General features: G+C 43.0%; 2 protein-coding genes and 1 long non-coding RNA gene across 4 annotated transcripts in view; 2 read left to right on the forward strand and 1 right to left on the reverse strand.

Annotated features, from left to right (window-relative positions):
* Positions 1–830, forward strand: part of LOC142785229 (uncharacterized) — a 1,880-nt gene extending 1,050 nt beyond the window's left edge. The window contains exons 2-3 of one of the 2 annotated variants that reach the window (XM_075883670.1): positions 27–71; positions 620–830. In XM_075883670.1, coding sequence (XP_075739785.1) covers positions 27–71; positions 620–786 — 212 coding nt within the window. In that variant the 3' untranslated portion in view covers positions 787–830. Of the gene's footprint in view, positions 72–619 lie in introns of both variants that reach the window. The other variant, XM_075883669.1, reaches the window with a different exon arrangement.
* A 25,348-nt stretch (positions 831–26,178) lies between these two features.
* LOC142785230 (uncharacterized) lies at positions 26,179–28,760 on the reverse strand. The gene is made up of 2 exons (XR_012888879.1): positions 28,548–28,760; positions 26,179–28,475 (listed from the first exon to the last, which is right to left on the reverse strand). It is a non-coding gene; the product is annotated as an uncharacterized LOC142785230 (long non-coding RNA).
* A 676-nt stretch (positions 28,761–29,436) lies between these two features.
* LOC142785228 (protein O-mannosyl-transferase TMTC1-like) lies at positions 29,437–42,480 on the forward strand. The gene is made up of 9 exons (XM_075883668.1): positions 29,437–29,516; positions 30,014–30,157; positions 33,118–33,329; positions 35,022–35,157; positions 36,937–37,081; positions 37,919–38,056; positions 39,305–39,427; positions 40,198–40,275; positions 40,469–42,480. Exons 1-9 carry the CDS (start codon positions 29,437–29,439, stop codon positions 40,601–40,603), a joined length of 1,191 nt encoding a protein of 396 aa, XP_075739783.1. The 3' UTR covers positions 40,604–42,480.
* The last annotated feature ends 29,609 nt before the right edge of the window (positions 42,481–72,089 follow it).

The following is a 72,089-nucleotide window of genomic DNA, read 5'->3' on the forward strand; positions in this document are numbered from 1 at the left end:
GAGCACTCCTTTGGTGTTCTGTGCAGGACGCAGCATATCCATCCGGCAAGACACTGGTATCAACAATAATGGTGAGTGTTGGTGGCACCTGTAGGAGCCCGTTGTGTTTGTTGCGTATGATTATTTCCCCTGGTGAAGTGCATTTCTGAAAGGTTTTCTTCATTTAGAATAATAGATGTCAGCAACAAGCACTAATAATCCACAAGTTCTTTGTGTCTTCTAGACTGCCCATTTGCTCCTATATGCGGTATGGTGAGCTGGCTATGTTAGACAGCTTTAAAGTTATGAACATTGGCTGTTGTGTTGTAATGCAGTCTAACTTGTGTTTCTTAGTGAACTTATTTGTGGTGTACTTCTCGCACAGAGTGTAGGGTCGAAATAGAAGAAACTCTATTGGCTTTTTATGCCTGTCAGAAGTTTAATGGCTTTATCTATAACATTGTAGTTTTGCTTTTGTACCATATTAAATATATTTTCAGTCTTCACTGTTTGCGTGTGTGTGTGTTGAGGCTTGTCATTGGCTTCTGAAAATACAATATCTGTAAATATAACCACATGCTTGACAACTATACATTCTTGCATGTAGCATGGTTGTAACAATGATCTGTATTTTTCTAAGTTCCAGCAGTAACAAGGGGTTCGGTGCTCCACTGTCATGTACAGTGTATCAAGAACAGAGCACAGAAGACCAACAAGTATAAAGGGACTGCCAGTGACTGTTCTCCTGCTCAAAGTTTACAACAGCAGAAAGAGCACATTGTGGTGTCAGGAGCAGCTACTGCTTAACTTCTTAGCAGTGCATTATTCAGCCGTTCATTTGCTTCCATTTGAAATTATTTAAATATTGCATGGAAGATACCAAACTATGACACTAGTTTAATAGCTGCTATAGTGTTAGTGGGCAAATATTTTTGAGCTGAACTTTTCAACATGTGTGTTAAGTGTCTGCGTGCCTCTACATTTACATGCCAGAAATCACAGCGTCCATGGTCGCCAATGGTAACTAACTGTGTTTGCATTCTTTGTAGTACAAGAAGTAAAGCCATGAATGCAGTAATCATGTACTTAGTCGATGTAATCCTTCAGTGTACACTCATTTGTATAGCACCAATGATGCCATGAGTGTAAAAGCTTTGGGAAGTGAATCTATGTGGATTATTTTATTTAAAAGAAAGAGGATCATCACTACTCCTAGTATATCTTAACAGTAGATTTTAGTGCTTGGGTATTATCCCACTGCCTGTCCGTCCTTCAACAGTCTACTTGTCTACTGTGTAAGTGTAACTTTTTAAATGTATACGTTGCTCTGATAGGTTTGTTCATAATGTAATTCAAGTGACTTATCATCTATGCAGCTCTACTCAGACTACAAATAAAAGTATTCATTTTTATATGTAGCTATAGCATGCATTCACTTGTGTTTTTCTAGGTGCCTGTGCAATTGTTTAGCCCTACAAAAGTGCTGGTATATTCTAATATTGAATCTGGCATCTTAAAATAGTTTGTTAGTGGAAGTAAGAATGTGTTTACAACCAATATAACTATCCTCAGATGAACTGTGAAAACTCTGTGGAAATTAATTTACATTTTTTGAACTTTGTGAAGGCAAATGTTATGTTCTTTTATTGTGGTCCCTGTTTCATGCAAATGACACATAAAAACTTTCCAGTGGCATAGTATTAGTTCTTATTTTACACATATGTGCTGAGCAACATCGCAGTTGAGGCCAGCAGCAAGACATACATGCAGTGCACTGGAGAATCACCTCACATAGGGTACAGTCTTTGCCCACCAGTAAACTCAATATTTTTCAAGCAGACTAATAGACAGCTGTATGGGAACTGTGTTGATGTGCAAACTTTGAAGTCTTCTTGAGGAGTGTTTTTCATCATTTTTGTCCAAGTAAAGTAGCTACCCAAGGCAACAACTGGTGGGATTGTGGTGGTTTCCTCTCTCCAAAAGCAGTCCTACCAGCTGCCTCAATGTTAGCATGGGGTGAATTCACAAATTGGAAAAATAATTGGTCTTTGTTTTCTTGGCCGAAAGAGTCACTTCCACCGTTGAGCCAACACGACGCGCCAGAATAGAAACTTTTAGCTAAATAAAGTTGATTCTACTTTTGAGAAGTGTTTTGGGGAAACGAAATGGCACCTATAGCTGTCAATATAAACACTGTTTGCACCAAGGAGCTTAGTAGCTTATAATTGTATTATTCATGTATTGTCTAGAATTTACTCGCGTGGTGCCAACTTTCAGCCCAAGTGTTCTATCATGCTTTGTTAGTGGGTTGTGTATGAGCCAAGCTATGTAAATAGAGTGATATTGCAGACATGTACAAAATATTGATGCACAGCCCTTTTCTTTAGCATGACATTGTCAAGGGCTTTATTCTTGTGTTTTTCATAAAAACTGCTTGTCACTGGGCAGCAGCGGAAAACTATGCATCAAGCTTTTGCGAGATGGTTCGAGAAACACCGTGTTGAGACATAACAGTGCCGGTGGATTTTTCTCGTAAGTTACTTTCTGTAGTATTTTCAATATGAGTGTAGTAGAATTGTTGTTTTATAGCCATTCATTTTAATATTTACACCTGAGTGTATGTATGTATGTATGGGTGTACATATGTATATGTGTGTGTGCATATATGTATGTATATATGTATTTTTTAAATGAGAATCCATCTATCATTGGTGAGTAAGTTTGGTAATGATTTGGCTGAATTTGTTTCTAGTTATTTCTCTTTTGAGCCATTATACATTTCAATTTGTTTTGTACTGCAAAAAAATAAATGTAACCTTACGCAGAATATGTGTGTTCGAAGAAGTTGTTTCATTTACCAACCTACAGTCATGGGCAAGAAATTGGGTAAAATGAAACGAACCTGCGAAGATTAGTTTAGAGCATAGCTACTCTACATGGCATATCTCGTACAAATTGCGCTGGTTGAATATGTCGATTTCAACCTTTCAATTTTAATCAGAATAAGCAAGCTATGTCCCGTGGTTGTATATGTGTGTGATATTTATGCATACTGTGATACCGGTTCGCAATTACAATTAAGGTGACAAACCTAGTCAAGCTGAATACACGAATTTTGTCCACGCACCTTTCATCTGCACTAGAACTGTTGATTATAAAAAATAAACTTCAGTTTAGAAATTTATTCTAGTAACCAAAAGCAGGGTATCTTTTTATGACACAAATCAAGTTGCCATCGTTCTGTTTTTTCTGGACAATAGGGGACCCTCTCAGCAGAACTCGATTAACTGGTATAGTTCATTTTAACCATTGACAGCGACTTTACACTGAAGCGTGCAGCATGACAAATAGCGGGAGAGAAGGCACAAACTAATCACTCTGTTTGCGTCAGCTCTAACTGTCCGTACTCTTTGGTCTTGCTGCATCTGATGATGCCCACCAAATTAGCACGAAAGCACGTCCCTACAAAGGCAGTCAACTTGGCTGCAGGCAGTTAGATCACTGCATGTGTAGATTTTCTTCAAAACACCGGGAAGACTGATTGCTGGTCGAATATCCAAACACGTGAAAGGTAATATACCAGGTATGATATTGGTATTTCAGCACTGGACACTTTGCGATAAGAGAGGATGGAGGAGAAAATTATGAACCCTGAATTGTTTAATTTTTGAAGGAGCACAGTACAGCGCTTTTGGGTCAAAAGAGGAGTGAAAGAAGCCAAAGCGAAAGCCTACTTCTCAAAAAATTAGTACCCGCCACCACGCATAATGTCAGGCCGGGCAACCTCTTGAAAAAAAAAGTGCTCAGTGATTCTGCGAATCGAACCAAGTACCCCCTAGATTGTAGTTGAGCGCTGTAACCGCTCGACCACTGCAGCAGTGCTTGCATTCGCCCTATTGCTGATATATCGACCTTCCTTCGAATGAAGCCAAATGCAAAAACGTCCGGTGAAATGTTGTCAAAAATAGAAAAAATAGAATGCGTTTGCCCAAGGTTACTAGAAGATAGCAACCGCCACGTGTGACTGTATAACCGTGCGCTATTTATTCTTGTAAATTACTGTCATGACGTTGGGATAGCCGGTTCTAACGTAGGTTACCTTCTCATAGTTTGCCAAATATAAATAAAAAAATACAAATACAGATCGGCCTGTGACAACGCTAATCCACTATTATGAGTTCACTGTCACTAGTGTCACTTTCACTAGATGACTGCTCAGTTTGCTTCCATTATCGTTATCTAGGAAAGTTTTGGCTCATTAACTCAACTCTCCTAATTAGCATTGATTCTCACATCTAAGGACAGTCACACTTCCTCTCGCTTTCTGAGTGGCTGTCACTCCCATATAACGCGTACTTCACTTTTTTATGCTCTGCGAGCATCTGACGCTGCTTTGCAGAGACTTTCCCTGACGTCTGCTGGGCCAGAAAATTGTCTTTATTATCTATCAATTTCAAGCTTTTGCGAAGCCGAAACGAGAGTCTCTCTCTCTCTCTCTCTTTTCATCCTTTTCGCACGTTTGATAACGTCTCTCGACCTCAAGACTCGTATACACGTCCCTTGCTTTGTTTGCGCACTCAAACAACGCTGGACGAAATATTTGCACCGTGTTTTGTGAAAAGCATTAGCACTGAGACACCTCCCGACAAGTCTCCCTCGTTTTACGTAGACATGTACCTAAGCGTAAGCGTATGCACGTTCTCGCATTCCGGCTTTATAAAAATGCTGCAGTGCATGGAACCAGCGAAATTGCGCTCACAATTTCATTTGATTACTGCTGTTATCTATTTCCTCACAATTCGTCTGCAAACACCAAAGTCGCTCATGTGTCTTGTAATAAGAATATTGTAACAAAGACTACCTTTGACTATAGGTACAAAACACCCTTACGTTCACCACAATACCGTGCTAGATTGCACCGAAATAGTGAAGTAGCAGCGCAGCTTCAATGAAATGTAAGGTAACTGGTCGCTTAAATAGGGAAAGACATTGGAGGCACATTTTCAAACATTGCATGCATCAATTTATGTGTGATTTCATTTATGTGGTACACCTGGAGTGTTGTTTACTTGTACTTGGCGAGATAGTGCATGGATTGCTCGGTGGCTTAAGGCCATCGAGCAATTAATTTTTTTTAGCTACAGTCGTTAATTGAAGGCGAGTGCTTGGCTTTGCACAGCCCACCAAAACGTCTATAACAACGTACGCGGCATCCCGTAAGCGCTGTAGCAGACGCTCGCGGAACTGAAACTTAGATGCAGCAAATCATTGGCTATCATCGTATACTCTCGATGCTAGACGCTTTGCGTGCTACCTTGATATTATCGGCACACACTTCTTTCTTTCCTTGTCGTTTCATCGGCTATCGTGTGTCCTCCTTGCCCTCTTAAGTGTCGAATAAGTTAAATTCATACCCGCGCTATAGTAATCCCTCCAAATAAGAGAACTTTTGGCTAAGAAAATGCGTAGCCAAAGAGAAAGCTTTGTGAATTCGGCACCTGACCCATATTTCCCTAACATCATTCGTTACGTAAACGGCTTACCCTGTAATGTAATAAAAAAAATACGCGGTTGAGATGTGTGTGCGCAGAAGCCTTCAGGTCGTGCTTTTTTCAACGAGATTCTAGGGTTTCCACTGCAACAGCCAAGCACCTGAAGAATACAGCTATAAACTATTGAGTATAGGATTTTGAAGTCGCTTTTAAGTTGGCCTTTCAATTGCTTCAAGTGAAACGGGAGTTTCTCAATGGCTTCTGCGTGTATTGCCACAATAAAAATGTCATTTCTATGAATTCGCACTTCAACTGACAGTGAAAGATTGGCTTACGGAAAGAATCAGGCGTAAGCGAGACGAATTTAAGTAGAGACATAGATTTACCCTTGGCCAACTGTATGAGTCTGTATTGTACAGTTGTAATAGAAAGAAGGAAAAGATGATCATGCATTGTTGCGGGCACTATTTATTTACTTTGCTACTGATAGAAAACACTACGCAATTTTTTCGCCATTCATTGTACAGAAAGGTGTGCAAGCATCTACTATCCAGTCGTACATAACTTTAGCAGGCTGCTGTGCCCGTTTTTTACATTATGTTGGCAAAGACAGTATTCTCTATGATTGATTTACAATAAGCTTGAGTGATACATTTTCTAAGTGTAGGTCGTCTATTCCTCTTATTTTTACTTTCTGAAAATTGCTATCTGAAGGAAAAACTACACTTACGTAAGAAAAAGCCAATATTTGACGAACATGCTGATATGTCTCAACAAAACTTTTTTTCTTCCAATAAGGAAGGTTTGGTGCCCAAAATGTTCGTATTGACGAATAAACTAGTGAATGAGAATTGGCACGTTTAGTCGAACAACACCTATATTGGGCTGATGCGAATTTCTTTAATTTATTGCCCCAGCTTATGTTTTTAGGCATAAAACATTTCTCGGTATGATTTGCTTTTGGTAAGATAACGAGATGAAGATGAGTCTGTAGTAAAATGTAAGAATCTTGCTTTGAAATTTGTAGTAACTTTACATACTTTTGAAAAGATACGACCACATCTGCTCGCGGATCTTTCCAAACATTTGTTTTCATAATCCTCTAAAAAAAAAAAAACGTTAGGCCTGCGCGAAAGGGGCAGCAGAGTGACAGCGGAAGCTAGAAGAGCGGCCTTTCAGAGCCTTTTCAAAACACTCATTGAGAAACTACTACAAGCACACTTTCATTCCGCTGTTCAAAAAGAGAACAATCGGCGTTCTTAGGTTATTTAGGCAAGATGAAAAATTTTTACATGTGTGTTATACACTAGGACCCTAGAATAAAAGGCAGAACATTCCTACAACAAAATGACGTCACTTAGCGTGTCAATGTAAAGCATTAATTTGAATTTAAGAATTAAACCCACCTGGGTATACCCAGTGCGGTTCAATTAAAAAAAAACTGTGTCACTGACAGCATGACCACCAGATAAAGCTTGGCTTTTTATTTGAGTGCCAGTTTGCTGTCACAGAAAAAAAAATTACTGCTTCTGATAATAGTTGAGGTTTACCATATTTACTTATTTATGTATTTATGTATTTGAAATACCCTCACGGTGCACTATAGAGGGAATGTACAAGTACGAAGGACGTTATAACTCACATGTCAATTATTCTTTCTAATAACCGCCCTAATTTTAAAAAAAAGATGCTTTCATGTCAAATGAGAAAAGTGCCTAATCAGCGAATTGTGAGTTATCAGTGTTTTGCAATGACGTTGTTATTAGGCCGTTTTCTTTTTTTTTGTCAGGACATAGTGACAAAGAGTCAGAGATGAGTAGGATGAGTATTAACGCAGCGTTCTACACTGCTAAAAAAACCTTCGCCTGATAGTTCTGCACCGAAAGTGCGGCAGAACTCAGAATATGCAAAAGAAAAAAGAAAATGGTGTAGAGGGTCCTGACAATTCGCGGAAGAAAAATGGCCATGAGCAAGATTGGCATATTGGTACCGATGTTCCTGTGTGCTCTTAGCAGTTGCTGATATAAACAATGGCATTGCCGATAACGCATTTCAAGGAAACATCTATTGTTACGTCGTTTAGAGAATATATCTCTAAGCCCCTATACAATTTCAACATACCATACTCTTCACTGACACATTACATGGCCACGTAAAAACTTTAAATTACAGCTACTTTTGTACTGCTTACCCTCTGCGCTAAAAAATTTAGAGAAACTGCTTTACCGTGGAATCTACAGAAATTCATTTTTATGTGTAGTGTTCGGGCATGTTTTGCTTTCTGATGTAGAGATCATATGTTGGTAATCTGTGATTTTTATGGGCTTCCAATTATTAGAAAAAGCTGGCAGATCCCACGTGCAGTGGGAATCAATGATATGCGACGCACGAAAAAGGAAGGATGATAGGTCACATTAAAATCAGCACAACGTTAAGAGGCAGAGGTAAATTATGCCGTACATGACTTCCATATCATGATTATAATGTTTGGATGTTTCATTTACCTTCGTCATCTATTAATATCACCTGATACCAACTTTGGTATATATGGAGCTAGCAAAACAGCCGTGAGCGTGCTATGAGCGTAGCAGGTAGTCGTGTTTTACATAAAATTAATATCGTGAATATCATATTTGGACGTTTCCTTTATATTAATCGTCCATTCACATCACGTAATAACAAATTTGGTATATGGGGAACTAGTGAAACGGCCACGAGAACGCTATGAGCGTCGAATGTAGTCATGTTTTATATGAAACGCATTTTATTATTATCAGGTTTGGACGTGTCATTTACCTTGGATGTCTATTCACTTCCCGTGATACCAAATTTGCTACATGTGGAGCTAGCGCAACAGCGACGAGCGCTTCATGAAAGACTCAATATACTGCGACGCAACGTCGACGCACGCGCAGGCTGGGCGCAGCGATGCCATGCTAGCGAAACGAGAGCACTCTATAGTGCAACGCCTGGCGCGAACGGCACGACCAGCGTCCGTCGGCGCGGCCCGGTGGCAACCGGCGCGAAATGCGACATGCTGCATTTTGTGCTGATGACGTTACTTAGACAGCACCGCGTCTGCCCCTCTTCGTGATGGAGGGATGCCGTGGGCGCTCAAACGTGCATGCGTCAAAGCAACGTAGCGAGGCGTGCACCTGAGAGTATATGGCATACAAATCCACAGTGAAGGTCAGTGGGCAGACCCACTGATCTCTACTAGGGGGATACCGGCGCCTGGCGCGGCATTGCCGGCGTGACGCGACAAAACGAACGCCGGCGCGCACGCGTGCCGGCTCACGTTAAAGTGTTTTGGTGCTTTAAGTAGGGCGTGTATTAATGTTCTTACATGACACGCATCTCACGATTATCATGTTTGCACCGGTTACATACATTCGTCATCTATTCACGGGACGTAACACCGAATTTCGGCATATGTGAAGGTAGCGAAACGGATGCTAGCGCATCATGAGTGTGGGAGCTAGTCATGTTGTTACATGACACGCATGTCGTGATCATCATGTTTGGACGCGTCATTTACCTATGTTATCCGTTCGCGTAACGTAATACCGAATTCGGTACCTGTGAAGCTAGCGAAATGGCCGCGAGTGCATCATGAGCGTAGCATGTAGCCATGTTTTTACATGACACGCATCTCATGATTATCATGTTTTGAGCAGGCATATACTTTCTTCAGCCAATCATGTCCCGTAATACTAAACTTGGTTCATGAGAAGCTAGCGAAACGACCGCGAGCACATCATGAGGGTGGCATGTTGTCGTGTTGTTGCATGACACGCATATCATAATTTGGATGTTAGGGTCGGTCGCATGTGTTCGTCATGCAGTCATGTCATACCATACAATTTTGCAACATATCATGTGAATAAAAGCACCGCAAGAGCAGCAATGCTTTGACATTTAAACCATGACATTTATGGCATACATGCAATAAAAGTTTATCAAAAAAATAAGTTTATCAAAAAAAACAATTTATCCAATTCCATGGCATACATTTCATGAATTTCATGTTACAAATGGTTAGTTATGTTCGTCATACAGTCGTGTTATATTACACCAAGTTTGGTGTTGGTACCGCTATGCAAACGTCCAGGAGGGCTGAAAGTCGTAGGCGACTAGATAGCTAGATAGAAACGCTCAAGGACGCCAAAGTTCGCCAATAAATGCTTCACATTTAAAACGTCTCTGTACCGCATATCACTGCCATAATCACTGCTGATTTAGCGGGGCCTGTAAAGGTGCAGATACTACATTTTCTACCCTGCTATGCTCACCATAAATACTTCGTTTATGTTGTGGCAAAAACGTGCGGATCGGAAAGTAAACCGATTCTCAAGTCTCGTATGTGAAGCGGTTCCATTGTCTTACAGACGTCTCTTCACAGTTTGCTATAAACAGCATGCATTTGCGAAAATCTTACGGTAATCCTCGCGTTTTTGTCACTATCATTTACGACAGAGCCCAGATTGATCCAGTTCAGAGACGTGTGTTCTAACATTTTCTCCTGCAACAGGTGCCAACTTTCCCGAGATGTCCAAGGAGGTCTCGGAAGCTCAAACTGGCTCGCAGCTTGCTGTGTATTTTCCGTCTGTGCGCTGCTCTCCAAAGAGCAAGGCATCACAGTACTGCCCCTGTGCATGGCTCTCAGAATACGCACATTAGCGTTTGATTCTATGCACCCAGAACAAGATTCTCGATGCCATATTGCTCAGGGCCGGAAGTGGTAAGTCCTTTTTCTATTCATGATTACCCTAACTGAAATACCCCCTGTAAAGTTCTTCCAGCATTCCCTGTTGAAAGATTTCCAATGCACGAACATGAAATCATAATTACGGTTTGAAAGCTTCTCGACTCTCTGCACAAATCGTTAGAAAGTACTTAACGAATTCGTGCATTCAGTCAAGCGTCCACAGCTTACTCCTGATACGCTTCAAAAAATGCTTACGCATGAAAGAGTTTAGAACCGGCCTTGATCGGCTTGCAGTAGTGTGCTTTCCTGGGCTGCTGTTTTGAACTGAAGGAAGCGGACTATCACACAGCAGTCTAAATGGGATGAATAATAACAAGGTTAAAAGGTCGCTCCCATGTAGTCGTGACTAATCTGCAGCTTAGTTTTGATTTATCCCAACGGTTAAAATAAAGCTGCCTGTACCGTTTTTGCTCTCTGATTCTCAAGTAACAAAAAACAACCGTTGTGTTTTGGACTCTTGTTTCTGGCTTCTAATAGAGCAAAAGGGTTGTCTTTGTTTCATGCAGACCAGACAGGCGTTCGTCTGGTCATGAGTTGGGAGATATTTCTCCCTCTTGTTTCTTGCCGATCAGGCAGCTTTTCATCGAACCCGCGGCTTCAAGACAAGCCATAGTACTCTCTCGGAAGTACATAGAACTGTTGATCTCGAATATTGCTGTTGAATTGCAATATACGAGCGCCATTGAATATGCGTTTGAAATGCGCAAGATGTGTGTATGGAACTATTGATCACAGCTTCGAAAGTCTGAAAAGTAAGTGTATCTAACTTTCGGGCTTCTCTGCAAGTACTATATACGAGACATTGTCTACCGATGCACCACGGATTGTGAGCTTGTGACACTCGCCACACTGGTAAGTGATTCGTTGCTTGTGAATTAACTGTGTTGAAGACCATACTGGAAAACATACACTCTGTTAGCGAAAACCTTGTGCTACACAACTTTCATTCGTATATGGCTTAACATCTGTAATCATGCGGTAATGCTCAACCTTTGAATAGATGTACGAAGTATTCAAACAAGGACCCGTGACTTCTGTGTGTGGATGAAAGACAAGTAAGACGAATGAAGTACACTAGAGGATCACTTACGTGTGCACCAAAGAGACGTTCGTATTACGTGTCTTTCACGCTCACAAATATTATGCATCGAAATCAACAAGCCCAAATTTAGTGCCTTCTATTGAACGAGCATCATATTTTCATGGTTTGCACTTAAAACTCTGAGGATTTTACTTATCTTTTACAACTGACATATCTCTACTGTCATACATAGACTGGTGTACTTGAAGTGCACGCTTAAGGAAGACAAAAAATACATTGCGATAACGATGATGTGAAGCTGCTGTACGAGATTACAGTACGCTGTCCATGACTCTTTGATCGAAAGGTCTTGCCGTTGCCTCAAGATTAAATGTCTTTAGCTGCTAGGATGTGCTGATTCGACAGGCAGTTCCTGAAAAGTTGCGGCAATAGACCTTTATCATAATCGTAAAGCTAGGTTTTCTGCTGTGCAGTTTGTGCTACTAAAGACATCTAGCCTCTTGACTAAAAGCAATGTATTGGAGCACAGTTTGCTTGCGCGATGCCGTGAAAAACAGTGGCTCACTTGTCTTGATATAAACAGGGATAATATACATGCCTTCCAGCTTCCAGCTAGCACCTCGTTTCCACTTGAAGCACAACCTGTGCTGCCATTACTAGAGTGGGTATGCATCGCAGAAAAACGCACTTGCAAATTAGGAAATTCTTCTATTTCGGCAACTAAGTTTCAAAAAAATTGTGACCTTTACTAACTATGTCACACTGTTTTAAAGGGGATGCAGCTTATAGTGCCATGCTGCATAGGTTCGAATTTTCTGTCATCATACGTCGCAGGCCCGTTATGAGTCTATCAATATGAGGGGTAAAAAATGTTTGGATAAAGACACCATTGCGACCATATGTAATGTCTGCCAGGACACGTTTTCAATGCATTATGAACTTCTAAGTAATCCGAGGCTCATATATATAGTGGAAAATAGGGTCGACACTTCATTACATCTTCCACAGAGTTCACATTACCGCAACACAGTAAGGGTATATTTGAGCTTTTACGCGCGAGAAAAACAATATAAAAATCAGGCATTGTGTAGAAGAAGGCTTTCAAAGTTTGGACCATGGGTGTTCTTTTTCATGCACTGGCATTGCACAGTGAGGGGTGCAGGCATGTGGCATTTCGCCTTAATAGAAGTGCGACTATTTCGGCCGGAATTAAGCCTGCGACTTTTGTGCCAGCAGCCAAGTACCGTAATCATGGCGCCACGCAGGTGGAGTCTCCTCACAGGTTCATTAATACTCGCTGAGGAATGCCGCATTCAAGCAGTTGCGTAATACGGTAAATATAACGCCGGCGATTGGTCACGTAACAGTTTTTTATCGCGTTGCTGACCTACACGCTTTTATGAGTAGTGAATGCCAATCGATTAGCGGTGCAATTTGGTACCAGGTGTGAATAGGAGTGCCTCTCATCGGAACAATAGTGTTGCGACTCTGTGGAGGAGTGAAAGAAGAAACGGAAACAGAATTGTTTTTGTCACGCTTTTCTTGATGAGTGTGCGTCCGCACAGTATATATGCTGCCTCTTGCTTTCTGGTATGTCCAGTATGCACGAGTGGCGTGTAGTTCCTCCTAGATATTGCAAAATTAGATGGCGGTATCGCAATACCCAAAGTGGAGCAATCGTTATGCCCGTGTCCCCCCTCTCGCAGTATTTTCCATGTTTGCTCGCACTTCACTAATGGCACAGCATAAGTGAGATCGTATCGGAGAAACTCCAGTGTAGTTTTTAGCGCCGTTGATCATAAAGAAAAGAGCGTTATCCTGAAGTGAAAAATCAATAAAATTGCAGGTAAAAGAAATAACCCCAATTGCACTGATCTCTACGTGTGCTGCGATACGTGTGCGGCGAGACGTGTGCTGCGTCGTAAAATGCAATGCTCTCGCAACAAGAAATGTCAGTGAAGGGCCGGCATACATCAGCAAAGGGTTATTGTATTTTGTCTTTGCAAATAAATCCCAAAGTTTTGTAAAAAATAAAGGTAGGTCTGCGAGTATACCAAAAATTTCTGTCTTATAAATTCCTTGTCCTTGTGTGTCCGCACATGCTAATCAAGTTAATAAATACATAATAAATAAATAAAGAAAAATAAATAATTAGATAAATAAATGGCAAAATTTTCTTTATGAGAAACATCTATTAGATAAGTCTATAGATTCGTTTTCCTGTTTGGTGGACGGGAATGGTTTTCTTGCATAAATCGACAAACTTTGTGGCATTTATGAAGCAATCACTGAAAAAAAAGTTATTGGCAAGAAGTTCGACTGTGTTGATATCTTCTCTTTCAATTCTTTCTACAGAAGACATTGCTGCTCTGCTTCAGGCTATGGATTCTACAAGGAAGCTTTCCAGAATTCTCCGAGATGAACAACCCTGCGTCCTTCTCGTCGATGCGAACAACCAGGTGCGCACACATTCGAATATTTCTGGTGGTGCTTGTAGAATATTTTAAACCATCAAGTTTTACTGAAAATGCATTCATTGCTTTTAATGTTTTATAGACTTTTTCTTGCAAATCAGCAAGTGCGTTTATCTGCGCGGTATATTCACCCAACTAATTGCGGCACTTCTCACGTTTCAAGTCCAAATGGCACTGTAGCTGCACTTGTTGCGGCATTAGTATTATACCTGTTAGTGTCACGAGAGCTGAGTTTACATTTCCTAAGCCATAGCGCAAGAAAACAGCGAAGGAACCCACTGTTTAGCAGCAAACGCCTAGCCGTTATTACTTCGGAAAGCTCCATAGCACCAAGGCTAGCTTTGCAATTATCAAAAGGATTCCTTGCGTCAAAGTATTTCGAAACCCCTTTGCTTAGCTATATATTCGGTATCGGTGTTCTTTCTCTGGGGGCACGCGGTTGCTTGAAGGATCTAGAAAAGATCAAGATTACTTTGTGTATAGGTTCGGAAACTAAAATACTTAATTATCTTCCCTCGTGTTCAATACGGAGTGCCGTATAGTGATCTTGAACTTCCAGAACATATAAAGTGCTCAAAAGTCACACATGAAGCGAAGATTTCAAAATGCGAATTTTGAATTACTTGGTACACCTGGTTGCTTTAAAATATCGAAAAGAACAAAATTACCGAATCAGCCATTCAGTTCTAACACGTTGAATCAATTTCCCTTCTTTCATCTACTACGAACAACTTTCGAAATAAGTGCACCAGGCACAAAAAGTCGACCTAACAAAACAATCAACTGCAAGTTAGGAAGCAATAAACGCGAAAAAATTGTGGTAAAAATGTTTGTTTATTTTTAGATATTGGATAGAGAGTCCGGAATAAATTACAACTTAACGGTAAACAGCTGTGAGTATTCAGCAGCTCTTAATTGTTCTTTCATGCAGTACAACGTTTTTTGTAGCAGAAACACTAAAGAGTGTTTTTGTCGCTAGTAACTGCAAGAAGAATATTCTGACGGAAGGTAATGCTTGTTTCCTTGCGCTGAAAGGAAATCAAGCATATGCTAATATGCTGAAGTCACTATAGAGAAAGAGCACAGCACGTTTGCAGCACTAGACTAACAATAACAAATGACTATGTTGACTTTAACGTAAGCCTTGTGAATGCACGTCCATCGCCACCCATCCTTTTTCCTCTGTTTCTTTCATGACAGGCTACTCACTTACAGCTACCTGTGCGCCTTCAACGTGTGGCTTGTGTTGTGTCCACGTACCCTCTCATACGATTGTCAAATGGGCAGTATACCTCTCGTGACGTCACTGTGTGACTCCAGGAATTTGGCTACACTGGCCTTACTTGCTTCGCTATTGGGTGTCAGCTGGCGGTTTTTGCTGGAATTGAAAAGCAAAGACAGAGTGAGTAGCGATTAGGCTTCATTATTTTTATTCTACATACATTAGCTGAAAACTGAAGAGTGTGTGCTTATATGTATTTTATTTATCTTTTATTTTGTGAGGGTAGGATACTGAAACGTGATTTTTCTCTCTTGCTCGTAGTGGTAGTAAGACCATGTATGAAGCTGAATGCCGTTTTATATTTTGCCATGAAAAACGTTAAAATTGATTGATTGGCGTCTCTCATAATCATGAGGTGGTTTTGGGACGTTAAACCCCACATATCAATCAAAATTGAAGTGATTGTTTTGTTAATATGTCAGAGACATCAAAACTTCGACCACTGACCGCACCATATGGGGCCGGTATTTCCGGAATGTTGGACCTAATTACAATAACACTGACGGTAATTTGATTTTATTCAGTCCAGTTCAACTGTTTTTTTCACCTTCTCACACTTGAGGGCTACACCGCGGCGTTAAACATACTCGCGCGAATCGTCGGCACGTTGCCTTCCCTAGGAAGCTCAATATCACAATAATTCGCACGCATATTGTTCTTCAGTACACGATTTTCGAAAAAAAAAAACGACGTGTATACTGTGTGACTATGCCTTTTTTTGTCAAAACCTGAGAAGCAATTACTATGAAGCGGGATAGAACATTTCAAGAGGCTGTTTACAAACGCTGGTACTATTTTGTTATTATAAAAACAATGAGGATGGATGGCTACAAGCAGGGGTTCGTAGTGATCCAAATTCTTAGTAACCGTGTCATTCACTGTTTTATGCTCTCTACTGTGAGCAACATTCAGCTAGCCCAATTCGTATGTTTATTTGAAGAAATGATATATTAGAAGCTGCTCTGGGGATAGTCAGCGCTCACAAAATCACCAAATGAAAATTCATTATTTTTTACTTGTAGCGTGCGTAATCATTATCGAATAAATTTAAGAGTGCTACCTTTGCTAGCCGACACGAAAATGAACTTGAAAGTTGTAGGTAATAAAGGTGCACCGTGCAAACATGAGAATAAATTAACAGAACGAAACAACGCAAACACCGCTTGGCTTGATTATATTGCGTTCGAGTTCGCTTTGTCGCCTTCCCTTATGATGAGTCCTTACCAAGTAGTTCGAGCCGTCACTTGAAGTATTACTTTTAGCATTTGTACACGTGTGCATCAGTGCATCAGTGCTTGTATCTGCGTATTTTGAGGATAAACTTTGTAGAATCACATACACCATGTGAAATCGTTATCGATAGTAGTATAATATATTGAGGCTAGAGTTATTAAGCAACTGGGTGTCATTTTATGTGATGCATGAAGCCTGCCAGTGGGTCAAGAGGGCAGCTTTGTTACTACAAAAAGGTTGAGGGACTCCACGAGCCTTCACTGGGACTTCTAGTGCCGCTGCTCCTGACTGTGCTGCCTTTCCTACCAGCGTTTAATATCTTCGTTACGGTGGGCTTCGTCGTAGCTGAAAGAGTCCTCTACATACCCAGGTACACAATACTTGCATGTAAGCAGGCATGTTTTCAACAGCGTCTCTTCGTTACTGTGGGCTTCGTCGTAGCTGAAAAAGTCCTCTACATACCCAGGTACAGAAAACTTGCATGTAAGCAGGCATGTTTCAAACAGCGTCAATTACTGTGGTCACGTGTGAACCTGTATTAGCGGATAATAAATTGTGTTAAAGAAACGCGATAATTTGATGAATTTCGATATGTGAAAAACAACTTGTAAATACGAATTGAACGGTGTGAATTATTTCATTCTAGACAAAGGGGCATACATTACATTTCAACCACAGCGCGCGCAGTGGATTTACTGTTCTACCTGGATAAGTTATACAGTACTTGTCTACTTATCAGTGGACGGTACCTGATATTTATTCACGTAACAGACCGGCCCGTCAGAGTCTTTGCATTGCACATGTTATTGAAACGAAGCAGAAGTATTATGCTTGCTCCAACATACGCACGCAAGGATTACCAAAGAAAGCAAGCAATATTCTGCTCAGAACTCTTTTGTGTGTGTGCCTTCACGAAATATAGCAGCAGAGATCTTTTAATTCGCAGCGCAGAGCTCTGTGACTGATTATCGACCCTAGTCTTCTTTTTGGTCCGAATGCCTCTATTGTTTCCTCCTGTTGGTTGCTATGAAAATCAACCATGCCATCACTAGTTCATGTAGCGAACTCACAAATCCAAGAATATTTCAGTTTCAGTATAGCCATTCATTTTTTTACTTCACCAATTACCTATGTCTTGGACTGATGTTAAACTGATATTATGCTTTTCATTTCTATTTATGACGTTGTCATATAGCGAGCATACATGCAAGGTATTAACATGAAAATAGTGATATTTATGTGATGCACTTCACGCCTTACTCGCCCCGCTCATGGCGCGCTCGCGACAGGTTGGCTACATCGGTGTACATCAAAAGTATATCGCGTGACATGACTGTATTGTGAACGTAAATGACAGGTGCCAACATGAAAATAATGATGTGAATGTCATGTACGACACTTTTTTCGATGGAATGTTAAAGGTGCGTTCGAGACTAGTTTGCTAGCTTGATTTCCAGCCAAATTGTAATTTCGTTACGAGATTGTATGATGACCGTAAACGACGAGTCCTCCTATAGTATCAGTATACGCGTTTAATAAATGAAATGATTTACATGACATTGTTTTGGCGAGCTTCCTGGTTTATAGGTAACTGTTTCTTTACAAAAAACATGGCCCACACTGCCCGAAAAGAATTGTCAGGAAATGCGAATGTGTTTCGTGCACCTATAATAATTGGTGTAGTAATTTTCATGGCGAAAATAATGACAAGATGAAGATTTTTACCGTAACCATATATTCACCCATTCATCAGCCACCGAACAGTTGAGAGTGAGGCGCGCGCTTCACTTCATTTATGTATACGCACGAGCCAGCGGACGGAACAGGTAGGCGGAGGGAGGAGAAAGAGTGAACGGCGGGAAAAGGAAGGAAGAAGCAATGCACCTACCCTCTCCTATGCTGCCTCCACAAACGCGGGAGCACCGCCGAGCTCCTGCGATGCGAGTGCCCTCACACGCCAAAGCAAACACTGTGCTTTAGCGCACTATGTAGGCGTTAAAGCAGATTTATCTTGTTGTATGATAAGTACCGTGAGCACAACCATCTTTATACTGACACTTCAAGAACAGTGGGTGGTTCCGCAGAGTCAATGATATTTCGCGCAACAGCGACCACCACGAAGATTCGGCTATCTCACCAGATGAGATAGACAGAGCGTAGCGGGACACGCTGCTCCACATAGCTTCTTTAAAGTAATCCAAATCAACAAGCCAAAAAATGGAGCTTGTTCACGAACTACAAGGCACCACAATATATAATGTTTGGCATTTGCTTTACGCCAGGGACTTCATGAACAGATTGTTCTGGAAACCAGAGAGATGTTCCACCAACTCCTCCTAAAAGGACATGAAATCGCGTTTCAGTAGCTTCCAAGTCACTGTGACATATTGGGCAACGAATATGTCGACGCCACTGCTCGATCGGCACACGAAGATGGTGTAGAAGAATCTATCCAAATCTCAAAGACTCGTACTGCCATGAAATTACAGCAGAATACTAATTAACCCGTAAAATCCCCGTGGAACACAGGAACTTTACGGCACACGCACCTGTATAGGCTGGGTCCTTCTCGTACACTTCCGCCTCCGTACGGACTCTCACGACTTGAGACAGGGGTGCTCAGCTGACTGTGCCCCGGTGTCGCTTTCACCGATTTTTTTTTTCGCCTTCCACGTTGACACGGAAGACATTGCTGCATGCGGTCATTGCGGGAGCGATGAAACGACAGAGTGCGTTCTGTGTCACTGACCTCGCTACAACGTGCACAGATTGCCGCTAGCTGCTGCGCTAGCCCACCTTAACGACAAGGCGTTCTCAGGACAGTCAGTGCTAGAAAGTCGACACGATCTGTCTATAACGAGACACGATAAGACACGATCAGCCAGATAGTGGCACGTACCCGCCCGCGAGTATGCGTCACTGTTTGGCTGGAAGCGTTTCATGACATACGCGACAAAATGGTTGATTGGGCGAGTTGGTGATACATGACTTATTATGAAATGGAAGCGCACAACGTAGAAGCAGACGGAAAGACAGGGACAAGCGCTAACTACCAACTGAAAGTTTATTCGGAAAAAATATGAAATATATACTAAAAGATGATACAGTGTCAAGGCACATACGATAACACCAAAGCATAGACCAAAAATGGCAATACCGATAGAATATCTTAGTGCGTCAGCCCTACCTTACCATCGCTTACTGTGCTTTACATTGATTAGTTAACTTCTACGGCATCTGCTAATGTTTAAAAACGCTAGCTCCTTATCGGACAAAGCGATTGATGGTTTGCTGACGCAAGCCCCGTGTTCCGCTATGTGTGCTGCTTCAATTATAAGCCTTGTGCGCTCATCTTTGTGCTTTTGGAGAACTACTGTCTTATCAAATTGTACTTCACAGCCACATCTAGTGACATGCTGGGCAAGATAACCATCATTGCCGCTACGAACATTGCACGCATGCTCACGCAACCTGTCGTTGAGGCATCTTCCAGTTTGCCCAATATAACAGGCACCGCACGAAAGTATGATCATGTAAACTACGTCACTAATGCAGTTGACAAAACGGTTCCTGTGCTTTGTTTTACACCGCTGTTCCCTGTGTCTAGCGCCACATGTCAGTCTAGCCAGCTGAGAAAGCTTGTGTGGTGCAGAGGAAACTACACGCACTCCCATGCGCTGCCCCACCTTTTTCAGGCGGTGGGTAACCTGATGCATGTAAGGGACAACAGCTACTCTTTCTCTTTCTTTTCCGTGGGTCCTGTTGTCACGTCCTACTGCACCATGTCCCTGGCCATCTTTAGCTCTCCGTTTTCTACGGATACTTTCGGCCACGGACACCAAGACCGCCTCAGGATACCCTGCTGACTTAAGCCTAGCCACCTGATTGTGGAAGCTGGCCTCCATTGAATGCATACAGGACCGGTCAAGTGCATTAGTGAAACACGTACTCACTATGCCTCTTTTTACAAGTTTGCTATGAGCCGACGTGTACGGCAGAAGCGGTTTCCCCGCGCGTGGCTGGAATTCCCAGCAGGTATGTTCAGCCCTAAACGTAAGCCTGAGATCCAAAAACCTGATTGACGAGTTTTCCGGCATTTCATGGGTCAATACAAGTGGACCAAGGTATTTCTTAAAGAGAGACAACACATTATTGGCATGAGACACAAAACCTCGAGGATCACACTTCATTATGACTAAAAAATCATCAACAAATCGAAACACTTTCTTCGCTGCAGTGCTCACTAATTCTTGATTAACGGCCCTGTCCATTTTCGCCAACAACAAATCACTCAAAATTGGGGCCAGACACGACCCAATCGACACGCCCTGTTTCTGAAGATACACGTTGTCATTCCACTCTACATATGTGGAGTTGAGATACATGCCCAATAAGTCTAAAAAACCACGCGCACTCATTCCTGTGCTGTTCTGAAATGACACTCCACCGAATTGGTCAATGCATTCTTCAATACAAGTGAGCAACGCATCATGAGGTAAAGAATAGTAAAGATCTTTAACATCTATTGAGAATGCCATGAGACCTGTGTTAAACTCTTGTCGGAAAAATTCGATAACTTCATCCGACTTCTTAATTAAAAATGGGTCATTAATGGTGAAAAGCTTCATCTTATCTTGCAAAAACACGCCTACATTCTTTTGCCAGGAACCACACTCAGATACTATAACTCTAAAAGGTACATCAGGCTTATGTGTCTTAGCTGAAAAGAATAAGTTCAACGAAAGTTTATCGCACCTATCGAACTTTTTCACTAAGCCTTCTAAATTGAGTTCTCGGCACAGGTCCTTTGCTCTTGCCTTCACTTTTCGCAAATCGATGCCGGTGAACGTATCGAACACGGTACTAATGGCGGACTGCGCTTTTTCAAAATACTGCCTTTTTGTAAGCACTGCGAAACCTCCCTCCTTGTCTGAAGGCACCGCACAAAGATCATTGTCAATTAGAAAGTTGATTGTCCGGCTTAAAGGCAGGTGACTGCTGACGGGCTTACCGCGTTGAAGTATGTCCAGTCCTTCCGAGATGCACCGGCCAGAGTCTTCTTGAGGAACCTGACTAGATACACTTCTAACAATGGCTAACAGGTCCGGGGGGTCTCGCTTCTTCACAAAGGCGAATTTTGGGCCTAGGCCTAACGTCCTCTGCACAAAGTCGGGAAGCACCACTTTACCAACCAAATGCACTGTTCTTTCACTCTGTTGTTTTCTTCTGACTTCAGAACGCAGCTTCCGAAGCTCTTGAACCCATAAGGAAGCAGAGCTGTCTTCAATCCTTGCTGCGAATTCTTCAAGCCTTCTTTTCCTCTTGTGCGAACGATGTTCTTGAAGAACTTGTAGCTTGAGCGACTCCCGGTATAGTCGAGCCTGCCGATTCCACTCAGAACGCAGGATTTTGCAAACCCTGATTCCGTGACCGGTCGAAGGGCTGAACCCACCAAATAGTGCTTTCACATCTTGTGGTATGTGCCTCTTACGAATGCAGAACGCTAAAGCTCTGGCTCGGCAGGTAGCTAAAGCGATGAGAGTGATTAAAATAGTGGGATGAAGGAACACAGACGAAGGAATGCCCGAAGAACTAGAAACGTAATTTGTCAAAATGGTTGATTGGGCGAGTTGGTGATACATGACTAATTATGAAATGGAAGCGCACAACGTAGAAGCAGACGGAAAGACAGGGACAAGCGCTAACTACCAACTGAAAGTTTATTCGGAAAAAATATGAAATATATACTAAAAGATGATACAGTGTCAAGGCACATACGATAACACCAAAGCATAGACCAAAAATGGCAATACCGATAGAATATCTTAGTGCGTCAGCCCTACCTTACCATCGCTTACTGTGCTTTACATTGATTAGTTAACTTCTACGGCATCTGCTAATGTTTAAAAACGCTAGCTCCTTATCGGACAAAGCGATTGATGGTTTGCGATTGACGGAAAAGAAAGAGAAAGAGTAGCTGTTGTCTCTTACATGCATCAGGTTACCCACCGCCTGAAAAAGGTGGGGCAGCGCATGGGAGTGCGTGTAGTTTCCTCTGCACCACACAAGCTTTCTCAGCTGGCTAGACTGACATGTGGCGCTAGACACAGGGAACAGCGGTGTAAAACAAAGCACAGGAACCGTTTTGTCAACTGCATTAGTGACGTAGTTTACATGATCATACTTTCGTGCGGTGCCTGTTATATTGGGCAAACTGGAAGATGCCTCAACGACAGGTTGCGTGAGCATGCGTGCAATGTTCGTAGCGGCAATGATGGTTATCTTGCCCAGCATGTCACTAGATGTGGCTGTGAAGTACAATTTGATAAGACAGTAGTTCTCCAAAAGCACAAAGATGAGCGCACAAGGCTTATAATTGAAGCAGCACACATAGCGGAACACGGGGCTTGCGTCAGCAAACCATCAATCGCTTTGTCCGATAAGGAGCTAGCGTTTTTAAACATTAGCAGATGCCGTAGAAGTTAACTAATCAATGTAAAGCACAGTAAGCGATGGTAAGGTAGGGCTGACGCACTAAGATATTCTATCGGTATTGCCATTTTTGGTCTATGCTTTGGTGTTATCGTATGTGCCTTGACACTGTATCATCTTTTAGTATATATTTCATATTTTTTCCGAATAAACTTTCAGTTGGTAGTTAGCGCTTGTCCCTGTCTTTCCGTCTGCTTCTACGTTGTGCGCTTCCATTTCATAATTAGTCATACGCGACAAGACTGTCACGTCATTAACGCAATTACCAGCGAGTCGTACTCGTCACACCATGTTATGTCATCATACTACTTTTGGTTTACCCCAAGTTAAGGGGGTGATCACGAGAGCCTCCAGACGTACGTGGTTAGATAGATAGATAGATAGATAGATAGATAGATAGATAGATAGATAGATAGATAGATAGATAGATAGATAGATAGATAGATAGATAGATAGATAGATAGAAGTGCTTGGCATTTAAAATATATAGCATCACTAGCATTCGAACTAACGTAAATGGCAGGTTATGTATTGTATACACGTAAGATGCGTTTCCTTAGCATTGTAAATACCATGTTGCTCATTCAGCCTTATACAATAAAACTTTGAATATATAGTGATCTCGATGTTAAAACATGATTGTTTTCAGTTATTTCAAATACAATCTAGCCGATCTATGCAGTTCTGTGTGGCTGTTCCGCATTGCATTGATTCCCTGAATGCATGTTACCTGTTCTTTAAAGATGGTAGTCATTCTTGGGGTACGTCAACGCAAAAAATTTGGTCTGTCTTTTTGTTCATTTGTGAGTATGTCCAGCGAATTGATTCCCGAAACGTTCAAAATCCAAACCCGTCTGCAGCGCCGGCCCATATTGCTCAAGTTTCAGCGTTCATACTTGTGCGATTTTCAAAAAAAAGCAATTATTGCGTATATTTGAGGAACAATAGCAAGACATCAATATTTGGTATTTGTCTTTACACTAGAGAAGGCATACATAAGTTTTTCTAAGACCGTAGCACTTATCACGCTGCGCTGACAATACAACGCTATGCACAAAAAAGGCAAGTAATTGCTAAGACGACATGGTGGTGGATTCTCCCCGTCACTTTGCGTTCTTTACCTTATCGACTCCCAGACAGGTGCATACAATTTTTTCGTTTTCGGAGATAACTGCCAGATAGCGCTTGTGTCTTACGTGCCTTGATGCGCTCGTTCACCTTCGCTGCACAGATCTAGGCACTCTAACGCAGCGCCTTCAGAATACAATGCACCGCTTTTCTCGCGCAGAGCATCAAATGAACATTTTCAAATTCAAATTCAAATTCTTTATTTCTGCCTTGTAGGGGTACAGACAGTGGAGGCGCAGAAAAAGCTGTCAGAGACAGCTTGACAAAGCCGCGACACCCTTTTGCTTAGCAGCAGCTTCACAGCAATGTTCATTAAACAACAGTATTAACATAGTGTAATGGCAAATAAACAATAATCGACAAATACAAAAGAGACTCTAAAAGATATTATAAAATAAAAAAAAAAAAACTAAGCTTACATATTAACGTACATGTCACGCAAAGTATTCTTTGACGAACTGAAGAGATCAAAACCACTATGTAAATATGAATTTAGAAGGGAAGGAAGAGTAAATTGCAGGCGTTGTCGACCTAAGTTTATTCTGGGTGTCGGCACAACCCAAGACTCTCCATGCCTTGTCATAAATGTCATTTTTCGTGCATGCAAATCGGCAAGGTATCGTAGATGGTTTATATTTTTTAGAGTTTCGAGTTGAAACCTGACACTCAAACGGAATTTGTACAAGTTCTCGATCTTTATTACATTACTTTGCAAAAAGAGATCTGCACTGGGCGAGTGCCAAGGTACATTATGAACATGACGAAGGAATCTCTTTTGCAGAATGTAGATACGCTGAAGACAGCCAGGAGTAGTCGTGCCCCAGACTAAGTGGCAATAGTTTAAATAAGAGTAAAAAAGGGAATTGTACAATAGTAGTTTTATTGGTTTTGGGAGAACGTATTTGAGCCTGCCTACGATCCCAGTTATTTGAGCCAGTTTCGTTGAAATGTGATCCACATGCTGTTCCCAAGACATAGAGGAGGAAAAAACCACTCCGAGGCACTTAAATTGTTCAACCACATCTATACATCGTGAGTTCAGTTTAATGCCGAAGGAAAAAGGAACTGGTTTATTTTTAGGGCGGAATACGACAGCTTGTGTTTTCTTCTCATTGATACGCATGCACTTGGATTCTGACCATTTTTGTAGCTCACTCATGGTATCATTGCAATCCCGAACAAGGATATCAAGATTATTTCCAGTAAAAAAGATGCTAGTATCATCAGCATAGATGATAAATTTAGCAGTGGTGTTGATATTGCAAATGTCGTTAAGATACATATTAAAAAGCAATGGTCCTAATATACTGCCCTGTGGAACGCCACAGGTAACAGACTTTAGTTCAGATTTTATGTTGTCAATGCAAACAGCCTGTTTTCTATGCGATAGATATGATTTCAGGAGCAACTGCGCCTGTCCACGAATACCATAACATTCTAAGTTTTGCAGGAGTATAGTGTGATTGACAAGATCAAACGCCTTCGAGAAATCTACGAAGATACCAATAACGAAGGCTTTCTTTTCAAACTGTGTTAATATATATTCCTTTTGTTCGAGTAGTGCTAGTTCAGCAGATTTATTTTTACAAAACCCAAATTGATTTGGTGATAGTAGGCTATGTTTATTAATAAAATCATACAACCTAGTATATAACACTTTCTCAAAAACTTTCGAAAATATTGGAAGTATGGATACTGGTCTATAATTACCTAAATCATTGCGATCTCCTTTCTTATATAGAACCGTTACTTTAGCAACTTGCATTTGTTTAGGAAATGTACCGGTATCTAAACATAGGTTAAATATGTCTGCAAGAGTAGGCGCAATGACGGCGGCAACATGTTTCACAGGTCTCACTTGAATGCCATCTATGTCACAGCTATGACTGTTTTTAAGGTTTTGTAACACTGCTATAACTTCTTCTGTTGTAACAGGGCTCAGGAATATTGTATCATTATTAAAAGAATTAATGTATTTATTAGAATCATCGGACGGACTGTTATGGGCGAGAGTTGTAAAAAAGTTGTTGAAAACTTCCGCCAGTTCTACTCCAGATATATCTTTATCATTTAGCTTTAACATACGTAGGGAAGCCTGTGGTTGCTCCCGTCTAAGTAAGAGATTTAATCTTGACCACAGCAAATCATGGCGACCGTTTTTAACTTCAAGTAAAGTAGAGTAGTATTCCGCTCGTGCCTTACGCAATTTTTTTGTTAGCCTATTCCTGTATTTCTTAAATACCTTGAGGTCATCAGCTGAACGCGTATTTAAGAATACTTTGAACAGCTTATCTTTCGTTTTAATTTCTTCGCGTAATTCAATAGTTACCCAAGGTTTGCGCGTTTTGCGTTTTAATCCGCGCACTTTTAGTGGGAAGCAGGAATGATAAAGCTGCTTGAATACGTAGAGAAACTTATCGTAGGCCTCATTTGCATCATTTGAAAGGCCGGTGCCATCCCACTGAACTTGTGTTATTGAGTTGTAAAATAAACTCAGGGTTTGGTTTGTTATACGCTGATATGCAGCTTTTTCTTGCCAGTACTTTACCGCTGGAATCTTATTTATACTTAAGAACACCGGAAGGTGGTCGCTGATTGCGCATGTTATTACACCTGTTGCAGCTATTGGTTGAGATGAGTTCGTAATAAGCAGATCAAGAAGAGACGCACCCTCTGGTGTAACCCTTGTTGGAATTTGTATAAGGTTAACGAATCCGTTCGAAGCCAGAGTTGTGTTAAAATTCATAGCAAAATAATTATCCTTCAACAAATCAATATTAAAATCCCCACCAGCTATTAATGTGTATTTACTGTCCGTTATAAATGAAAGGAAATTATCGTAAAACTGGAAAAACTTGAGCGCATTTCCCTTAGGGGGACGATAGCACACCGAAAACACGAACTGACCAGTACAGACTGATATGATTTCAAAATCATCAGTAATCAGAGAGTACGAGTCCAGCTTATCGCATTCTATATTGTTAGACACCAGCAAAGCAACTCCACCTCCTCGCTGGCTGGAGCGGTTCAGAGAATAAGTTTTATAGTGAGTCATCGTAAAGGTGTCAGAATCATTGGTGCTCCAAGTTTCAGTGAGCATGACCAAAGAAAAAGTAAATGAAAATTCACCGAAAAATTCCTCCAAACACATGGTCTTGTTTTTTACAGAGCGTACATTTAAGTGAATGGCTTTAAACGATGTTGGCTTAGTAGTACATGAAGTAATTTTATTAAGATCACTCGGAAGAAAATAACTCATGTGCTCCATCGTGATTACATTTCAAAAGAAAACAAAGCATTCAACGTGAAGCACTATAGGTGCTCTAAGTCGCTCTTTCCCTTCACATGCACAGCATTCACTCCCTCGCTTTTCCGAACGAGAACTTTTCCGTTGAGATACCAAACAAACTTGTAGCCTTTATCTTTGGCGCATTCTTTCGTTGCTTGGAGCAGTTCTCTATTGCGGCGTGTCAGATTTTCTTGCATGAAAATTGGTGGGTGGCTATCCTTAAGGTTCTTTTTATTCCTGATCCACTGGTCCCTTATCGCTTGCTTTGTAAAGCGGACAATGATGCCTGGCACCTTGCCATGTTTTGCAGGAATTCGATGAACATTCGCAACATCCGATTCCATTAAGTGAGGCACTTGAAGTTTGTCAGCTACGTCATTTAATGTGACCATAAGATTCTCATTTGCTACTTCTCTAATACCATGCAGTTCCAAGTTTAGCTGCCTGCTTCTAAATTCAAGGTCATGCATCTCTTTTTCAAGTTGGGCACAGGTTACTTGATTTAGGTCATCTTTTTTTTCAAGCTCAGACACCTTTTTTTTATGTCTTTTAAATCGGCTTCTTGATGGCAGAATTTTTGCTCAAATTCATCGAACTTTGTAGATATGAAGGTAAGAGACTCTTCAATGCTTTCAACTTTTTTTGTCAGGGGCATCAGCCGTTCTAACTTCTGGTTAATTGACATGAGGGCAAGCTTAATTTCTGTTTCAGAATCATTACTGTCTTTACTGCACATGTTGCCACCACTAGCACTTCTACACGACGGACACTGCCATGATTTCTTTGCGGCCTCGTTCTTTGCCTTGAACGACTTTTCTGTTAGGCCAGCGCATTTTCCAAAGTGATAACCGTTCTCGCACTTACAACATTCCACAAAGGGCTCGTCAGGAGAGATGAGCAGATTACATGTGTTACAAGAAAGAGACATTGTTTCAAGTGTAGCTATGCAACCACAATACGGTGCCCAGCGGTACACAAGCAAAACCAATAGCAGCAGCAGCGACAGCAGCAGCAGTAGAAATACTATTGCAACTGAATATTATTGAACACAGTAACACTAACCTGCAAAAAGAGCAGTTTTTGAGACGATGTTCACGGCTTGCTGCCGCTGCTGCTAAGTGGTGGGCGGGTCACCGTGCTCCGCTTTTCTTGTGCCGAGCTGGCTAGATGCGCATGTGCAGAGACGACTTGCGGGTGAATCCTCGTCCCAAGGGCAGATCCACGTGAAATTCGCAGAAGCGGTCCGGCGAAACACTTCTTGCACTCCGTTCACTGCGGGTCCGGACGTAGACGACACTGCAAAAAGAGCAGTTTTTGAGACGATGTTCACGGCTTGCTGCCGCTGCTGCTAAGTGGTGGGCGGGTCACCGTGCTCCGCTTTTCTTGTGCCGAGCTGGCTAGATGCGCATGTGCAGAGACGACTTGCGGGTGAATCCTCGTCCCAAGGGCAGATCCACGTGAAATTCGCAGAAGCGGTCCGGCGAAACACTTCTTGCACTCCGTTCACTGCGGGTCCGGACGTAGACGACACTGCAAAAAGAGCAGTTTTTGAGACGATGTTCACGGCTTGCTGCCGCTGCTGCTAAGTCTGCTCACTCTTTCCAGACGCAAGACTATCGTCTTTCGACGACATTTGCAGAGAAGCATAAAGAAACGGGGTTAATTTTTTTCTAACACTAAATGCTCTCTATGCTTTCACTTTCTGCTCTGCGCGTGGCTTGTCAAGCAAGCAGCTGTTTTTAAGGGACATAATTACGGGTTTCTAATTTTCCAAAGTTTACAAAAACGTGACAACAATGTTGGCGTTTATTAATTAAACCATAGTAATTGGAGAGTTTTCGTGTGTTTTTCCGTTAAATGTTTAACGCTGTTAATTCACTGCACTGTATTTCTCCCTATTATAGCATAGGCATGACTCTACTTGTGGCGGAAGGACATTGTCGCCTTCACGTGCGGTGCTCTAGACTGCTAAGGTGGTGCACTACGAGCCTGTGCGTCATTCTGGTGGTGCTCTTTGCTGCACGCACCTGGAACCGGAACGGCGTGTGGGCATCCAGGGAGGCCTTGTTTGAGTAGGTGAAATTCATGTTGTTTTTGCCTATAGTTCAAGGCCCTTTTACATTACCTCTTTATGAATTGTTAATGAAGATTGAAAGTGATTTTGTTTTTTTCTTGTATTCAATATATTTACATATTGCGAACAAGGCTTTATGTTTATTCCAGATCGGGCATAAGGGACGTTCCAGAAAACGCAAAGATGCATTACAATTACGCAAAGCTGCAGAAGTACACAGGCAATATAGACGTGGCCGTTAAGCACTACAAGCTGGCGATTGAGTGAGTTCTTTTTTGTGACTGGAATCATTGTTCAATAGTACTTATACGGAGAAATCTGGCCCTAATGCGTTTTTATGCATATTTATTTATTTTTTTATTTTCAAGAATGAAGTGTTTCTTGCTCTCCTTGTCGACAGGCATCAAGTAACATTGAACAAAAAGCCACCAATATTGCCCCGGCCCTCAAATGAGACCATTCGATCCCTCAAACGAGGGGTTTAGGTTTTCAAACAATATCGCGCGGGCATTCAATCGAGGTGAGGGGGCCCAACCACCTAAGTGTTGAAAAATACGATCTCCTGTCTCTTATTTATTGCACAAAGCTGCCTTTACAGTGGAGGCCCAAATGAATGGGAAAACAGGATTTAGTTCTGTTATGGTTGCTGGTATGGTTACCCATGCCCTTTAGAAGACGTTAAGCGTTCATTACAGAGGGTAAATAAGTAAGTACGTAGTTAGAAGTTATGAAACATCTTTCAACCTTCGGAATTGCGCAGATTGTGGCCGGATCACGCCAGCGCTCACAATAACTTGGGCACTGTGTTGACGTCGGCTGAAGAATCTGAGCATCACTTTCGGTACGCCTTGCACGTCAACCCAAACCACGCAGGGGCTCATTTCAACCTCGCCAATATATACAGGCACGTGTGACTTCCTCACCTCTAAAGAAGTGAAGCAGTAAAAATTCGCATAACCAAGTTGCAGAGAGCCACGTTCATAAGGCGAAAAACCGTCCATTGTTAACAGTAGGGTTGCAAAAACCATTATCAACCCGACGGTGTGTGTGACTTCCTCTAATCGTTTCGATCTTCGCGACTTACAGTTTAAATATTAGGGGACCCTGAAGCTTCGCCTTTTGGAGTTGAACGCGCTAGCGATCTTCTGTGCCTAACGCGTACTAACAAACACTTAGTTCATGAAACCTTCTCGATATTCTTATGAGCCCACTACGTGGTCCTAAAGGCAACACGCGTAATAGCGTGTGTTCAATTTGTAGTGGGGTACCGGCTTTAAACCATGAAGCCATCCTCCCTGTCCTTCCTCATTTATTCCTAACCTCCCTGTCCTTCCTCATTTATTCCTACTCCTCCTCCTCCCCCCGTAAAGCAGAAAGGGCCTTAGGATTCCTACGCCAGTTTTGCATTAAAAAATCAGGGATGCGCAGGGATACGTTACTTATGATATACAAACTTTACGTACCACCTATTCTGGAGTTTGGTTGCGTTCTGTTTTCCGGAAGTGCTGAGTACAAATTAAGACCTCTTCTATTGCTAGAAAGGCAAGCTTTGTGGCTGTGGCTCGGGCTACCTAGGTGTGTTGCGAATAGCGTGCTTTATTTGGAAGCTCGAATCATTGCACTTGATGCAAGATTTCGACAGCTTACCGTGCAAACATTTTTAAAACTATAGAATGCCTCCTCTCTTGTTTACAGACAGTCTTCATCAAATATCCATTGTCTTTTTTTAAGCGCCTTTGATGTCGGTAGCAAAGACCCCAAGTCATTTTTGTGGAGTCTCTGTTATCAAATCTTCACGTTTCCCTCCAGCATTCAACTCCCCAAACCCTATGCTCGATGCAAGTTGACTTATTTTCGATGACATTTTTCCAAAAAAAACGCGAAAAGTTTTCCAAACTATGTTCTGGAGGGCCTTCTTCAAGACCATCTCAGTCAAGTTCCTAACAACGGATGCAACGCAAAATCTTCAGAAGGCTTGAGTAGGTATTTCATCTCATCAGCATAATTGGTCGTTGGCGCTCCGATTGCGTGACTTCACACCAATGTATCTCGCAGAATTCCTGGCTCTTCGAAAACTAAGTTCTCCGCAATCAAAAGCTATTATTATTTCAGATACTTTGTCTGTTTGTACACATTTAACGTCCGCCTAGCAGTCTCCTCTACTCAAGATATTTTGGTCTCTCGTACCGTGTACTCTACCAGAAGTTCGGTTTCTTTGGGTCTCCGGGCATGCTAGATTCGCACTAAATGAAACTGCAGACTCGCTCGCTGCGGCATCTTTAAAGTTCCCGGTGGTACTATCAGATTCACAGTTCTCTTTCATTACTGCGAACAATTCAAACGCCTGTTAATTTCGAAAATGAACCAAACATCGCTCATACAATCTGAAGAATTTCGGCACTTGCACCTCACATGGAACACCGCAAAATGCCGTTCCCGTCAATGTGAGGTGACCCTGACAAGCGTTCGCTGCAGGCTTTTTTAGTTAAATTGTTATCTCCACAAATCAAGATTTTCATTCACTAACCTATGTGCAGTTTGCAATGAAACGGAAACAATAGATGACTTTCTTCTCACATGCCGCCGCTTGGCCTCACTGTGCCGAATAATTCTTGAGAGACCGATTGTTATGCTCGCAATGACAAATAATACATACACCTTTTTATCGTTTGGAGCCACTCAGTAGGGTGTGGGCCGCAGTGGTATTCTGCCAGCGCTACATAAATTCATTTAGGCAACCGGAAGGATACACTGCTAGTATCGCTGCTAGTATAGTGGTGCTGCCAGATATACAGAATTCTTTTCCCCCCTTGTTTATTCTTGCTAATTTGTTTTGTACATCCTGGTTTATCTCATTCTTCTGCACTTTTTCACTATTTTAAAGAAATAATATTATTGTTCTTATCTAATTTCTCTCTTTTTAGCTGGCGTTGTATAAAACATTTCTATTATAAGGTACAGTGTGGCCAACCTCCCTTGAGGATATGAGCCCAGATCTTGTAGGCGACGAGACAAGACATATGTTCGAACGCCCGCTGGATACGGGTGCTTGTACTACGCATTATTAGTGCAATATTTCATGTTGCACTGTGAAGCCTGCATAACGAACGCCTGTGCTTGTAAAGCATGAAAGCTACTTTCACTTCATTTGCGAACAAGTGAAGTTATTTTCAGTGCATTTAGAAGCAGACACGTGGTCGCGTGGTAAAACATTCGCTAGCCATGCAAACAACCCGATTTCAATCTTCAATCAGACCCAAACGAACCTAGTCGTTCCCCACTCTGACCCACGTTTTTTTATTATTTCTTTCGTTTTATCTTTCGCGATTTTTCGGTCGCACACAAAATGATGATTTTTGCTCATGACCAGCATCGCCATCACCAACACCAAAGCTGACACAGAAGCCAAAGCCGCAATTCCAGTAAAATGAGCTCTTTAATACTATCGTGTTAAAATATGCATGCGCTCTTTTCAGTTCGTGTTTGCACGTGTTTGGCTCGTTGTCTGCATCAAAATTAGTCTATCGCACAGTAAGCCGTTGCTTCGGACAAGAAAAAATGAAATCTTTGGCAGAGATAGAGACATAATTTATTAGAAGTCAGGGAGACTGACGTAAGCTAGTGTGCGCTAGCCTGCCGTGCTGCACAGTACGTAAAGCAGAGGGGGAAAAATGTGCGTGAAGTTATGGTGCGGGAAAGAAAAAAGGTATGCGTATACACAAAAACCACGTCACACAAAGGTTTTGCTAAAGTCTGCTGTTCACTCTTGTACTCTGCAGAAAATTAGTCACAGGCCTGACAGCAGTTGTCGACTTCACCTGGGTGCAAATGCTCACGAAATATTCATTTATTTTCAACGTGCAGCAAGCAAGGCCAAAAGGATGTCGCAAGGGCCCTGTTAGAGCGGGCAGTTGAGCTCGACCCCGATTTCTGCGAAGCCTACTCATCGCTTGCTGCCCTCGCGGCTGACAGAGGTGGCCTCGCCGAAGCTGAGAGGCTGCACCAGATGGCGTTAGGCAGCGATGGCCGAAATGCCGACGCCCGGAACAACTACGGCACATTTCTTCAGTCGCATGGTGAGGCATATTTTACAGTGACTTCTGCTTCTGAATATTAGGTCCAAGTTCGTACTATGTTGACATTTGTTGCGTAGTAACCTTTTCAGTAGGTAAGGGACTAGTAATTCTTCTGATACACAACACCTAAATTTGATTATTATGATGATATGTGGATTTTACGAGTGCAAGGGGCCCGCTTGGCCAAAAGCGCAATGAAGAACGACAAAAGAATATTTCAATAGGCTGTGATTTACCAAGCTATGTAAGAGAAGTAAGCGATGGTGATGTTTGGTGGCCATATAGGAGTGTAAATTTCCATGCCTTAAGGCGGGTTAAAACTCGCATGTATGCGGATGACGTGAAATGTATGCGGACGGAATAAATGACAGCGTTCGTGTTGACGGCTGCTGCAGTCGTGATCCCTGCCCAGAGGTCGAGCTACAATTGGTCATGGAAACTCTTCCTTAGTAAAATCAGCTATACCTTAAAAATATGTCACTGCCACTAATAACAAATAATGTTTCTCTAGCTTCGATCTGTGCTTCCAGGTATAAAATACAGCGTAATAAGAGGGCGGCAAGCGTTTCGTGATACAATCTTCAGAGTTTCGATCGCTGTCAGGCATGTTGACCCGCTGTGATGAAACGATCAATCAATCAATCAATCAATCAATGAAGCTTTATTTTCATAAATAGATATATGCAATTACAGGGATTATTTGGACCGATAGCCTAAAGTGGCTAGTGAACGGTCCAATACAATGTGCAACATAAAAAAGTGTATAGGTCAGCTCTGAGGTAACAACATAAAAAAAACAATCATGTGATACAGATAACACAGTAATACATTTTTTCTTGCAGATATGCATACTTATTAGCTTGCAGCTAGTTTCTATACATAGGCACTTATTAAAAAAATACAATGAAAATCGAATCACACACACATGCTTACATGTCTTGACTCCACAGAAAAAATGATTTACATGCCATGCTGAAATTACGTGCCGTTTTAATCTCTAGGGGGACCGTGTTCCATATTTTTGTTCCACTAAACTGTATCGGTACTCAGCTTTCGGGTGGTGTGCATCCCACATGGCACTGCCTGTTGTTGTAACCCCTGGCATTTTTGTTCTCTTTCGTCGCTATTTTTCGCATCGCACTAAGAGAGCGTCACCTGAAGTCGAGTTGTCGAGTCATGAAAACAAAAATTACGGACCACGAAGTGCAAGCAAGCTGGCAGAATAGGCCGCATGCCGCACAGCCACGCTCCCAAATGTTAATACGGTAGAAGGATGCTGGGGGCCATCTAGTCAACAAAACTGCAAATGCTGCTTTCCCTGTGCAGAAAGTATAAAAATGGCCGTTGTATCTTCCGTAAAACTAGTTGATAGAAACACTACCTAATTTTGGTTTGTTTAAAATACGTTACCCAGATGTGTATGGACTATACTGCGAGAATTTTAGTGTTTAAACTGATATATTTACGCTTGTTTGAAGTATCGTAATGGCAACAATGACAACGTTCTAAGATGCCAGCGCTTTGGTCGTTATAGCTTTTCCGACCCAGCTTTTTCTTCAGAGTGTATAATAGCCCTATGCCAGTGACACCACCTATTGCCTAATTTTTTGTATCTAATTTAGCTTGGATCACTTGCTGGCATACTATTTTTCATGTGATTTCTTAGGTAATCATATACCGTTTTCTGTACAGGCCGTACCAAAGAGGCGATGGTGCAGTACGAACAAGCTCTCAACATCCAACAAAACCACACTGTGACACTCTTGAACGCAGCTAAGAGCCTTCCGAGCATGAATCTCAACAACCAGGCCGAGAATCTCTACAAGAAGTAAGCAGCGAGATTATACCTACAGCCAACCTTGCTGCATAAAACTACATTCACTGAGGAGCTTCCCTGTTGCAAAAATTTTTTAACCACATGACATAAGGGGTCACCTAAAGACAGTATAGGATCAGTAAATTTTCTGGCAGTCTCTAATACAGGATAGGTATAATAAATATAGCCCCATAAGCACCAAGACCACGTCCAATGTCTCAAATATTTACTTTCTCACATGTTCAATTTGGTAGGCCAAGTCGTGAGAGGGCTTTGAAACAAGCGAGCATCGATTTAAAATATCGCGAGCCAAGAGACAAAAAATAAAATCAGAGAAAGGCAGAGAGGTCAACCGGAAATTAGAGCATCCGGTTTGCTGCCCTGCACCAAGAGAAAGGGGAAGAAAGATGAAAAAGAAAGCGAAGAGAGAATTACACGCGCGAAAAAAAAAGATAGCATATCCACGGGGTGAATGATGGAGAGTGGGTTGTCGTACGTCGCGATCTTGTGGGCACCGCCGCGCAGCTTCTTGGCACGCTTCTGCCTCGCGCGCTCACCTATCAGGGTTCCGTCTTCGAGCATGCTGCTCTGGAGCCTTGTCCACGCGCATGCCGCTCTGCAGCCTCGTCCATCCAGCAACCTACTGAACGCGCCCGCGTGCCAGAACGGATTTCATTTTACTGGACCACGCCCCCGAGCGTACGGCGCCGCCGATGAACACGCGATCGCCGACGTCTTCATCTGACGTCATTCCTATTTTCTCGCGCGCTCGCACATCGGGGTTCCGTATTCGAGCGTGAGCTGCTACGTTTTGCACGTGTCATAGTTTTGATCGACGAACCGTGAATCATCTGCTGGCGGCGTCCGTCCGTCGTCTGTCTGTCTGCCTCTCTGTTTGACGCATAGACGGACAGATCGACGGATGAACGAATGCAGGGACGGACGGAAGCAGAGACAGATGGACGCAGAGAAGGACGCACGCACGGACGGACAGATGCACATATGGACGCACGGATGGACGCATGAGAGAACGAATGGACGCATGGACGGATGCACGAATGGATGGACGTATGAGCGTATGGACTCACGGATAGAAGGAAGCATGGACGCACTGACGGACGCTTCACCCCAGTCATCATCATTCACTCAATGAATATACTGTTATTTTATTATTTAACATACCACAAGTATTATCCTGTAGTATCGTACCATTTGCATTTTTCAGCGTATATGCATTTCGTTATATGTATACACGAACCACCCTTACGGGTGGTTCAAGAAGTAACAAGAGGGGGCTACTTACGATTACGACGGGACGCTCAGCCCACGCCTTAAGGAGCTTCGCTACTAAAAAAGTGCGGAGGTGTTGAGGCCTACTGAAGAGGCCACTGCCATGCAAAAAAGTTGAATAAGACCTTGACTGATTTTTTGTGCGAAGAAAGATTGTATCGGTTTTCGAGCACTGCACAGACAGCTGCTGCATTAGACACTTGTCAGAACAATCGTGAGCCAAACATTCTCAACAAGGTACGCGATTGTCGATGGCCACTAGCTAGGCCCTTATTGTGAGGGTGGGATATCTGAATAGCATAGCTTCATGGTGCGTTCATGTTCCAATAATGGCTTCCTTACATAATGCTTCTTCGCAGTTTATTTTAACGTTCCCTGAATGCTTAAATGCCCAAACTGTACGCCCATGCACCTTAGTGAGTTTTACCCTAGAGATAGCCATAATGGCTTAATTTTCTCAGATCCAGTTTCTGTCATTCAACTCTCTCCTTTAGCGAACAGGGCCCTCGCTGTTGAGCCGGATCCACGGGTGATGCACAACCTCGCTGTGTTTTACGTCAGTGCTGGCCGCCTGGATGAAGCAAGGCAACTGTTTGAGAATATTGACAGGCGTTTCCCGGAGAACCGTGAAAGCAAGGTCCACTATGTGAATGACGGACGCCAACGAGAACTTTGAGTCACCAGTCAAATATTTGTAACACCTAGTATAATGCAACGTTAGGCAGCACGGGCTGGTCTTTTTCACACGCGAGAAACATCAAACTAGAGGTGACAGACCATTAGTGTTATGCATTTATTACTGGATCACTTACATAAAAGCTTCTGTCTTTCCTTTTGGTAATTACCGTAAGGTAGGTTACTTGTAAGAAAATCTAAGCAGGGTTTTCAAGTAAACGCGGAAGTTCATTGCCCTTTAGAAATAAAATATCTGCAAGACTAGCACAATATTCTTACGTAAAGCATATTTTGAGCAAAGTGGACTGACCTTGACGGCTGATGCATCTGGTATTACACGCCCAAGTGAAAACGTCTGTTTTGTAGTGGAAATTTTATGTAAAATTTATTTTAGAAAGCTAGTTATGTAACACGATCTGAGGGGGTGTAAGAGTAGCAGAAGATGCGGCATGCATTTAAATTAGCTTTCATTATCGAAAGGTATATGTTGAGAGGAAATATTAACGCATTTAATAAAATATGAAATGAATGTTCAGGAGTGTGTGCAATGTAAAGGGGGCATAATTTTGACTGTGTTGAGGTTGATGCCAATGCGATCTTGAAATATATAACGTGAGATGTGAAATTTGTGCGAAAGTTGCGTGATTCTACATTAGCAGTTAAGGCACTGCTGCATTTATATTACTAAAGTGACTGTTTTTCTATGAATGAGCGTCTTTGTATTTGTGCTTGGCCATGTGACTATTGTTCAAGATTGAAGATACTGTCGAAAACAATTGACTGATTTTTATTCTAACTGCATTTTCAGGCTCAACTCCTAATTCAACTCCGAAGTTTTCAAGCAGCGGAGGACCTCCTACTGCACATGATGGAACACAACAGCACCGACAGAGAAGCCTTGCACATGGCTGCCATTTTGTACAACCACATAAACCGCACAGTCGAGGTATTCCTTACCTTACGTGAACAAATCCATCATTTATTTTTGTTTGTATGCAAACGAATAATGCGACTGTGCATAAAAATTGAGCTGCCTATCAATGTGTATTTTGGGTGATCACGCTTGATATTGCCGTTATTTATTATTCTCTTAGTATTCATGTAAAAAATATTAATGGTCTCGTTCATGTTTTTAGACTTTACATAATGCAATAGCGGGGCGTAATGCTGCAAATTTTGTATCATTGTTGGCCACTTAGCCTATGCCTCAGGTGACTTGATTTCTTACAAACATTTCATGGTTCCACTTTACCCTTTTACGCTTGTAAAGAGAATTTAGAGCACATATAAAATATTGTTTTTCAATGGAAATCTGCTTCAGGCAGCAATGTGTATCTAGGCCATTAAAATTGAAAGACAAAGTGCCTAGCAAGTATATAAACTGTGTACTCGTGTATGGAGCAGCCAGGTTTCATTTCTAGCCACGAATTGGAGATGTGAATCACTATTTTTGTATGTCAGATTTATACAAATTTGTTGATGGCGACTGATTATTCGTTTAATTATTTACATATTTCATGCCGGATGCTCTCCCACAACGTTACAACTCTTCAAGATGCTGTAAGAAGGACCAAAAGTATAAATAACTCGTTGTGAATACTAAACAATTTATTGTGTTCTTTTACAAGTACATGTCTTACGCAGTTGCACTCTTTTGAATAATCACTATGCCATTCGTATACCATATTTAAAAAAATTATTAATTGCTTATCATGATGATTGATTGACTGATATGTTGGGTTTACCATCCGCAAACCACTATATAATAATTATAGATGCCGTAGGGGAGAAGGCCAGAAATGTTTACCACCGGCGGCTCTTTACCTTGAACCCAAATTTGACAAACGGCCGTACGAAAAGTAGATAATGCTGTTGCGCCTTTTTTTTTCTTTTACGGTGCTTATTACTCCTACTTTTAAACAGCTCCGCTAGCATACCTTTTCTTTCGACCAACACGATTTATTCTAACGTTTTATGACTGTCGTGGGTACATACCTGTGTGTTGCTTTTGCTGTTATTATGACATGACCAAGGCCGATAATTATAGAGCATCTTGCTTCGTCTGCCGAGAATGTTTCCTCAGCTGTCCTGAATACAATTGATGAATGCACAAACTTCTGTACATTCTTGTAATGATGTTTCTGATCGATAAATTATTGATCACAATGTTTTCGAATGCTCGCTAATGTTTCAGGCACTGAACTACATATTGAGGGCTTTGAAGCTGTGCGATGTTGATGATCCCCTTTGTGCAAAAATACACAGTGACCATGGTGACATACTGAAGGACTTAGGTGATCTCAGCACTTCGGCCCAGGTTTGTACAAGGCACGCCCTTTTATTAGAGTACACTGTCTTTGACGCGATGAAGTAGCTTGGACAAAATAATAATTTGCTGCAAGCCAAAGCAAAGCCCAAACTCTTGCTTAAGGTCTTTATTTTATTTCTGTTCATTCTTCCATAGCTCGTAATGCTATTTTTGGACAAAATTTTGCAAGTATATATAGGGGTTCGTACATGGTAGCATTATGAGCTAAAATATTATAAAGCCACATTCTATTTCAGAGGCATATATTGATAAAATTTGATATTTTGTTACCTTTTACCACATTTCAAACGCACCGAGTTTTGTGAAATGATGGTGCGTATTTATTTTATTTAAAAGAATGACATTTCGCAAGACATAACATCACGCGATGTCACGGTATATATCTCTAATACTACTTAGATAATTATTTGTTTCCAATAAGTGATTTTTTATTGAAATGCAGACATTCCATGTTCTCGCACCTTTCACGGTAGAATCAATAACGTTCACATTTCACTATGTGCACATATATTGTGTCCTTAGGCGTGTAAATTCTGCTGAAAAAATTTCACTTCGCATGTTTTAAAAATATTAACTATAACTTTCAAAGAATAGCAAATTTTTATGAATCTTTTCCCACGGGAGTGTGGGCAAGCATAGCTAAGAGGCATCTGCTCAATTTCGTTTTATTTATACGACCTATATCGATTGTGTTTCATGAAAATACCATACATAAAAACAGGTGAAACACTGAAAGTGCTATTTGTTTTCTGTTTCAGAGCTACGAAGTCGCAATTCGTTTGGATCCTGATATCGCTCACGCTCATCTAAACCTTGCTGTGATAAGGCACTTGGAGGTTAGTTAGCTTTGGTGTTGCGAAATGTAGTAAAGCATTGAACAACTGGTTTAATTATGCATGAATAAATATTTTCTTTGCTAACACGGGATACTTCATTGCTCCGCTTGTGCTTGAATGACTGGTTATTGAAGGCAAAACTATTTGTGTAGGCTCTTTTAGCAGATTTTATGCTACACGTTTTTGTTTCCAGAGTGACTACCAAGGAGCCTTTCTACACTACCAAGTGGCCTTCTCTCTAGACCCAAAGAACAAGCTCATCACGGACAACATGGCCAAGTTGAGGCGACGACTCACGAAGCATTTGCCGTTCCACGACTGTGTTTAGTGCTGGTGCGCCTTCGGAGTGCGTTTACCGTGCCACTTCTTAGCAAATAGACAATAGTGCTTTGGACAGTGATTTCTAAAGTGGATTCACGAGTATCGCTGTCTGCGTTCCGTAAACTTTTACAGTGAGCATACAGATAATCCAATTTATTCGCTCCAATTGCACAAAGGTCGTCACCGTACCCAAAAATGGGAACTAATAGTGCCTTCGAGGTGTGTGTTACGTCAATTGTGCATTGAAATATCCCGTCCCGATTCACAGTACTGATAAAGGCACCCTCAAAAGAATTGTGAAAGCTTCCCGTTTGCAATAGGAAAGCTCATAATGGTTCAATGGCTTATTTTTATATACCGTGAAACTCGTCTGGCTTCGAGTTGCCGACAACTCGTGCAGTACATGCGCTTATTCAATGTCCACGGTATCGCCCATTGATTGTTTATGGCGTTAGTAAGGCATCACACCATGATCTCGTCACAACATGTTGCTGTGCATTGATCGACTGTCAATTATTTGCCATTGCTTTAATAGACGACTTATAAAAGATTTCTTCTACTGCATACTATTGTTTCTTGAGTGCGAAAAAAATATTACTGCACGGATGTTTCACGTACAGATTTTTTATACACGACATCTTAGAGATTGTTCTTGTGAATTGTTAAAATGAACCTATACAAAAGTGAAGGGCGACTACCATCCCCTTTTTTCATGTTGTTTTGTCATTACGCCTTTAGGCAGAAATGGAGAAAAAAGATAACAACTTAGATTACTGATTGTGCTACGTGTGTCAACCTTTGTACCTTCTTCCTCATTTTTAGCACTTGTGAGGTTTCATGTTTTGAAAGCTATTACTTCTCCGAGCAGTGCCGTAAAACTATGCAACAACGTGCCTTGATTTCCAAATGTCAGTGTTGTTAGTGGGTGAGTTACTGTAACGTATTTTCTCTGCAAGTGTCACAGATTCGCTCATACACGGTTTGTCGCAGTGCATTGTCCTATGCGTTGTCGTATACGTGTTTAACAATTGAGCAGAAAGGTATACAGCACTGGAAGTAGTAAAAATTTCCCGTAAATAATCTGACGCCGGAATTGCGATGCAGCGCGTGTAAAAATTGAGCCTCTTTTTGGGACCTACAAAGTCTCTGCAAAACGTGTGTATGTTTCGCTTTACACGATGCAAATGAAGCCATTCGTCATGAGTGCCGAGTGTCTGCGAGTGTATATTGGAAGTGTTGTTTTTTCATACTACTTAGAACAGCAGGGAGTTGAGATAATTGACAAGCATTTATGACAACAGAAGTGCAGGCATGTAGACATGAGCACAACAGAACAGATGAGGACAACACGAACACACTGTTGACGTTGCCTTGGCCTGTTCTCTGGTGCCTGAGTCGGCCCGCTTTACTTCTTTTGCCGTCGAGCCGTTGCCTCGTAGAATATTCTTTATAATATTATTTATTTTACTGATAAATTCGTCGTTTAAACAAATGCGCAGTGGACTATTTGTCTGTGTGCTTACAATATTTAGAGGTCACGGAAAATTGAATGACACAGAAGTAGGAACACAGGAAAATGCTGCGAGTTCCTTCTGGGTAGGACAGCAGTGTCACATCTACCAAATGCCTATCGGCTATCGCAGAAGTGGCAGTATACGCTGTCTGTTTTTTCAGCAGCAGCATACAGTTGCATAACCGCGTGCGACAAAAGCTGTATTACCGTAACAAAGCTCGAAGCACTGCAATGGAATGAGTGTACGTATGGTCAGGGAAGGCGTATACCAGTAGGAATGCTTCAAGTAGAAATAAACAATTGCCCATGTTCATAGATGTGATTAGAAGGAGCGAATAGCCCCCTTATGCCACTAATTTTTGGTCAGGCACTCCTCGGGTTTGTAATAATGTTCATAGTTTTGTCGTCTGTTTCTGCCAAAGACAATGGCATTACATTTATTGTGTGATGGCAAATATTGTGTTATTTGAGTGGTATAACTATGCGTACGTGTCTTTTTTTGAAAGTAAACACAATATCCAAAAATATAGTTCAGCTCTAAGCGGCCTTCATGCAGCTTAGGTTCAAGAAAAAATTAGTTGGTGTTAATTGCGTATTGTGTGTCAAGTACAACAGACGAAATAGAACTGGCAGAGCTTTCGAAGTTGATTAATAGACGTAAAGTATGCGATGTAAGAAGGTATAGCAGGGAGAGAATTGAACACGCTCTGAAAAACGGAGGAAGCTTCAAAGCAGTGAAGAGGAAACTTGGGATAGGCAAAAGTAGGATGTATGCACTAAGGGACAAAGAAGGCAAAATAACTACCAATATGTATAGGATAGTTAAAATAGCGGAGGAGTTTTACAGAGATATGTACAGTAGCCGAGACAACCACGACCTTAATACTATAAGAACTAGCAGTAACCCAGACGACAGCCCTCCAGTAATGATAGAAGAAGTCAGAAAAGCTTTGGAGAGCATGCAAAGACGCAAAGCTGCTGGTGAGGATCAGGTAACATCAGATCTACTGAAAGATGGAGGACAGATTGTGTTAGAAAAACTAGCCACCCTGTTTACGAGGTGTCTCCTGATGGGAAGGGTACCACAGTCTTGGAAGAACCCTAACATCATCTTAATACATAAGAAAGGAGATGACAGGGACTTGAAGAATTACAGGCCGATAAGCTTGCTCTATGTAGTGTACAAGCTATTTACAAAGGTAATTGCTAACAGAGTAAAGAAAACGTTAGAATTCAATCAACCAAAGGAACAAGCAGGATTTCGAACAGGCTACTCAACAATTGACCACATTCATACTATCAATCAGGTAATAGAGAAATGCTCAGAGTATAACCAACCACTATACATAGCCTTCATAGATTACGAGAAGGCGTTTGATTCAGTAGAAATATCAGCCGTCATGCAGACACTGCGGAATCAGGGCGTAGATGAAGTATATATAAACATTCTGAAAGAAATCTACAGGGGATCAACTGCTACCATAGTGCTTCATAAAGAAAGCAACAGAATACCAATCAAGAAGGGTGTAAGGCAGGGAGCACAATCTCACCAATGCTACTTACCGCGTGGTTACAGGAGGTTTTCAGAAGCCTAGAATGGGAAGAGTTAGGAATAAGAGTTAGTGGAGAATACCTTAGTAACCTGCGCTTCGCCAATGACATTGCATTGCTGAGTAACTCAGGGGACGAATTGCAACTCATGATTACGGAGTTACACAGGGAGAGCAGAAAGGTGGGTCTTAAAATTAATCTACAGAAAACGAAAGTAATGTACGACAACCTCGGAAAGGAACAGCGCTTCGAGACAGGTAATAGTGCACTTGAAGTTGTAAAAGACTATGTCTACTTAGGGCAGGTATTAACCGCAGAGCCTAACCACGAGATTGAAGTAACTAGAAGAATAAGAATGGGGTAAAGAACATTCGGCAAGCACTCTTAAATTATGACAGGTAGATTGCCATTATCCCTTAAGAGGAAGGTATATAACAGCTGTATCTTGCCGGTACTTAGCTACGGAGCAGAAACCTGGAGACTAACAAAGAGGGTTCAACTTAAATTGAGGACGACGCAGCGAGCAATTGAAAGAAAAATGGTAGGTGTAACCTTGAGAGACAAGAAGAGAGGGGAGTGGATTAGGGGACAAACGGGGGTTAAGGATATCATAGTTGAAATAAAGAAGAGGAAATGGACATGGGCCGGGCATTTAGCGCGTAAACAGGATAACCGCTGGTCATTAAGAGTACTTAACTGGATTCCCAGAGAAGGAAAGCGGGTTAGGGGGAGACAGAAGGTTAGGTGGGCAGATGAAATTAAGAAGCTTGCGGGTATAAATTGGCAGCAGCAAGCACAGGGCCGGGTTAACTGGCGGAACATGGGAGAGGCCTTTGTCCTGCAGTGGACGTAGCCAGGCTGATGATGATGATGATGATGATGATGATGAATTGCGTATTGTGGGTGTTCATCGTATTCAAAAGGTTTCACACGCCAAATATCCTGCCTTGCTTCAACTATAGCTAGATAACGGAGTCTTGACGGCCGGATGACCTTGCAGGCGCCGTTATTTGTTTCGGCTTACTTCACCAGAGTCTGGCAAGGGTAGATCTTTTTTCAGAAAAGTGCCTCACTGTTTCAATAATCTTGTCAAAACTAGCGTGTTCACGGCGTTCATCAACATTATTGCTTCCTGACGTGCAATCATCCTATTGATATGTTTCAGTAGTCCACCAGAAGTGTTGTCGCCAAGCTGTGGGACGTTTTTGTGAATATTTTTTTCTAAGAGATAGGTCATACTTTTTCTTGACGTCAAACAAGCGAATCTCCGTTTCGTACACCAATTTTTAATATTGTACAATGAGATAAATTCGCTCGCATATCTGTCTCGTATGTGCGCTTGTTTGTCACCGCATGTAGTGAGACTCATTCTAAGATTTGTCATCCCATCCATGTAGGTCTGAGTGTTTTTCGTGTGTTTCAAGTTTGTAAAAGACTTCACGTTTTCATGTCTCACACTTCAAAAAAGAAAAAAAAAGTGATCTGTTTGTAAAATTCTGTCTCGTTTTCAATTTGTGTGCTGACAGCCGCTTCTTGTTCTCGCTATTGCAAAAGTGCGTGTGATCATATCTAGTGCAGCCTTTGGTCTCTACGCGACCTCGAAACTTACCTCTACTGTACGGTCTGCTGCATAATATGTGGAAAATAACCTGTCTGTCAATATTAGGAACTTCACCTTCTTTACAGTGATAGCGAAAAACGTACTTGTAAAGATAACTACCGATGATGTCAACATGAAACTGATGATGTCTTCAAAAAATATAAACACCATTCAACAAGGTCGAGGTGACTTACCTGTCGGCCACGCAAGTTAATTTGTAAACGTTATTTGCAGTTTTGTAGACCAGTAGCATCTGTCATATTTAGCTGCTTTCGACACTGAAGTGCCTTTAGGTACGACAAACACAACGAAAGCGTCGGTGAACCGCCTGTCACCTGCGATAAGTGCTTACAGGCAAGGCAGCCTCGGGATCTGCCGCACCGAGACCGAGGAAACAAACATCAGGAAATAGAAGATTCATATTCTGCAAAAACCACAATACCTGTGATATAAATATTTTTTTTACTTTTTCGTTTTGTTTTCAATCTGGCCTATCCCACAACTGAAAGAGTTGAACAGGCATGAGCAAATCACATAACCTTGGCAAAAACGCAAGCTGATGGATGAACTAGTGGACGCTTTTCAGGGGAATGATTAACTTCTAAGAACATCTCCGATAATGTGGCTACTACATCAGTCGGCTACAATGAACGCCGTACCATGCGCGGCGATTCCACATCGAATGTTGCTGCAGCCTAAATCGGATATTCTGATTACGTGCTCCATTTGCCTTCTTCTGTTTTGCCACTTCTATTTCACGAACCATCACAGGATATTCCTACGTATACCAGCAACAACTATACCTTCCTTCGTGTATGGGAAGGTGCTGAAGAAAGAAGCATGAAAACTTGACTCGAGCAAGCAGCCAAGCGAGCAGAGGCGAGATTGCCACTTTCTTTGGTGGCCTCATGTCGGCTTCGTAAGGGAGTGCGTGCTGCAGAGCAGTCTACTCTTTTTCGAAAAACCACTTTCACCACACCAGTTTCTTTTCCGCTTTGATTCTTCCGGTATTCTCGGTTTTCTGAGGGTGATAGCAGTTATATAGGCACTCTCTACGGGATTTCACTGTTAGTGTCGCAGTGATGCTCCCTATAAAGCCCGCATAGATAACGTCTTCTGCGCATTGTAAGTTCCACCCACGGGGGAATACGCGTGAGCGGGGTAATTAAAGGTGGCGAAAGCAGAGATGAAATTTGATCAGCCCAGCTCTGCCGCACAGGGAGCGAATGCGCAAACATAATCCTGCGTTCGATGTTTACTGTGGAATGTTGCTGCAGAAGACGGGAAACGCCTCAGCCATCTTGAAGGGTACATGAACAAATTACAGGGGAAGGGAGTCGCAAGAGCAGCTGAGAACTTTTATTGGCAGGGTGCGGTCGCGATCGTGGCATGCACGCTAGCTCGGAAGCTATCAGTGACGCCTTATATATCATTATGCGTGCTGCGCTGTAAATGCGAAGATATGGTGAGAGATGCCCTTTACTCAATGGAGTGGCCGTATTTTCTTACTCTAGCATTTTGTAGAGTTACGCAAACGTGAATATAAAGGTGTTAACTGTCAGCAATGATTCCTGTAGCAATTTCTTGCCATTGCATGCGTTCGCTCTTGATGTGAAGCACTGCTCCTTCATTATTCGCACAAGACTGCGGCGAACCCCGAAGCATCCTCTATCATAATCCCCATCTCGTGATTGTAGTTTCCAACATTCTTTGCATGCTCTGCTTGATATCTGAGAGTGTACCGCAAATTGTACAGGGTGAATTTTCTAAGGTATACAACATCATCAGAATTCTTGAAGCATATTCATTTTCAAAATGCGCGAAGAACCTAAAATAAAAGCATCGACTTCCCATTGTCGTAGCCGAAGCTTTGTGCGACCATCGCTCGGAAAGATCTGCGAAGTTATTGTCGGGCACTACAAAAATATCTCAAGATCGATCCCGTTGCTTGTCTGAGGTATTGAACGAGTTGTCACGGTGCTCGGCTGATGACCCCAAGGTCGCGATTTCGATCCCGGCAGCGTCTGGCGCATTTGCTTAGACGCAAAGTGGTACAGGACTGTGTACCTTGCGATGAAAGAGCACGATAAAGAACACCCTTTGTTCGATATTTCCGTAGCCCTCCACTGAGGCATCCCTCGTACTCATATCGCAGTTTTGGGATCCTGTTGCTTTTACATAGCCGGGAATGCTAAACTATTCAAGCATATCCTGATATCATGGCGATGTTTTGCACTCTTTTCACTTACATACACCGGAACTCAAGGCGTACGTTTTGACAGACGTTGGCAGGCTCTTAGAAGATCAGCATCTGCTCTAAGTAGCTAGCCAGAGGCCGAGAACACATTTCTGTTTCTACAAGTTCGATCATTACGTTTTATATGCCATAAAAACTAGTAACGCCACGAAAATTGGCTTTTTTCTAAGGGAAGATGGTTTCGACATCGCTGTAAACTACGGCTGGAGAAACTCTCTACTGGGACATCTATTAAAGCGGTCACCTCTTACGGCTCTATTACAAAAAGCTTAAACTACATGAGATTTCCAATCGAAAGTTGAACACGATAGTCCAAGAGCAGCGTCTCCTCAATTGCTAGCCTGGCTGAAGAATTTTCATGAGCTACGCAGGCATTATTTGTCCAAAGAATTGTTTTCTTGAGGTACCCCGTGTGATCACTATGTACTGAAGCATGACCATGACATAAAAACTGGATTTCAGAAGGGGCATCGAGACAGTCATTTGGACATGCTGTTGGAATTCTGGCACAAGCTGTTCTTTATGAGAAATGATCCATATATGAGTTATGAACAGTCCCACTTTGACTCACTTTGACGTTCGGCACTGAAATGGCCCATGCAGGGGACTAAACTGCGTGAGTGCGGCCCCCTGGCCGAAGTGAATGTCAGACCACTGCGCTACAGGGCATAGATGCTTTTGCTAGCGCCTACGCTTTACTCACCAAGATGCTTCCAGTGAAGCTACACACCAAAAGAAGGTCACTTTCTGTGCTGCAGCGGGTTCTCTGCTTGAAGAATGAACTGCTAGTCTCTCGTCGTATGACATTGAATGATATTGCTACTACACTCATTGTTTCTTCGCCTTTGAGGCAAAAATATAGATTTTTATGCATTACGCAGCATGACTGTATTGTCTTGACAATCAAAATCAGGGGTTTTTCGTAAAATATATAATTATTTTAACTTTTGATGGAATATGAGTCAGGGTGTCTTATATGTACGCTGCTTATTCTGCTGTCCTCGTGTATTAGGTGAATGTAGCCAGTAAGCTACAGGTAGGTTAGGCTAAATTATTTCGATTTTAATCACTTCAAGCTCCAGTAAGCTGAAAGTTTTAAAACGTTCTAGAAAGGAAAAGAAAAAAATACAGAGAGTGTGTGACATAACGCACGCGTAGGTGGGGACCAGTCCAGACGCCTATGAATCTAGCCATCTCGGGGAAGCTGTTGACGGCTGCATGCAACCAGCTGTTAATGGCTTCCCTATTCATGAGCGTGGTAAAGCGCTACTCCACTTCAAAGCTGAAATGACGCCAGGCTCACGGACATCGAGAACGCACAAAAATAGTGCCGAGAGAAAATATCGTCTGGTTAAGCAGCACACTTTTTTAGATGGACAACAGGTACAAGAAGGACGCAACACTGCGCGGTACTCAGGTCACTGTTTCCCAAATTCCCAAATCAAGAATCATCTAGTCAGAACGTACGAACTCTTTATCTTCAATTTTAGGTGGCTCGAGCCGACAAGTGGGACTTGTTCACTCGCGATTGAAATACAGAATAAAGAACCAAATTGAAAAATCCCTCGTTGCATAGATCATAGCTTTAAATGTATCCTTCAAACGCTCTTAGTAGTTCTTCCAAGGTATACTCAACTTGATCCCCATAGGAAGGTATGTATTCAGAACAGCATGCAAAGCCACTTACTCCTACTAATCGTGGGCTATTCACCAAGCAGAAGCTACCTGAAAGCAAAACACTAAAGATTGTTGTAATATAGCAAAGACAAAAACTGGAAGAGTAGGGACGAAAGAAATGGTAGAAAGTGTTGAAAATTATTTAGGCATTGGATAAAATAGGTGTGCTGCTCCATAAATAAACCGACAAAGTTTTAATTATTGCCTAATACTTTGATTGATAACACGAAAGCAGTTTAATATTTTTTAAAGACGTATTTATAGCTTTGTTAATAAATTGAAAGAAAACATTCTTTTCGTCTATATCATCACGCTTCTCGGTCGACCCTCTCAGTAAATGTCGCGACCCAATGTGCTGAATATTATTGGAAACATGGCGGCATTGCGCTCAAAATGTTGTTCCCTGAGCATCATGAGTTATAGTAGTATTACGTTTTACTGTCAATATCTGCAAAAATCTAAAAGAAGGTAAAAAAAGATAGCAAGGAAAGAAAGGGCCGTTCACCAGATTGGCAGAACTGGTAGTGTACCTTGAGGGGAAGGGAGGATTGAAATAAGAGCAAAGAAACAGAGAGAAATATTGGGAGCCCACACGCACGCACACAACGTCAACGCGCAGAGCGGCAGTCTTGCGCGGTATAAGGTATCGATAAGAGTTGTAGGTCGCTCATTCAAGTCTGTTGTCCTTAGAAAAATTTAAAATCCCTTGGTTGCTTCAACTATCGTTGGCTTTTCATTATGGTAAAGGATAAATTTTCTAGTTTGATTTTCCTGTTGTACAGAAAACTTGCCAACTGAACGTTGGTATAATACAAGCAGCTTATTGTTTACAACACTATGGTGATGGTGGTGGTGGCAAAAACATTTATTCCAGAAAAAGTTTACCAGAGAGTGCCGAGGTGGCGCATAAGCGTGCTAGAGTGGCCAGATCCTATTCCGGGATACCAGTGGAGCTGGAAGCTGCCCATGCACGCTCCACCAAGGAGCGTTGCGCAGCCAAGATAGAGCAGCCAAGCAGGTGCTCCTGCCAAGACTCTCTAGTTGGGATAGGGAAAGGGGATGAGAAAGGGACGGGATTAACTGAACACAATGCCACGACGTGATATGTGTCGGCGAGGTCATGACAGGTAGAGCAGGTGCAGTTGATTTCCTGCAAAAAGTGCCTGGCGACCGCAGGACTGATAAGGGTGTTCGTCTGCAGGCGGCGTAGCAGTCGTTCGTCCGCTTTCTCCAGACCACGTGCGGGGTACGGGTAGAGGCGGCACGAAGCCCGGTAATAAGCCAAAATTTCGCGAACGCGCGTTAGGTTGGTGTTGACAGATTCCGTCTTGGGACATGGAGGGGCAACAGCCCTGATAGGAGAAGCGTGGGCAGCGGCATTTGCCGCCTCGTTGCCGGGCAGGCCCTAGTTGCGTGGGGTCCAGACTATACGAATGGGATGAGGGTTAAAGCGCCAAGAGGCTGCCTGAAGTAGGCGAGCCGCCAGCGGGGCAATGGAACCCTGAAGGTACTGAGAACAGGCCGAGCACGAGTCCGTCAGGATGGTGCGTGAGGCAGGGTGAGAGGGGGCCAAAGCTATGGCAACCTCTTCAGCGTGCGTCACTGTGTCTGCTCGAAAAGAGAGGCCATCGACGTGTCTGCCCTCTGTAATCACGGCCGCCATGAAATGACCCGAGGAGGAGGGACCCGAGACGTCCACGTAGAAAACACCAGGACGATCGGAGTGTCGCGTATAAAAGGCCGCGGCGCGTGATAGTCTAGGGCCAGGATGGAGGTCGGGGTTCACATTACGCGGTAGAGGTTCGACCCATAGCTTTTGACGCCAGAGCTCTTGGTACCAGCTGTAGAGGGTCTTGGTCAGATATCGGGTTAAGACCAAGTCTGTGTAGAAGACGGCGCCCTGAAGGCGTCTGCGACAGTCGATTGATTTGGTTAACGCGATGAGCTTCGCGCATCTCTGCAAAGGTGTTGTGTACCCCCAGAGCCACGAATCGGCTTTAGGTGGTTGCAATAGGGAGGTCCACAGCGCTTTTATATACTGAACGAAGAAGGACGTCCAGCTGGTGCTCGTGTCAACGACGCAGGCGAAGGTAAGGAGAGGCGTAGAGGATGCAACTGGTCACAAACGCGGGGGTCAATCGGAGGCACAGAGACCCGCGGAGGCCCCCACGCTTGGTAGATACCCGCCGTATCATGCGGCTCACCTGCTCGCTGGTGCGTCTGAGGCGTGCTGCTGTGCCCTTCAGAACTAAGGACCATGTGAGGTGAAGCCCAAGAATCCGAATATTTTAAACTGACGGGACGGGCCCGGACGGAAGAAAAACTTAAGCCGGCGGTAGCGGAGAGACTGGAAGAAGAGTCGATTTAGCTGGAGAGCACTCCATACCGCATGAACCAGCGTAGGTGTCCAACAGAAAAGCAGCCTTTTGCAGGCGTTCTTCGATTTGCGCTAAGAAGCCGGTGTTGGTCCAGACTGTGATATCGTCCGCATATAGTGCGTGTTGTATTCCCTCGACCTCCCTTAGAAGAGATTCGAGGTTAATCATCGCCAGGTTAAAAAGTAGAGAAGACAGGACTGCCCCTTCAGGTGTACACTGCGTGCCTAATAAGTACAGGCCGTGTTCAGTAGAATTGAGGTGAATGAAGGCGGTGCGATGTGATAGAAAGGCGCGAATGTAGTTGAAAGTCTTGTGCCTGCAGTTGGTGGTAGACAGGTTTTTGGGTATAGTGCTGTGTTCGACGTTGTCGAACGCCCCGCGGAGGTTGAGAGTGAGCATGATTTTATCGTTATGGCGCATAGTAGTCGGCTCTATAAAATCGTGTTGAAGCTGGGACAGGGCATCCTGGGCCGATAGATGCGGGCGAAAGCCAAACTTCGTGTCGGCAAAGCTCCTCCTGGCCTCCAGGTAGGCGGGAAGGCGTTCGTGAACCATGGTTTCCATGAGTTTGCCTGCGCAAGACGTAAGCGAGATGGGTCTCAGTGCCTCGATACTAACGGACTTTGCCGATTTGGGTATGAATGTCACGACCAATGTGGTCCATTCCGTTGGAAGGTTAGAGCCGTCCCATATCGAATTTATAAGGTGGAGTAACGAGAGGTGTGCTTGTTCAGGAAGGTTTGCAAGGAGCGATACTGTGATGCCGTCGCGTCCAGGGGCCTTGCTTCGTTGCATTTTCATGAGTGCAAATTGTAAATCAGAAAGCGTGTATGGGGCGTCGAGATCGGTGTTAGAGGCGCCGGAATACGTATATGCTGGGCCTGCGGGATCAATTGTGTGGCAGGTGTAGCGGTCACAAAGTTCTCGCGAGAGTTGATTCATAGGGGCCTGAAAGGCATGCAGGGGACAGCGGAGCTGGCGTTGCTTTTCTCCTCTGGTGGTGGTGGGATCGAGAAGTATTCCAAAAAGTCGTCACGCGTTCTTAGAGCTCATCTGGTTTGCAGCCTTCGAATAGGTGTCTGCCCAGTTATCATAGGAAAGGTTTGCAGAGTATGCGGCCGCCTTTGCAATGAGCACGTCAATTAAAGCGCGAAGTTTCAAATTAAGATTAGCCGCGGCGAGCGTGCCAAAAATTTAGGAGGTGTGAATCGATTGCAGGAGTCGAATTAGAGGTTGCAAGAGTGCGAGTGTTCGCTTGTTTCATATGGAGGGCCTATGATGCCCACGCTGCATATTCGGTCGAGGAGAGGATGGCGGGGATTGGTTGCATTCTAAACTGAGTCCAATCACGGAGACGGGCATGGCACCAGTGTCGCCGCATTTTCTGCCGCGGTGTGAACGAAATGCGGGGTAAAAAAATGATCACTGCCTATTATTTCGCCAAAATTTTCCCATGTAGCATCATGGATGTGACGGGTGAGGGAGATGTCGGGGCATGTGTCTTGCGTGACAGAGTTGCCGGAACCTGCGGGTTGTGCCGGATCGGTAAGAAGCGTGAGACTCAGAGAGGAAATGAGCTCTTTGAGCTCTCTGCCCCGGGCCTTCTCGAAGTGGTAACACCAGTGAAGGCTGGGGGCATAAAAGTTCCGACAAACACCAGTGGTTGTCGGGCCGCTATACGCAGTGCCCGATGTAAGAGCTGCGCAAACCAAGCCCTCGCAAGGCATTGCAAGGAGGACAGTACACGTTTAAGATATGTATTGATGGTTGGCCCCTCCACTGAGACAGCACTGATATCATACAGTAGTCGTAAGGAAGATCCAGATCGAGGTCAATCTGTATCGCCGTGTGATCTTTATATACGAGGAGGCATGTGGTGGTGCCGCCTGCATAGGAGCAGTATCCAGAAAGGAATGGAGCAGGGCCAGATTCTTGGAGCGCCAAGACGGCCGGCTGAGAGCCAAGTGAGCTGAAGAAAAGGGAAATATGTGAACGCTTTCGCCTGTTCCCGAAGCCTCCAGGGTTCCACTGTATGATCTCGAATTTAGACGCAATATTTGAACGGGATGTACGGTTGGTAGCCATCGTGACTGTCTTAGGTTTTATATTTGGTCCTCAATGTTTCGCCGGCATCCGCAGGGGCAGGGAGGGGCACGGAGGCCGGATTGTCCGACGGCGGGATGGTGGTAGCCACCTTACGACGACGCCGTGGAGCTGCACCCTCACTGCTCACCGAGCAGGAGTGGGAACGCGATGCCTTGGGTTCAAACTGAGTGAGCATCTATGCTTGAATAGCTTGAGTAATTTCTACTACTATGACTTGGACAGAGAAGCTAGTGAAGAGGTGATTAATCGAAGCTTCGACTCGCGTAAGGCGTTCCTCTATGCGTGGGACGCGCTCCTCTTTGGTATAGTTTGGTTAGCGGGCAAGAAAACCTGAGGTACCGCAGGAGCCTCAAGAGCTTCTGGAGTAGATGCGGCACTGGTTCCGAGTGATAGAGTACACATGGCTGCTTGAACCAGTGGTTTAAGGGAGTGGACTTAGCGCGAGGACTAAGCTTGGACCTAGCTGACGTAGCCGCCTGGACAGAGAAGGCAATACCGAATGGCCTTGCAGTACACTGTTGTTGGGGTTGAAGTTGCTTATTTAAGAGTTCGAGTTGTTTAGTTAAAAGAGAATTTCGCTATTGAAGTGCCGCAACGTGCTGGCGAAAGGCCGCAAGTTCGGGAGAAGGAGAATCGACAGAAGGGGGTGAGAGAGGCTTAGAAGCAGCATTCCCTGCCCAACTGCTCACCTGAGGTAACGCCACTTGTGCGTCAAGCGGTGGGAATGCCTGAGTGTCGGCGTGGAATGGTGGAGCCGACTGATGTAGGTTGGTGCCGCTGTCTGGTTGTGACGAAGTTGAGGTGGTATTTTGAGGCGATGTTGAGGGCTGCTTGCTTTCCGATATTCTGCCGTGCAGTCACTGGTCCCAGTCTCGTGGGCGCCGGGGCAGAGGAGGCACTTGGGGTGGCAGTCGTGGGCATTGAGATCTGCAAGTGCGGGGTCCCACATTTGGCACACTGGGTTGGAGCAGGGTGAGGACACTGCGGTGGTCGATGACCGATGTACCGCAGTTGATGGAAACAGGGACCGTTTTCTTGTAGGCGCGAATATACGTCGCCACGCAGTGGTAGAAGTGTAAATGGGGTAACTTTCCGCATATATTCCGCACATAGAAGCACCGCCATCCAGCGGAAATTCCAAGAACTGAACCATAGGTGGCACACGCACACTTTCTTACGGTTTGCGCTTCGTGTCTACTTCCCACCTTTAACCACCTCAATTTCATGGTATATACTAGTTCACTGTATTCATGGCACTGCGTCCCAACGCTCGCTAAACCTTTCCAAAGCCACGAAGGTTACGCCCAGCGAGTATTACCTAGCAACCCTTTCCTTTCAGAAAGTGCTCAATGTACATGCCAATGGCTGCTAATGGGCAATGAGAGGCAGGAGAATGCGGCTTTTGGTTAACGCGCATGCTGCGAATTTTTCAATGTTCAAGGCACAGGAGAAATCTCCCACCGGCAGCACCTTGCAGGTCAAAGCATAATACATGTTACGCACTACTACGAGGGGTGAACGGGTGCTGCTTTATGGCACTTCACCCTTAAATGTACTGTAATAGATAACTAGGACGCGCGTTTCTTTGGATGCAGTGAGTGATGTGTTGCCATATTATGGCTGGCGTGAAGCTGCGTAGCACCGCCGCTTTTGGTTTTGGCCTGAGTGACCATTCCTAATTTTTATGTTACTCTATAGGTGCGGCTCTGAAGCCGGGAGACCTCGCCGCACCGCCTACCCCGTAAGGCGCGTGCGTATGGTATGAAGTGATAAGCGAATGATACCAGATGATAATGCCTCTCGACGCACGCAACCCCGTGTTCTTAGTAAGCCGACGTTGGCCTGTTCTGTTTTCTTTTACATCGCAGATTATCGACTTGCGATTGCCACTTGCACCACTCCGCCATCCGTGCAAATGAACCGAGGCTAGAATGTACAGATGCTGGATTTGCTGATATAAAAAAAGATGCAAGTCACACTGCGGAACAACCACCGACTGAAGCACTAGTCGAACGTAAAGTTAAGCCTAAAGCTCGTTTAGGACACTTTAGCCCCAAAAGAGCACTGGCAATTTTTTCGCGGGAGTAAAGGCTTGTCCCATATTTCACCCTTTATTTCAGGATCGCTGGAAACACTGCCACACACAGTAGGCACACTCTCTCGGCCGAGGGTCGTTCCTATGGCGGAACGAGAGCGAACAAGCTCTCTTGCCAGAGTACAATCATGCTTCTGAAATAAAGTTAACTTTATGAGCACTTGTGCACAGTTCCCGGTCGGCCTTTACTACTTCAGTGACTAATCTACTGCAAGAATTTTCACCTGAACGCGGGATAGGTATTTATACACACAGTAAAATTGTTCGCATGCGATCTTGACCTGGAATAAATGAAAATACACAAGCAAGCCTGAGGGCTTGCAAGGCGGAAATGGATGAGAAGAATACATGGGCCAATCAATTGTGACTGAAGGAATCAACTCCCCTTTTTATATTTTTTAGGACCTCGCACGTAGTTCAACTTCATAAGTGATGGCAGAGATATATAGCCATGTAGAGAGATTGCCCGGATTTTATCTGATTTGCCACCTAACAATAAAGGGAATGAATAAATGAAAAGCAAAACACCAGAATTAACAATTGATGCAACGTTAAAATGAAATATTATGGAAAAGTACCAAATGATGGGGCCAATGATGCCCTCTGTTTACTTTATTTCATCAATTCAGTTACAAATACTGACATCCCCTTCAACTTAACTAAAATCGTTGCCTGTTAGTTCTCAATATTATTGTGTGTAGCAAAAACGACAGCCTTGACTTGTGAATTTTTTCTTTAAAACCTTAAGGAGGCCCTGCAAAAGTTTTCGAACATGGTTAGAAAACTATATTGCTCGACAGTCGAGGCTCCCTCGACCACGCGAAAGAAATAATAAAGCGCAGCACGCGACTGTGAGTTTCCAGTAAAATCTCATTCTGATATCGCGACCTTTCTTGTGCCCCCCGGTTTTCATATTTCCATTTCAAGAACTCACCCATGAAGTTTGTACGCAGCAGAAACAACTACACCCCTTGCTTTGTATATTCGCGTTGACAGTGCAGGCGACGTGCACGTATGAGTAAAAACATCTCCTCTTGGGAACGCAGCCATGTGAGCAGCGATGGAATTGCCGCCTTCTTTGACCCCCACGGTGCGTCCCCTGAGAGTGCACATTGCGTACTCCTGCATTCTTCAGAGAAGAACCAATTTACTGCGCATTTTTTCCTTTTTGTGTTTTTCTTGACTCGGTTCTTCATACGAGACTCTCAAGAGCACCAGCACAATTTATATAGTCCTACCTAGATTGAGATTTCAACGTTCGCATTCTCCACAATCTGTATACTTGAAATCTGACAATCCCGCTAGAAGTTGGTAATAGTGCATGTATTAGGTATAAATTCGCCATGGTTACCTAAAGGTTACAGTGCTCGAATGTTAACCCAAAGATCACGGGATGAAATCCCGGCACCGAATGTCGCATTTCAATGAAGAATAAATGATGGAGGGCCGTGTGTGCAGGTATCGGTAACCTTGAAGAACCTGATGGTCAAAATTTTAGAGCCCCCATTAAAGCATCGCTCATAATCACGTGACAGTTTTGGGGTTTAAGACCACATATAATATTATGTTTTAGGTACATGTCTATTATAATGTTTTCCTCCACAGACCTATCTTTTGCGATGCGCATACTTCGCGGAAGAGAAACAATTGTGATGGTCAATGCCATGTATAGCCGAAATATAAGACAACAATTCGAACGCATTGCAATCAGGGAGTAATTTCTGTGAAATAAAAATCCTCAGAACGCAGTTCCGTTGGTTCGGGTTTGAAAGTTTGGAGTGTTGGTTTAAGGAATGCTGAAAGTTGGGCCAGTTGACTAGCGTGTTGTGTTTTTAGGGGTGAAGCTTCTTGAAGCGGCAGCCGTTCTTCCCTCGTAGTTGTGGTCGTAGTGTGTAACAAGTGTTACATTTTAACCTGCAAGGTGGTGCCAGTGGGAGATTTCTCCAGTGCTTTGTCGAACAATAAAGAGTTCGCGGTGTGCGCGTTATCTAAAAGACGAATGCTCCTGTCTCTCATTCTCCATTAGCAGCCATTGGCATGTTCCAGCAGGAAACGTTAGTAGAAGTAACGATGTTAAAAGCCGACTTCTGCTGTATCTCACTCCCAGTAGCAGCCAATGTTTACCTCCAAGATAGTGCCTGGCAAGATTTCTCCGGTGCGTGAATAAACTATACAAAATTTTTGTTCAAAACGCCGTTTCACGGTATAACTTCCAGGAGCTTTGCCCAATCTCAACATCCTTCACCTCGTGGATCTGCCGTCAATTTTTTTCCGATGCGTTTCGTCCATCTCAGCACTGTAAATTTAGGCCATATTTAGCTGGATTAAGTTCACTTCATTGAAACGGTGAATTGTTGGTCAGGCCACAAGTCAATGGTTGTAGCGACTTGATAATGTCCCACGTACCCCACTACTTGTCTCTTGTAACGCGCGCTCTCAACCAAAAGGTCACTGGTTTTTGTAGCTCCATACGCCAGTCCACATAGCCTCATATCGCCACATTACCTATTCAAGTTTTGTTATCACCCCGTTTCATTATCAGTAATTCTCAGCGCAAACCACATACGCTGTGTTTGATACGCTTCAGGGCTGCTTTCGATAATTTTGTTGAGATTACGCTCCCTTCATAAACTTTACACAGTTTACTGGGACCTACATGGCCGCTAGTGGCAAGGCTGGAATATTCAACAAGTGTATAAATGACGACACGCTTCGCCGCTTGTCAGTCGATCAACGGCCGACGCATTGTTAACCGCTATAAGTGAATCTGTGTTGCTGTAATCAGACCTTAAGTTTTCTGGCCCGAAGTTTGCCCAAATAAACAGTTTCATCTGAACATCGAGTCTGCTCCCGTTGTCTACGTCACAACCCCGTGACAATGTGCTCAAATTCACAAATCTGAATGTAAAGTATGGTTGCAAGCGTAGTGAACATGCGTGGTGTGAATAAGGGCAGAGTCGTATCTCCATGAAAACCAAATTTTCAGAGAAAGAATTATACAAAGATAAAACTTACTACCATCGAGCCAATGTGCGGCCATAAAAAGAGGCAAATGCTGAAGAAGCCGTGAATATAAATCTCTTCTCACTACAATATCACGTTCCTTCTTTTTTATATTTTCTTTGGTAAAAGGATCAACAAAGAAGGCGAGGGATCCGTATACTACCGACGTGTTATGCCCTCATTACCGAGTTAGCGATCGAATGTCGTAACACAATCGCTCTCAAAGAACTATGCTACCATTCGCGCTTACTTGACATTTAAACAGGGCTGCCTCAACAGTCCATAAAACTATAGCCTTGTTTGTGCCTAAGACCTATATATTACCCTCGCCCTATCCTGGGTAATCTAGAGCTGTGTGTGTGCTTATAACGTTTCGCATCTGTGCAATCTCTGGAGCTGGCTGCCTGTCACAAACACCCCCAGTGATAAATTGGCTTCAACGTTGAAAGGCACCACTATCTCCCCATCCAACTACCCGACCCCCAAACACCGTGACATAATCGTTCTTGCAATATTTTGTGGCCTTCAAACTTAAAAAGTCTCCTGATAAGGGATAACAAATAAAGGCACGGGAGACATGTTGAGAAAGTGTAAATGCAAGAAAAAAAAAAGAAAAGCATTTCTCTTGGCTGTCTCGCTATTCTCGACTTCCAGATGAAGAGCATGTGACCAAAGGGTGCCGAGATCTCTCTAGTGAAAACCACCTTGGCATTCACTGCTAGATTCCATGGAGTTGCTTTAGCAACTAACTGAGCGAGCAGTTTTCAGACTGCACGCTGGTATTTTTCCGCAGTTCTACAGGAGTAACAGTTATTCAGGAGTAACAGATGCGGGAAGTTGTTTTTTTTTCATTCATTCCATATTATCAAAAAATATCTCTTCGCCTTTCATTTTGCTCAATTTAGCGTATCCAGTCAGTCTGAGGCATTGCGTGCCAGGACGCTCGTTTGTTACAGTTTCTTTAACGTCTGGAACAGTATACCTATAGTATGTTTAGGTTTTTAGAAGCCCGAGCGCACGCCCTTGTGGCTGGTATAAGCACTTCTGTTAGAGCACTTATTTCCGGTCATTTGGAAGTTCATGACTTGTGTGCGAAAAATAGATCTTCTACAATATATATTGCTCTCGCTCAAGTTAACAGTGATATTATGAAAGCCCCACCGCGGTGATCTAGTGGCAAAGTTACTCGTCTGCTGACCCGTAGGTTGCGTAATCGAGTATTAGGGCAAAAATCTGTGTGTCTTCCTTTCACCACAAACACACCCGACTTACAACGCTACTGAATATTCCAAAAATTGAAGGTTATACTTGCGATGGCCAGCAGGAAAGTTGGGAGCGTCAGTGCTTATCGCAACTTCTGCGGAGTTATTTTATACTTCACAAACTTCGTGACCTGAAAGCTTTTACAGCTAATTTTCTTTTTCTGTCTTGTTCCATCTAGTGATTTCGGATCTCATCTTTTAGCTATCACCGCCGTCACTAACGACCCAGGCGAGTAAAATTTTGGTTCTTTTGTCGATTGATTTTCTAAGGTGCCATTATTTCAATAGGATGGAAAGGTGGGCTAGTTGGTAATCTGTGATGGTTCAGCGAACTGGGAGCGCGGGGATAAACACAGACACAAAGCAAAGAGGAGGGACACAGCCCGAACGCTCAAATAACAACTGGTTTATTCTCACGTTTGAAGGATATAGAAGTACACATGGGTGCGCATGTCAACAAAAATAACATGATAGTATGAGCAGCGAGCATGGCGTTCATTCGAAGCACTTGTCTACGAATTATCAATTTAAGTAAACTCAAAGCCAAGTAGTGATAATGACGGAAGGATAATACAATGATTCCTATTTCTAGAAATGTGATATGCTTCGGAAATTTCACGAATGGCGATAAACTACACTTGTTTTTCAAACAAGGGTAGACACTTCCAGGAATCGCAATGCGAAGCTAAAACAGAAAAATGACGATTTTTCAAGGAACTAGAATGCTCCCTGAGGCGTATATTCAAACATCGCCCGGCCTGGCCGATGTAAATATGACCACACGTTAGCAGTATACTGTACACCACTCCTAAAAACACATAACAAATTGTTTTTCATGTTTCTGCAAACATCTGCTTTTTCACGTTCCCTGCACCCTCCCATGCACCATGGCGCATCGACGACCCAATTTATTGGGTGCAGAGAAAACAACGCGCACACCGAACCGGTTCCCCGCACTATTCAGTGCATGCGCCACTTTATGAATATAAGGGATGACGGCCACGCGTTTCTTTCCTTTATTGTATTCAGTAGAAACACACGCACGTTTATCACCATTTCTCACCATCCGCAGAAGTCTCTCACACACCGATGAGATTAGATACGGCGGGTACCCAGCCACAAATAACCGTCCTAGCTGCGCTAAGAAGCCATAGTGCACCATGTCGAGACAGAACGTTCAACGAAGGCAAGACAAAGCAACTCCTCGTTTTATAAGCTTGGAATGACCGGAGTAGTTTAAAACAGTTTTCGCGGATCGAGGGTTATATTGCCAGCAAATATGATTGCCTCCGTAAAATAGAGAAAGGTTTAGAAATTGCAATTTATGATTACTCGGAACCTCTGAGGTAAACCGGAGGCCCATGCCCTCCGTCTCGAAGCATGCCAAAATAACGTCATAGTTCACTGCGGAACATTTCTTTACAAAAATCAGATAATCATCAACGTATCTGAAGATTTTTCTCCCAGACGGTAGTTTATTACTTTGAGCGTTGTCTACCTTTCCTACACAAATGATGCCTAATGCAGGAGCCACACTGGAACCTTTGCCAACACCCGCTTCTGCATGTACAAGTTTCCAAGCCATACGATGAAGGTCGACTTTAGGTAAAACGTCATAATTTCTCAAAAGGGCTCAGTTGACACTCCTGTACGATAACTGAATGATAGTTCGCCATTGTCTTCCACAATGCACTGCTCAACGCAGTTTAGCAACCGATCATGTGGCAAGGATTATTATACGTCGACTACATCAACACTAAACACTGTTACCTCTGAAAACTCACTGGTGTTTAAGTATTCAACCAATAAATCCGAGCTTTCAACGTAAAAAAGGTCGTTCACGTGCAACACAGATAAATGCTCTTGCAGATATTTCGACACAGCCAACTGCCACGAGTCCCTTTGCAAGATAATCGCGCATAACTGCACTTCTGGTTTGTGCGTCTTTATGCAAAAGAAGATTTCCAACTCTGCAGATTTGGCCTTTGCACAGAAGAGCCGAAATTTTCCACGTTCACTCTATTTAACAGCGACATTGCTCTGGCTTTCACGGCATTGCGTTTTACAGAAATAGGTTTGAACTTTCGTTCCAATGCTTCCTCGGCCTTGTTGAGGAAATCTCGTTCACTAATAACGACGAAGAACCCTTCCTTGTCAGAAACAAGTACCCTTAGCTGCTTTATCAGGCAAAAGTCTACGACAGGTTCCACATGCATTGTTCTATTAGACTTAATAGCATTCCTCGAAACAACATGAACACTTTCCGTTACAAACCTATGTCGTTCTTCCTCCGTGGCTAGCTTTGGGACAGCCCCTGCTGTAGTAATTTTTTCTTCTGGTCGCAGGTTTCGTTCCACGGTGAAGTTCGGACCTTTTTGCAGAACGTGCAGAATTTTTTACCGGCAGGTTGACACCACTCATTTTCATGAAACGCCCCCACGGGACGCTTGTTTTTTCTTGACGGGAAGTTGTGGCCTGATGCAGTGCCACAAGGTTTCAGTTGCATTCCTCGCTGTCTTGCACCCCTCGACATAGGTACCGCAGTTTCTTAGATGATCGTTATGGTCACAAATGGCCCGTAGCCAGTCTTTATAACACCAAGCTTGTCTATAACATCCGGAGAAAGAATTTGGCATATCCTTTTAGTATGATCAAAAGATGGGTTCATCCATCCCAAAAGTACCTGTACGTCAGTGGGACAAGTTCCTTGACAAAGATGCTACGATGCTACTCTTGCGCGGCATGTTGAGATACCTATTCATGATGCCAAAATAGCGGAGTCTTGAAGAGAGGAAATAAAACAGCTAAAAGATACCAATAAAGCAGTTAAAGGGCATCAAATTCTTCAGATACGTTTATGATTATCTAATTTTTGTAAAGAAATGTTCTGCAGTGAACTATGACGCTGTTTTGTTATGCTTCGAGACGGAGGGCATGGGCCTCCAGTTTACCTCAGAGGTTCCGAGTAATCAAAAATTGCAACTTCTAGACCTTTTTTTATTGTTCGGAGGCAAACATATTTGCTGGCAATATAACCTTCGATCCGCGATACCTGTTTTAAATTACTCATCCGGCCATTTCAATCTTATAAAATGAGGAATTGTTCTGTCATGCCTTCGTTCAGCGTTCGACAAAAGCTGTATTCACATGGTGCACTATGGTTTCTTAGCGCAGCTAGGACGGTTATTCGGGGCTGGGTACCCGTGGTATCTAATCGAATCGGTGTGTGAGAGACTTCTGCGGATGGTGAGAAACGGTGATAAACGTGCGTGTGTTTCTGCAGAATGCAATAAAGGAAACAAACGCGTGGCTGTCGTCCCTTACATTCATAATTTAGCGCATGGACAGAAAAATGTTGGGAACCGGTTTGGTGTGCGCGTTGTTTTCTCTGCACCCAATAAATTGGTCTCTATATGCGCCAGAGTGCATAGGAAGGCGCAGGGCGCGTCAAAAAGCAAAGAATGTTTGCAGAAACATGCAAAACAATTTGTTAAGTGTTTTTTTAGGAGTGGTGTATAGCATACCGCTAACGTGTATGTACATCGGCCAGACAGGGCGATGTTGGAATATACGCCTCAGGGAGCATTTGAGTTCCTTGAAAATAGTCATTTTTCCGTTTTAGCTTCGCATTGCAATTCCTGCAAGTGTCAACCGTTGTTTAAAAAAACAAGTGTACTTTTCCGGCATTCGCTTCAAAGCACGCGTGAAATTTTCGAAGCATTTCACATTTCTAGAAATAAGAATCATTGTATTAGCCATCCGTCATTACCACTACTTGACTATGAGTTTAACTATATTGATAGTTCGTAGACAAGTGCATCGAATGAACGCCGCGCTTGCTGCTCACACTATCATCTTTTTCTGTTGGCATGCGCACCCTTACGTACTTATGCCCTTCAAACGCGAGAATAAATCAGTTGTTAGTTGAGCGCTCGTGCTGCGTGCCTCCTCTTTGATTTGTGTCTGTGTTAACCCCCGCGCTCGTAGTTCGCTGCACCATCATGTCTCTTTTTTTTCTTTAAACTCTACCGGGTATAAGGCTTAGGCCGTAGACAGTGGCGCTTACTTGTTTACTTTTTTGTTATGTTGAGCTCTTTTAAAGGGGAAACGTATCTTGTACGCTTGCTCGGGCTTCTCGATTTGACTGGTAATTGTTTTTCTTACAAAATTCACCGCATAAATTGTAGGCAACCAAACCTTTAGCGAAGTTGAGTATGCAATGTTTTCTGGACGCTTACGAGCAAGAAAAGTTTAGCAGCGTAAGTTGAACGTCCTTAAGCAATTGTTCTTTTAGGGCGATTGAAGTACAACTGCTAAAAAACGTTTCTTTAGTACAAATTGCATTTGGTAGCTACATATCCTTCTGGGATGGTTGCATTTTTTTGTGTTGACAGGCGTACTATTGCTTGGGCCGTAAAAAATATGGCACAGCTTTTTTTCGTTACTTTGTCTGAGGAATATTTTCTCTCGCCCCTATTTCCATACTTGTTACCTGATCAAATTTGAACTCGCCGAGCCGCCGCTGCAACAATATGATAATACAAACTATTGACCATAGTGAAATTTTGTTTCCATGATGATCATTATAACTGTAAAGTACACAACTAATGTTTTTTTTTATTTGAATGAATTTGTTGTCTTTAAACGGGAACACTGTCTGCATGCTGTGGAAACTGGTTCGGACTCTCGCACAACCGCACAGAAATGCTTAACGAAGTTTATTCATCAAATGTTTCATTCGCAGGACAATAAGAACAAGTAGCATTTTTCTGCTGTATGTGATATACTAACTTGCTTTTGTTTTCGTTTGCTTCTGTTTGAGTACTGTTGCTCCTCGTTAAGCACTGCTGTTCTGCTTTACAGCAGTGGGTGCTGTATAGTCGAAACAGTGCCGTGTGCATGGTCACCAGTACTGTGAAATTCAGTGCAGTGCGCGATAAGTTACATCACACATTCCTGCTTATTCGAAGCGATCTTTTTCAATGCCAAATCTCTAGAGATTTGAGAAGCGACATCAGTGAAAAACGCAAGGCAATGGGGTCTTGATCTGCAGGATTAGTTTATTGATAAATTCCAAAATATACTCGTCATAATTTGTAGAATTATTTTACAATACAGTGTAATGAAACGCTTGAAGACTATAAACTGCGTCTCTCAGATAACGTAGGCTGTTCAAGCACAAATACTCTACTCTGTCGTTATGACAACTTTTTTTCTGAGTTTGAATTCAGAGTTCTTTTTTATTCTAGATTCCCCATTAACTGATTTCAAATTTACTGGTCTCTGTTTTAAAGCAATCTGATCACGTGCACGGCCTTTTCCTTCGTTATTCTGAGCGCCATCATTCAAGGTGCTGCACGCCGAAGCGTCTTTGGCATGTCGCATGGTCATCCTGGTGCCGTTTTTTTTTTTCGCACTAGCAATTACAAGCACGCCCTAAAGAAGCACATTCTTTATGCAAACGTACATAATTTGCTCAATTAGCAAAAATGAACCGATCTTCAATTATTAGATTTCCTAGCGCAAAAGCTTCCGACAGCTAACGCAAGAGACAAAGACGAGCGCAAGTCTTTGCTCGTCCTCATCTCTTGTGTTAGTTGTCGGAAGTTTTTGCGCTTAAAAGTCTAATAATGGCTTACCAACTAGCCCAATCTCACAGTTCAGTTCTGATATATGAGCAGGTTTCTTTGTTTTGACCTATTGAAAAATAATAATCAAAACTTTGTGATTGCGACTGACTGCTGATAATTACACTTAGCAGTTTTACGTACGGTATATGCAGAATCTGATCTCATGAAAAGGTCCATTGAAACGCTGTCAATGTGGTCTAGTGTTCCCAAGAGGTAATTTAGGACAAATGTAACACGCAAAAAAATGTTTCTTGGGTGACATAACAAATATCCAACCAATGTGTGAAAAAGATGAATTGAACAATAAAATTTGCTATGCATGGCCACCTTCGTAAGTTCCCTTGCTATTTGTTTCTATGCCATCTATACAATATCTAGTGCATTGTATTTCTATACCAACTAACTTATATCGATTGGTATTTTTACACAGTTGTTTTTTTATGTAGCAAGGTAAAATTATTGAGGAGGAGAGGAATGGCTAAAAGAGTATCTTCACGTGTCTTTAAATAATGACCTAAAGAATCCTTGTGAACAAGGTAATAGCCACAGTATTCACATGTTTTTTTTTTGCCGCATAGGCAAGGCGAGCGGAGCATGTTTTATCTTGCTTTCAATATATCTTTCTTTACAATGCCAGCTTTTCTAGGTTTTTTTTTTGTATTTCTTATAACAGCGATCTGCCATAATTATTCCTGCATATGCGCCAAACACCAACATGAATTAGAGAAGCATCGCGAAGCATCAGTGCCCCGCGAGCATGGACACTGTTTAACTATAGAGAGGCAAAGGGCGCAATAGGAGTGTTCCACCATCTCGCGGGTTTTCGCACAAGTATAGTTTACGAAACAGGAGGGTATTTAACAGTTTCGTAACACGGCGAACACAAGAAAAATAAAATTGGTTTTCAGTAAACCTTGCGTGTCTCTTGCATGCTTTCGCATCCGAGGACTTCTCAACTCGTCTGCATCGGGCTTTCGTTTTGCCAGAAAGTATAGTGATTTCCGGTCTTTGTAGCACTCAATACCTTGGTCTGCTATATGATGCAGGGGAGATCAATTCTCGGCTGAGGAAATGACGTAAAACTCGTCTGCTACTTCTGAAACTGATACTGTAATAATTAGAGCATACAAGCTTGTATCAAGAGATTCAAACAGTGTAGCTGCTCTAGCGCTCTGCAGAGACAAGGAATGAATTTCTTAAGTGAGCGGAAAAAGTATATCTCACATGGGATCCCACAAAGGAGCAAAAGAAAGGCCCGTCGAGAGGGAACACGGCACTGGTACCGTCCATGATGACAAGAGCAGAGCATGTTCCGCTTGACAGCGAAACATAAAAAAATGTGCAGCAGGCCAACAGGTGACGCATTTATAAATAAACCCAATATCTGAGCTGCTGCAAAGCACGCCGCATAGATTTTCAAATGCGACGTATTTCTTGAAAAACTTCGGCGACTTTGAGAATATCTATCTATCTATCTATCTATCTATCTATCTATCTATCTATCTATCTATCTATCTATCTATCTATCTATCTATCTATCTATCTATCTATCTATCTATCTATCTATCTATCTATCTATCTATCTATCTATCTATCTATCTATCTATCTATCTATCTATCTATCTATCTATCTATCTATCTATCTATCTATCTATCTATCTATCTATATATCTATCTATCTATCTATCTATCTTTCTTTCTATCTATCTATCTATCTATCTATCTAGGGAAAGAGTAAAGGGAAAGAGAAAAATTTTTTTAAGGAAGCAAGGAAAAGAGTCTCGCCATTTTATGGCCCAACGTATGCTGATACGGCACGTCAGGGTGCACCGCCGCACCAGCCCTTGCCACTCCCTCGACCTGTACATATCGAGCCGGAGGTTGTGGCACCTGCCCCCAAGGCAGCTGTAGTTCAGACTACTCCGCCTACTCCTGAACAGAGACCGCAGACCCCAGGGTCCTCAGGTCTCAAGGCCTCGCCTCACCAGGTGAGGCCCAGAATTCGAACAACCAGTTTGTACGTGCGGGCATCCAGTGCCTCCTAGGAGGCAATTGATAAATCGGTACCTTTGGTACCGAAAGAGCGCTCTAAGAGCTTTCTTAGAGCGCGTCAAGAAAACAAAAAAAGCGAATAACAGGGCTCGGTGATGGCCCTGTTACTTGGATTCAAACTGCCCGCCTAAACAGCAACTCGCTCCTCGTACACACAGCACTACTTTACCGTCACCATGAACACTCAAATTATACAATGGAGTGTAAGGGGCCTTCTCAGGAACCTACACGATGTCTGAGAACTTTTACACGAACACTCATCAAAAGTGCTGTGTGTACAAGGAACACACTTAAAGCAAAACAGACCAACGTCTTACGTAATTATGCTATTTCCCGAAAAGACAGGGATGATGCCGTGACATCATCCGGAGGTGTTGTCATCGTAGTGAACCAAGGAATTGCATGCACATACTTTCAACTCCAAACATCTCTTAAGGCAGTGGCTGTTCGAGCTGTGCTTTTCGACAAACCCAAAACAATTTGCACTTTTTACGTACCTTCAAGCTATCACCTAGAAAAACATGAATTCGAGATGAACTTTCGGAACCTCTTGTTCTCCTTGGAGACTTGAATGCGCATAGCAAGCTATGCGGCGACTCTCGTGATGCGCGAGGCCGACTGATTGAACAGTTTCTTCTCTCTTCCAGTGCGTGTCTTCTGAATCGAAATAACCGACTTATTATAACCTCGCTAAAAATACTTTCTCCTCAATAGACCTAAGCATAATATCTCCATCGCTTGTGCCTCTACTTCACTGGAAAGCCATCACTAATCCTTACGGAAGTGACCAATTCCCGTAGTTTTGAATACACCTACATCAACTGAAGGTCTACCATTGGCTCCCAAATGGCTAATAAGCAACGCCGATTGGGAACAGTTTTATATCAACAGTCATTTAAGTTGGCGCAACATATGTACTTTAAGCATGGATGCTGCTGTAAACTACTCCCCTTCGTTTTTGATTGATGCAGAAATAAATTCATCCCACAAACGAATGGACACCCTGGAAAACGACGTGTGCCATGGTGGAACTCCAAGTGCCGAAATGCACGCAAGCAGCAAAACAAAGCATGAAGGTTGCTTCGGAACTCACCGACAGCTTAAAATCTTCAGGAAAAAGTCTCAGGCCAGGCGAACGCGTCTGCAGGCCAGAAAAAAAGTTGGCAAAGGTTTTCACTAGGGATCAATTCTTATTTACAGGAAGCTAAAGTTTAGAACTTGATTGGTAGGGCAGCGGGAAGACAATTACACACACTCCCACTCGTAAACACACAGGGTGACACCTTGAAAGATCAGGCGAACTTCCTCTGTGAGCATTTCGAGCGGGTTTCCAGCTCGTCGCACTGTACTGACGCTTTCCGAAAATGCAGAACAAGCTCTACAGTTACAAGCAGGTCTCGCAGCATTTCACGAAAAAAAATGAAGGAAAAACTCGCACAACTTTTATTGCGACTCATTATTTATTTCTAGCTTTATTATTCTCTTAAGGCAACAAACACATAAACTACGCATGTTGTGTTAAATACTTTTTGCCATGTCACGTGGTATACTGTTGACAACGTCACAGCAGAGTCGTCTACGTAGAGGACCAGCGTCATTGCATTGCCGTGTACGTAGGGCCATTCATACGCCCACGTCACGCCCTCAACCTCTAGGCATGCGCCGGCAAAAGGGAGGGTGAGCAGCGTGCATCTTGAAATTTGACCCATTTCCGCCGCGCGTAGCGTTGCAAAATTTGGCAGACGTGATCATGAACGCCTCGTCTACGCATTGCGCTCGTCAGTTCAAATTTGTCAAACCTGGTGAATGGCCCTTTAAAGAAAACTAGATGGTCGGAATTTCTAGAAGCCTTCATCGCGACGTCTCTTATAATCTCTCTCATAAAGTGGTTTCAGGACGTAAACTCCGGAAATTGCAATTAAAATTGAGGGATCCTTATAAGCTTCACCTTTAAGAGTTAAACGCGATAGCGAATACTGGCCCCTAGTGCACCCTTCTAGCGCTAAGTGCATATATATTATTATGTTTTGTTACATACACAGGCACGCACAGAAACACGCACTCGGTAGCCCCGCCACGGTGGTCTAGTGGCAAAGGTACTCGGCTGCTGACCCGCAGGTCGCGGGATCAAATCCCGGCTGTGGCGGCTGCATTTCCGATGGAGGCGGAAATGTTGTAGGCCCGTGTACTCAGATTTGGGTGCACGTTAAAGAACCTCAGGTGGTCGAAATTTCCGGAGCCCTCTACTACGGCGTCTCTCATAATCATATGGTGGTTTTGGGACGTTAAACCCCACAAATCAATCAAACACGCACTCAGTAGTAGATTGAACCAGCGCGCGCTATTATCGCCGAATGGGCTCGTTTTTGTCGTGACACAAGTCGAACAAAATGCGTTAAAGGGGCCCTGAAACACTTCTTTGAGTAACCATGGAATAAACTCACTAGAAGAGCTTATTGCATGACATATTTAACGCCGCAAAACTTCTAATAATCCACCCAGTGCGAGTGGTGTTACAGAGGTTTGTCGCACGCTAATATTGCATTATTTCTTTTCTCGTCTTGACGAAAGCGCTGGAAGCCTAGCAGGGAGGTGTGGCAGGGAAAAGTAGCTGCCGCGTCTTGTCACCTTGAGCACTTTTTAAATGCGAAGAAAGTTTTAGCGAAGTTCGGCTACTCGGAGCTTATCTATCTATCTATCTATCTATCTATCTATCTATCTATCTATCTATCTATCTATCTATCTATCTATCTATCTATCTATCTATCTATCTATCTATCTATCTATCTATCTATCTATCTATTTATCTATCTATCTATCTAATTATCTATCTATCTGTCTATCTATCTATCTATCTATCTATCTATCTACCAGCCTAAAATTTTTAGCTCTCCTAGCCGTTTCGAAGATGGTATCGATACCAGACTTGGTATAGCATAACATGACTGTATGAAGAACATATTGGACTTGTCATAATATGAAAATTATGACATGTATGTCATGAATGTCATCATTTACATTTCTGGGTCCTGCAGCTCTTGCAGTGGTTTCGTTCAGATGAGATGTCACAAAATTGGTATTGTATAGCATGATTGCATGGCGAACACAAGCAACAGACTCTAACATAAAAATCATTACATGCCTGTCATGTTACATTATGACTACATGCCACGCTCATGTTGCACTAGCGGCTGTTTCGCTAGCGTCACATATACCAAAATGTGGTAGTACAGTACGTGGAGAGATGACGAAGGTATGTGACTGGTGCAAACATGATAATCATGAGATGCCGTGTCATGTAACAACATGACTACATGCCACGCTATGATGCGCTGGCGTCTGTTCCGCTAGCTTCACTTTTGCCAAGTTTGGTATTACGGGACTTCAATGGCTGAAGAAGGTATGATACTGGTGCAAACATGGTAAACATGAGATGCATGTCATGTAACAACATGACTACACGCTACGCACATGATGCGCTCGCGGCCGTTTCGCTAGCTTCACATATGCCAAATTCAGTGTTACGTGACGTCAATGGATGCCGAAGGTGTATGACTGGTGCAAACATAATAATCATGAGATGCGTGTCATGTGGGAAAATGACAGCATGCCACAGTCAAGGCGCGAAGACATTTCGACGTGACGCGGTGCACGCGCTCGCTGGTGTTCATTTCGTTGCGTCACGCCGGCGTTGCCACGCCAGGCACCAGTCCTGCGATATACTTGCAGATGAGCGTCACGCTGCGTTGCTTTATTCGTGCACGTTTCAGCGCATCCGGTGTTTCTTCGTCACGAAAAGAGGGAGACGCAGTGTTGTTTGGGTAACGCATCGGCACGAAGTGCAGCACGTCGCATTTTGCGCCGGTTGCCATCGGGCCGCGCCAAGAGAAACTGGTCACGCCTGGCGTCGGACTACAGAGTGCTGGCATTTTGCTAACGCAGCGTGCGCGAGTGTCCACGCTACATTGGTGTATATTGAGCCCTGTATGGTGCACTCGCGGCCATTTTGTTTACGTGAATTTACGCTTACCTGAATTTGGCGTTACGTGACGTCAATGAATGATGAAATATATGACTGGTGCAAACATTATAATCCTGACACGCGTGTCATGTAAGAACGTGACAACAAACCACGCTCATAGCGTGCTCGCGGCTGTTTGGCTAGCCCTACATATGCTAAATATGATATCACTTGACGTGAATAGATGACGAAGATAAACGACACATTCAAACATAATAATCATGACAGATAACTAATGTAGGGCCTCGTTTACCTCCACCTCGCAACGTTGTACTGATTTTGAACTGATTTATCAACATTTCTCATTCGTGCTTTGCATATCACCGGTTCTCACTGTACGTGGTATCA

This window comes from Rhipicephalus microplus, unplaced genomic scaffold (assembly GCF_043290135.1).
Source record: "Rhipicephalus microplus isolate Deutch F79 unplaced genomic scaffold, USDA_Rmic scaffold_19, whole genome shotgun sequence".
In the NCBI taxonomy this organism is placed as follows: Eukaryota; Metazoa; Arthropoda; class Arachnida; order Ixodida; family Ixodidae; genus Rhipicephalus; species Rhipicephalus microplus.

Bases quoted from the DNA above. Each gene is read 5' to 3' on its own strand.
- LOC142785228 (XM_075883668.1), top strand. From the start codon at position 29,437: ATGCATTACAATTACGCAAAGCTGCAGAAGTACACAGGCAATATAGAC. The intron at 29,517-30,013 runs GTGAGTTCTTTT...GGAATTGCGCAG, and splicing joins CACTACAAGCTGGCGATTGA to ATTGTGGCCGGATCACGCCA. The intron at 39,428-40,197 runs GTTTGTACAAGG...TTTCTGTTTCAG, and splicing joins ATCTCAGCACTTCGGCCCAG to AGCTACGAAGTCGCAATTCG.